The sequence below is a fragment of the Lygodium microphyllum genome, chromosome 2 (genome assembly GCF_053477565.2).
Source record: "Lygodium microphyllum isolate KBCC chromosome 2, Lygodium_microphyllum_v1.1.10, whole genome shotgun sequence".
Taxonomy (NCBI): Eukaryota; Viridiplantae; Streptophyta; class Polypodiopsida; order Schizaeales; family Lygodiaceae; genus Lygodium; species Lygodium microphyllum.
The window spans coordinates 67,357,617-67,418,564 of record NC_141136.1 but is presented as its reverse complement, the minus strand read 5'-3'; the positions used below and the strand labels follow the sequence as shown (position 1 = coordinate 67,418,564).

At 38.8% G+C, this 60,948-nt stretch overlaps 1 protein-coding gene across 2 annotated transcripts; it reads left to right on the top strand.

Annotated features, from left to right (window-relative positions):
• Positions 1 to 12,239: 12,239 nt before the first annotated feature.
• On the top strand, positions 12,240 to 30,490 carry ATO (splicing factor-like protein). 2 transcript variants are annotated; one of them, XR_015693362.1, is made up of 13 exons: positions 12,240 to 12,621; positions 13,287 to 13,400; positions 13,972 to 14,079; positions 14,232 to 14,374; positions 16,359 to 16,455; positions 16,555 to 16,719; positions 28,627 to 28,698; positions 28,777 to 28,914; positions 28,997 to 29,074; positions 29,176 to 29,304; positions 29,392 to 29,538; positions 29,620 to 29,945; positions 30,074 to 30,484. XR_015693362.1 is itself a non-coding variant. In XM_087694506.1 (12 exons), the coding sequence occupies exons 1-12, from the start codon at positions 12,448 to 12,450 to the stop codon at positions 29,764 to 29,766; spliced, it is 1,512 nt and encodes a 503-aa protein (XP_087550632.1). In that variant the 5' UTR covers positions 12,240 to 12,447; the 3' UTR covers positions 29,767 to 30,490. The 2 variants fall into 2 exon arrangements, 1 of the variants encoding a protein (XP_087550632.1); XM_087694506.1 differs by having other exon boundaries at positions 29,620 to 30,490.
• Positions 30,491 to 60,948: the final 30,458 nt, after the last annotated feature.

Here is a 60,948-nt window from a genome sequence, read left to right as displayed (position 1 = left end):
GAACCAATCTCTATGAAGAAAATACCAAGTACTCCCATTGGAGCAAATCCAAAGTAGTACAGGAAGCTCAATGCTCATAGCATACAGGTGCCCAAAATACATCATGTATACATCTAGGAGCATATACATTCAACAAAATTTCAAGCCCACAAGCAAAAATCACTAAAGCAAATAGCAATTATCCAAATGCAACCAATCGAGCTCAAATCTAAGACCTAGAGCTCAACATAAGCATATCTAGGCAGAATAAACATCAATGCCAAGCATAAACATAAGGATGTAGCATACACGAATAGCATGTAGGCATTCAATACATGAACACTTGTTGTCTAAACTTTGTTATAGCAATAAATCATGCAATAACTAAGCTAATCAAGCTTTAATCAACCCAAAATCCTATCATGAGCATCAATGCATCATCTAGGCATAAAAACTGGGCCATATAAGGATCAATTAAGCATAAACCAATCAAATGCTTGCTATTCAAATAATGAGCAACAAACCAGTTTTGAACTATAGATCAATGTTGACCTCAAGCCTTGCAAATAGAGGTTAAGATAGAGTTAGAGAGGATGGGAAGGACCACAAAGTGTCAGACAATGAGCAAGATAAGTAGTAGGTTGAGCTACTAGAGCAAGTGAGATAAGTAGGGGGCAATCCTAAAAACATGTCAAAATTTGCGGGCTATTTGCCACTCCACTTATTGGTTGCTACCAATTTCAATGATTGATTGTTAAAGCTCAAATACCTCTGGGAAGGGGCTTGATCAATGGTAGAATGGCCAGAGCTAAGCGAAGAGGCAACAAGACTAATGCATACCTTGCCATGTGGCTGCCATGAAAGGTTTAGGTCAAGCTTCTCTTCTCGAGTTGAATGCAATGCTAAAGAAGCTCCTCCAATTCTTGCTTTGATACTAGTTGTAAGGTAGAGCAAGAGTGGAAGTAAGAGCTTCAGAGGTTCAAGCAAGAGAGAGCAAAATGGTATTTGGGAACTCCAATAGTCACAATGTGTTACCTATCTTCCCTTATTCTATTGTCATGTAAAGAATAAAGAATAAAGTGACAATTATAAGCAACCGCCACCTATTGTGTACTAGTATGCAAGCACTAAGTGTAGAATAAGATGTAGGCGATTAAGCACAAGAGGCCTTAAACCCCCCAACAAATAGAAGTGAGAACATTGCATTTTCCATGGTGATGTTTGGGCAAGGTGACCCTAGTGTAGACAAACCATCTATCATAAATAGTGTTGTACTTTTTATGATTTTATTATTGCCACATAGAATGATGGATGTGAACTCATGCTGATTAGATCTTTGAAATGCTTGTGTTCTCATTGTGAAATGGGGTATTGTCATGATGTAGTTTTACAATCGTTTGTCCTAACTCTTTGCTAAGGACACACATCCCTTTTTTTGTGGGTGATTTTGTTATGTTGTTGTCATCTTCTTTTGGATGATTGGATTGCGCAACATGTTGAATACAAGTACATTAGTAATACTAGATGTTATTAAGTCCAATAATGTTTTTGAAGTAGATGCCACAATTACGTTCCAATGAACTAAAGGATTATCAGGGATTAATCTCAAATCTAGTCTTCCATTAGTAATGGCTCTTGTCATTTTTGTGTCTAATATGGAAATGTTGATGATACATAGAAGTTGTAGTTGCAATGGCTCCAACACATAGAATCCACCTCATGTAGTATGGAAATAGTGGAATAACATGTGCATTGTATTCTTTGTTGGGGAAGTAGGAACCACATTTCTTTATAAGAATGTCCACCATGGCTTTCTTGCAAGCAAGAATAATGATTGTGCTTCCAAAACCATTAAAACTTCCATTGGTTTTGCATTCTCAACTTCCTTGTGGGGAAGTTTGGAATGTTGATGCATGGTAACAATTGTGCAAATAGGGCATATTGATAGTGACCCCATTTGTGCATTCCTTAGCCCACGAGAATTCCATATTGTATGTATATAATCAACTTGTTGCACATAGTTTCAATAATGTTTTCCTCAAAGCCATTGCTTTCATTCTTCTTGAATATCTTTATGACACCCTAGTAGTTGATGCCTCTCTAGAGCTCATTATTTTCCTCAACTATGTCAAGATAAGTGAGGATTAGTTTACTTATTACACGAATAGGTTTGTATGTTAGTATATGATGTCAAGTAACAATATGTACATATTTTCAAAGAGCTATTGATGTACTTCTTTTTTTGCATTGATTGAACAATGCATATTCTAGTTTTCTTTCCATGCATTTTATTTTATTTTATTGCATGGATAGGGTTGTAAGTGCATTTATTGCCATGCATTTGGGTCTTACTTGCATGTCAAGTTATTATAGATTCATGATGAGTGAAGGGTTCCACATCAATACATGATTCAAAAATGCTATTGAGGCTTGAGTCAATGCATTGACATGTTGTGTTGTGGTTGGCATAAGTGTCTTTATTTTTCACATAATTGTAGCAAAAGTATGGGAAGTCGTCATAGATCCAAGCATCAAGTAATGTCCATTAGTATATGTATGAAAGCTAGTATTGAAGCATTGTCGGAACTTGTGGGTTATGTAGAGGTAGGTTTGCAAGTTGTTGTAGATTCATAATTCAAGTGACATAAATCCATACATGTTTTGAAGTTGTATAGAAGCTTTCATGTTCCATTGCGCGAAGGGATATGTTTATGGGGAAAGACATTGTGAATCGTTGTATGAATTGAAGATATTATTGGTGTTAGTTCACTTATGCTTGGGTTTTGTTTATCTTACAAGATGTTACATACTCATATATGTTTTTTAGCCTTTTTTTGGGGGAAACATACCTGCACACTCATAAGACATTATACACTCATACATGTTTTAAAGCTTTTTTATTTGCCTCCCGCAAAGGGGGGGAAGGGGGCAACCCACATACACCGAGGTAGCCCACTTGATTTAGGTGAGGGCATGTTTGATTTTCTAAATAAATTCTATATGAGGGGCACTTTTTTTACTAAAACAAATATTTATGAGCAACATAAACTACTTAACAACAATATAATCATGAAAACAATAATACAAAAATAATTTTGAACAAATATAATTTACAATAATTTAAACAAATACAAATTGCAATACTGCACCAACATACATGTCAAGGAGAGGGTTGAGAGGTGAGAGAAAGAAGAGGAGAAGAGATAGAAAAGAGGAGAGAGAAATACTAAAAACATAGGAAAGAATAGAGAGAAGCCATGAAAGCTGAATACAAGCAAGTGAGATGAGAGACAGTAATTGTATTATGATCCAAAGATGGCAAAAATTACATGTCTCACACCTTTTATACCTATGTCAATGTGACAAGGTATTATTAATAAATCTCTCTCACTAACACATATATTCCTAGTTTCTTACAATCCATCCTTGTCCAAATGTTTCTGCCCACAAAAACAAAGTTAGAATGGCAAAGAAGGACGGATGAAACAAAGTACTACAGTGATTTTAGCTATACAAAAGATGTGACGGGAATCAAATAGTGAAGAGTTAGTTGCTAAAATGAAGACATGAAAGAAAGCCTCTACCATATAAATAATCAGAATATCTTCAAAAGAATTGGAGCCATCAAATCTTCAAGAAAGAACCTCTATAAAGAGTAGATAGCTTGTTGTATAAAATAGAGCATGCTAAAGAAAACCGCCATAACTTCTAATAAAAGTATCCAAATAGAGCGTGCCACATATCAAAACGTAGCTATTGAAGAGTACTTTCATGCTAAGTAGGTGACTGATTTTTGAAAATCAGGCATAATAAAATCTGTTCTAAAACAAACTGTTGTCCAAACCTTGTTTAAAGTACAATAGGCTCCCATATGATTAGGTATTAGCCACGAATGCATCCCATAGGCAGCAAAACTCATCTAAGATGAAATCTAGCCTCCAAGAAACTTCCTCAAGTGGCAAACCCTTCCACTTAATCAAATACTCAATGATGGAGCGAGAGCAAAGCTTCTTTTCATGCTAATTGATGACCTCCTCATGAATGTACTGAATAAGTCCTCCATAGTGGACGGCTCATCAAACTATTTATGGTTGAGTACCATAAAAGGGTTTGAGCTAACTAACATGGAATACATTATGAATCTTAGTGAAAGAGGAAAAGTTCCAATCAATATGCCAAGTCTCCAATACGCTTCAAAATCTTGTAGGGCCCATAAAACCTATGAGCAAATTTGTTGCTAGAGCCATCCTTTAAAGTAGAATATCAAGACTTAGGTACTTTCAAGAGAACTAACTCTCCCTCCTAGAACTCCAAAGGTCAACCCCTCTCATTAGCATACACCTTCATCTGAACTTGAGCTTTTCTAAGATTCGTCTTACATTGTTGAAGAGCCTTTATTCTTTCCAATTCCTCCTTTCCATGAGGGTTAATCTTCTCATTGAAAGTAATTGTGGGTAAGGATACCTTGTAGCCATACATAGTCCCTTGAAGGGTAAAACTCCAATGCTAGCATGAGCGGGGTTATTATAGGAAAACTTAGTCAAATGTAACCATGAATCCTATGCACACTATACATCATGAAAAAAATGGCAAAGGTAAGTCTCCAACCACTTTTTAACCCTTTCTATCTGACCATCAGTCTACAAATGATAGGCTATAGAAGGAGCCAATTTAGTTCCCATGGAGTTAAATATCAATTGCCAATTGTTACTCACGAACTTGGTATCTCTATCATGCACAATCACATGCGGTAATCCATGCAATCTAAAGGTCTTCTCCACGAACTGACTAGCCACTTATGATATATGGATCGATTGTGGAGTAAGCCTTAAGCAATTGGGTTGAGAGGCATGGCATAAGATCAAGTGAACTAAGTCTTAGTAGGAATGAAATGGGTTACCTTAGTGAGTCTGTCTACTACCACATAAATTCTACTCCAACCCTTTTTGGTAATAGGTAGACTAGTAATGAGATCCAAATATAATGTGTGTCCACTTGCCTTCTAGAATAGGAAATGGTTGCAACACAAACCACCTAACTTGTTAGTATTATTCTTATTCTGCTAACAAGGTGTACATTTCATAACATAATCCTTAACATCTTTTCACAATCCTTTCCAGTGAAAGCTCTTGCTGATTTTATCATAGGTCTTACACACTCCAAAGTGTCCAGCTATGGACAAAGAATGAAGCTCCTTAATAATTTGAAAGAAGAACTAGAGGGAATAACAATCTTGCAATTTAGCCAAATGAGGCCATTTTTAAGCTGATAATGTGAGTTGTCCTCCATAAGACCTTGTTGTAATTTTAGAAGCGCATGACTAAGCTCATCATCCAAAAGATAGGCTTAATTCATCAATCAAGTCACCATGTAATTCAATCATAGTTGAAACCCAACATGCCCACATTCTACAGAGAGAATCAGCTAACACATTATCTTTGCCGCTTGTATGAGTGATATCAAAATCATAGTTTTGCAAGGTAGCTATCCACTTGTGTTGCTTAGGGGTAAGATTAGACCGAGTAAGAAAGTACTTTAGGATCCTATGATCACTTTGAACTCTAAACCGGCTGCCATACAAATAATGGTGTTGTTTCTTTATCGCATGTAGAATAGCCAACATCTCTTGGTCATAGACATTCATAGTCATCTCTTTATCTGTAAGCTTATGGCTTTCAAAGGCCATAATTCCATGCTCCTGTAGCAAAATAGACTAATTACTTTAACTGGTTGAAGCTACTATCAGTAAGTGTATCCCAAGAGAAAGCTTCCTTCTTCAACTTGTTAGTCAAAGGAGCTACTATAGCCGAATAATGCTTAATGAACTTGCGGGAGAATGATGATAGAGCAAGAAATCCTCGAAGATATGTAGTGGTGGAGGTGTCGGCCAATCTTTGATACATTGCACCTTCTTAGTCAGCCAATATCCCAAGTTCATTGACAATATGACCCAAGTACTCCACTTCCATTTGCATGAAAGAGCATTTCTTCTCCTTGGCAAAGAGTCTGTGATATCTCAATGCATAAAAAACCTGTCTTAGAGGTTAAAAATCTTATTCATTAGACTCTGGAGGGTAATTAGAGCATTATTAAGCCAAAATGGCATCATTAAGAAATGGTATAGCCCATGATCAGTCCTAAAGGCAATCTTCACTTCATCACTCTCTTGCATACAAATGTAATGATATCCAAACCTCAAATCAATCTTGGTAAAGAATCTAGCCCCCTTGAGCTCATCAAGAAAATCATCAACTCTAGGTATTGGATACATGTTCTTCACTGTGATCTTGTTTAGATCCGTGTAGTCAATACTCATCCCGCAGGATCTATCTTTCTTATTCACTAATAAGACGGAGATGCATAATGTGAAAAACTACGCTTAATAAATCCCATCTGTAAAAGCTTCTTGATTTTATTGGCTACTTCCTCACGCTTGCATTTTAACAATCTGTAGGGTGGCTTGTTGCGGTTGGCTTTGAATGAGACTCTAAATCAATAGGGCAATTCATCGTACTCTTAGGAGGTAATGAAGTAGCTACTTTAAATAAGTCCATATTCTCCTCAAGTAGAGATTTCAAAGCAAGATACTCTATTGAATTCTTGGACTAATCTTCTATCTCTTTATTCAAGTGTAATACAAAAATCTACGAGCGCTTCTTATACTCCTTCTTAAGTTGTTTAATGATGAGAAGCTAAAAATTAGATTTACTTAGGATTTATTGTAGATGGATAGGCTGCCCATCAATGGCAAACTCCATGTACAACTATGAGAAATCCATAATAATCTTCCCTAAAGTCATTAGTCAATCACAACCAAGTACAATATCAATAGGTCCCATTTCTAAATCAAATAACTCACTTGTACTTTATATTTTTCAGCTAATTGTATAAGAACATATAGGCATATTTGAGTGTTGATTTTCCCTTCTTCATTAGCTACTTGTACTCTTATGGGTTGCTATAAATTAGTGGAAATATAGTGTAACTTCTCCACGATTGACTTATTCACAAAATTGTGTACTGCCACTGTTTATTAGGATAAACACATTCTTTCCATGAATGGTGCCCTTCATATGAAGTATATTAGGGCTCTTTGAACCTATCCAAGTATACATGGAAATCAAACAAAGGGTAGCGGCAGCAAGAGATAGATCTATCCCACCAAGGTCAAAAGGAATATGCCCATCTGGGTCAAATGGAAATCCATCCGCAACCTCATAAGACTGATCGGGATCAGGATCCTCATCATCGTGCTCTTCAGTTTCAGCTTATGCACTCATTATTGGTTCATCAACAACTTCATCATCTTGCCATCCTCGAGTACTATCATTATATAATTCTTAGCCTTGGCATCCTTGAAAGTACACTTTGATGCACGATCAGCTATATACTTTTCACCACATTTGAAGCATATACCCTTTTCCTTTCTTTCGTTGAAAAGATCCATATGTATAAACTTGATATTATTTGTTGAATTATTTTAGGTCTATTGTCACCTTGCCTAGGCTCCACTTTATGGCTGACTGATTGTTGGCTTTGAAGCACTTTGCTATCTTAAGGTATTGAAAGTAGGGTATACAAGGACTTTGGGATTGCTAAATGAAGTATTGGCACCTCCATAATTGCCAACAAAGTTGTCATGTTTAGCAACAACCCTTTGCTATTCAAAAGAAGTTTGAATAAGAATGTTCTTCCTATACTTATGAGCAAACCTCTTAGTTAGCTCAATAGCATGGAATAGTATGGGAGGTTTCCAGGCCATAACATCAGTTGACAAATTAGGCTCCAGACCATCGATATACTTATGCAACTTTGCACATCACTCACACTCTCTACATACATGGTAAGATTCAAAAACTGATTTGTATACTCTCTAACTAATAGGATTCTTTAGTCCAATTGATACCATCTTCTTGCCAACTTTTATTTCTCAATGGAAAATAGAGATACCTAAGCCATCTTAGCTTTGAACTCCTCCCGACTATCAACTTGCCAATTTTTCCTCTTTATGTATCTCCACCATGTATGAACAAAGCCTTCAAGGTGAAGAGTAGCAAAGTGAATTTTTTGGTCATTTGATGTGGGGAAAATATCAAAATAGGACTCCAACTTGGAAGTCCACTCCTCCAAATCAGTTGGTGATGATAGACCCATAAATGCTCAAAACAAGCTCATTAGCTCTAAAAGAAGTCTCTCCAATCTCATAAGTGCTATGTGGTATCCCTTTCTTTCCAATAATACTTGACCGAGGATTATTGTTTGATGGCTAAAAGGACTGTTTATCTTTATTCTCTTTATCTACCATTTGTGTTGCCACAAGCATAGAAATCTGAGAGCTCCTTAGTAGAAGAGAAATACTTCTTCTAAGAATCCTTGGCAATTTGAGCCATATGCTCCATGAATTCCTTGATCTATATGTTTGATTGAACCGAATGTTCAACCACCTAATCCAATTTAAAATTCCATGTGTTTGATGGAATGCCTAGTCTCATGGTTACAAAGAGTGGCATTAAGAGTACTATAAGTGCCATATTCTTCTGAATCTTCCTCATCTTAATGCTACTTGGATATTGCCTCATATACTTCTCTAATTTGTTATTGAACGAAATCATTAGGCTTGTTCTTTCCTTTGTTTCCAACCATCTCTGCCCACTAGTACAATGTAGTCCTAATATATCCCCATTACAAAAATGGCTATAACTTTTGACCCCGATACCACAATCAATAACTTTTTGATGGAAATCGAAGCCCACGAATAGCTCTTCAAGATGAGCTATAGCACTCAAATTTAGAATCAAAATAGAATATTTTGAAAATATTCTTTTACTGCTATATAGAAGAGTCCCGCACCCTATAAAAGCACTGTTTTAGTGTATCCACCTCTCCCATCAAAGATAAGGCCTTCAATATCATGGGTATGACATGTAGGAGCTAAATACAACTTGCAATATCCAGGAGAGGTCTTGGAAATTATTTGAATTACACTGTAACACTTGTAACCAAGTAAAAAGCCTTTCAAGAGGAGTCTCAATTCAGTGTTTGAGTGTAATTAATTACCTTGTATAATACCTATCACCAATCTGGAATGACCTGTGACTTGTAAATAACTAAAAATTCAGCCAAATAAAGGCCCAACTACCTTGTTTCCAATGAATGTACCTAACCATTGCCTTAAGGAGTAGAATGATTGAAATTTCTCCTACTGCAGCAGGCAAAGTTTCCCCCCAGGTCGGTTGGTTGCACCTCTTCAAGATCTTTAATAGTTGGGGAGGGTCACCTCTCTATTGTCCCACTATCTCCCTCTGTATCCACCTTTTTCCTCAATGGGAATATCAACATGGCAGTAGCATTCTAATTAATCAATCAAGGATGAAATGCATAACTGAATATTCATTTTTAAGCCTTCAATGATATGCATAATTGATCAATGAAAGATTGGAATGAAGAATCAAGCGTTGACTGAGGGTCTTACCAATGCAATTCAGTGACTCACTGATTGCTAGTACTTACCCTTTACAATATTTCAATCTTGGGCAAATAAAATCAAACAATCAAATTAGGATTATACATCAAGACATTATAAATGATATCCATGACAAGAATGGATTAAAATGAATGTCGAAATTCAATATAATAGGCTTTGATCAATGAGAAGAGCACTAATCTCTGATTTCTTGATCAATTTAGAAAATTAATTGACCAATAATCTCCCATCAATAAGTAAAAAGGCTTAAAGCAAGTGGATATTAAGAGATTTCAAAGATTAAGTAAGTGAAGTACCTTAATCAAGCTTGAAGAAGATGATTGATGCAAGCTTCAGTCCAATTATTTGAAGAATCTTTGATAATCCACCACATGAATCCATCATAAAGCTCCAAGAATCCATAAAATTAGCCCATACAATAGATTGAATCCGTGAAAAATCAATGTTCAAGCTTGTTTGAACACTTGGATGTTGAAGATTCAAGCCTCTTGAAGGAAAGCCTTGAAAGAAACCTTCAATCTGGGCTTCAAGAGGCTCAATATACTGAAATATTTGAAATGTCATCAATCTTAAAGTCTATCTTGCTCCAAAATGATGGTAGAGAAGCCTAAAAGGTTGAAAAGAGCCACAAATTGAAGAAATTGGAGCTTCCAGGTCTATGGCTATGATAGCCCTACCATGTATTAGGGTTTATGAGAAGAAAGATGAAGATTAGAGGCTTCAAAAGGCTAATCCTTGTGCTAAGTATAATGCCAAGCAATGGTCCAAAAAGTAGGCAAGCTGGAGATGGATAATTGTTGACTGTCAAGAGCTAGAGAAGGTGAGCAGTAAATCAGCGTAAAATACAATGCAAATTTCAAGCCTGCTAAGATGATCTCCTGTGTGTCATAGCACAAGCTTGGTAGATGAAATGGTCAATAAGAGATGAAGATTCATTGCCCCATGCTTTTGAAGGGAGATAAGATGAGTACTAAGTAGAAGAAGCAAATCTATGCTATCCACCACGAGAGCTTCAACCAAATGCTTGAAAGAGAGAGGAAAGAGAAAGCCTATCATGAAAAGTAACTAAAGTTCTAATCAATACTAACTCTATTCACCTTGTTTGTAACCATTTTACCTCCAAAATAGCCTGTTATTGATGCACGACCTACCATTTTGTCCCTCCAACTTTGCCTTCAAGTACTCTAGCTAACTCTGACTAGCTATCCTCGGTCTCCTTTGTCATTGCACTTTGTCTATTTTCCCAACTAACACCCTATCCTTGAGTAGCCAAGAAGTGATTAGACTGTACAAGGAAATCCAAGAGAGGATTGTACCAAATGGATCAAGGACCAATGCTCAAATACCATTTGTCAAGGAGAGGGTTGAGAGGTGAGAGAAAGAAGAGCAAAAGAGGAGAGAGAAATGCTAAAAAGATAGGAAATAACAGAGAGGTCATGCAAGCTGAGTACAAACATGTGAGGTGAGAGACTGCAATTGTATTATGATTCAAAGATGGCAAAAAATCACGTCTCACATCTTTTATACCTATGTCAGTGTGACAAGGTATTATTAATAGCTCTCTCTCACTAACACATATATTCCCACTTTCTTATAACATAATAATAACCAAAAGGTACTAAGCTATATTGGAACAATAGCTTCCACTTACAAAACCATAACACTTGAATAGTTACAACTAAATGATGAAAAAATCAAAATCTTGTTAGACTATAAAAAACCAAAAATATCACCTACAAACTTCTTACTATATTTATAGAAACTCACACAAAAAATAGAACAAAACCAACCATCAATCATGCAAGGGGACTTCAAGACAAACTACTTGATTAATCAAACTTAATGCCTAAAGCATTGATAGAAGATGGTACGATCAACATTCAAACTAAACAATGACATACAACTCAATCTTAAATTGCCAAGGGGATTGTGGTGGTTTGAGTGTGTGGGTTTGTACATGGGTGATCGAGTTGGAACTTTGAATGCATCATTAAGGCATCTTTTAAATTTCAAGCCTTAAAAAAAAAAGGTCCTAGATCATATACGGACAAATATACCATAAAACCAAAAACGAGAAATAAAAGCTATACTTGTACATTGGTTGGACCACAATGTAGTCTACACAATGTACAACACACAAAACAAATTAACAGTGCAATCGAATATAATATCAAAATAATTTTCCAAAAAAAAGGGGAATTGCACAACTTCACAAACAAGTTGGGAGCAGCTAACAATTTGGCCCTTTAGGTCGTTAGCGATTCTTTAATACTTGAAGGAACAAACCCAAGGGTATAGTATAATGGCAAATCTATATTTTCTTCGTTAATAGTTATAGTAATGTGTGCATTGTGCAACGCAGCCTCAAGATCTTTTCTAGGGTCGTAGGGTAAAGGGGCCAATAAAATAGCACCCTCCAAAAAGAAAACACACCCCACCCCAATTGAGTGACAATTTTACAAGAAAGATGTGGCTATTTTAATCACTTAACAATATAATATAAATTTTTAAAAATTACAAGTGAGCTTAATTAAGTCAAACAATTGAGCCATGTAAATTTTTTTATATTTGAGATATTGTAAAACCCTACATCCACGAGTGTCACTCTATTGGCCCCTTATTGTCCTTCTTTTATGAACCTTTCATTTGTAACTAAGACTACTTGATAAAAATATCAAAATGTTCTAATATTTTTTATTTGAGTTATATAAATAGTTTGACCATTAAAAAATATTTATACAACTCACTTTGGAAAAAAATTTATAATGAAGGATTGTTAGGTGACAAGCTATTGGCCCCTTTACCCTAGTGGAATAAGGAGGAGCAGCATTAGCATCACCATCACCACCACCACAACCGTAGCCATGGATGTCCCAGGGCGCGCAGATTAGGCTAACACAGTCTCGCTGTTTTTGGAAGAAGGCGGTTGACAGGATCCTCTACACAGCTTAGTCGTTTTTCCGCATTCCTCATCGTCAGTCACCATGTCTGGAACCCTGCTGGAGCAGACCCGCGCAGATCACGAGGAAGTGGAACGTCTGGAGAGGCTCATCGTCAAGGATCTCCAGAGGGAGGCCAAGACACATAAGGAGCAGCTGTATCAGAACCATCGAGTCAGAAACATGGTGGACTCTATAATGGCTACCACAACTAGGCTTGTACGACCGGGCAACCCTATCTTTTTTATTTTTTCTGATACAGCAACCAAAACAGCCTTTCTTTCAAGACATGTATCAATGTCATGACCTCTGTTGTAGCAATTCAACGAGAGTGCTTATCGGGTGCCGTAGCAATGTTCTGTGCTGGTTTCCCTTTTTCTGTTGTGCTAATATTGCTGGTTGGTAACGGAAAGAATCAAGCCCTTACAAAGACTAATCCAAAATGCCTACAAATTGCTAGTTCACTAGCCGCAAAATTCGTCTCAAGAACAAGGTAGATCTCAAGGGGCAATGCTAGCAAATACGATGGCACTAAACGACCGTCTTTGGTTTGCCCACAATCTCGAAACAGGGTGCATTGCTCTCTTTCTTTGGATAAATAGCAATAATTAGAGGAGGGGACCTTGTTTTCTGTTCTCGAATGTGCAGGCTTATGCAGCATTGTTGATTGCTCCTGCAGGAAGAGCTTCTTAGAACTTCTTGGTTGCGTTGACTTAATCAACCTCCAACCTGATGATTGATTGGGTGCACGTATAGTTGCAGTCTGCTAATCACCTGCAACATAGCCAGCAACAATTGTCCTTAGTCATTATGCAGCAACATGTATGGTGCTTATCATGGATACTATTCCCGAGTCTGATGTATGCGTTTTTTTTGTGCAACAGATTGAGATTTATGAAGACAAAGACAGAGCTAGAGCAGATGAGATTGCTGCTCTTGGTGGACACAGTGCCAGTGGACAAAATGTGTACAGTGCTTTCTATGACCGGCTGAAAGAGGTATGATTTTTGGGGTTGTCTATGGCTTGGAATCATGCTATCCTCTTCATTCAATGAAACAATGTCACATTTATATCAAAATTGTACTGGCTTGCACCTTACTGTACAAGTGATAACTCTAGAAAACTGACGATGAATCACTGGCTGTGTTGCATCTGTTTGTCTAATTCCTTTGTGGACCTAGAAGCTTAGTATATTGTGTGTGTTGCTGCTACACCTGAGCAATTATGAAAAAAGCTGATGGAATAAGAATCACATCAGGAAGCCAGAATAAGAATCAAACTAGAAGTCTCTATTTTAGAAGTATGTTTTGGTGCCGGAGTTATTGGTTCTCACTTTTTCTCACTGGCAAGGTGAAAACAGAAGTGTTGACAAAGCATGATTGTGCCGAGTCTATTTGAGTGTGTCTGTCATGTTTGAGTTTGCCATTATCTCCAAAGGGATCATAAAGGGTCCCAGGACTGGTTTATAACACTCACATTTACTAGTAAGAATTGAATATGTCTTCATAGTCAAATTTCAATGTTATTCCAAGTTGGATTCTTAATGAAGTCTTGTGCTGAATTTCCAGATCCGTGAGTACCATAGACGCCACCCAAATGCAAAGGTCATCGATGTAGGGGATGAAGGGGAAGAAATGCTTCTCAAAGAAGAACCATGGGTTGATTTTAGTGGAGAGGTCTGTCCTTCAACTGAAATATCCTTTTTGGAGGACTAATTTCTTTATGTTATTGCACTTATTGTCTAGTTTCAGGATAAAAAATTAAGCATACAAAATCCTTGCAATTTTGATATTTGACTAGTGTTGTGCGATTTGTTTGTGTATTGTAGGAAGCATTTGGTCGGTATTTGGATATGCATGAACTTTACTATCAATACTTGAATGCGAAGTTTGGAGATCCTCTTGAGTATTCGACATACCTTGAGGACTTTCCACAAACACATAAAATTCCATGTCGACATAAGTTGTCAAGGTAATTATATCTATATCTTTTGACACTCTATTGGATTATCATCAAACTTGTCTACATGAAGGGGATTGTGATGCATTTATAAATTAACCAAGTGGTGTGACTATGTCTACATGGTTTGAAATGAATAAAGTTCCAGGTTATATTTAGGTTTAACCAACATTTAAAGATCTATACGAGGAATTGGCCATGAAGTGCTGATTCATTTCGAGGATTCTAACACACTTGTGAATTAATCAAGTGGCTTGACAATGCCTTAATGACTTAAAACTAACAAATGCCAATTCTATTAAAGTTTATCCAATGAAGCACCATAAAAGGAGGATCTGATGACAGCCATGAAGATAAAGTTGACAAATCAGCTTGTTCCGGTGTTTAAACTTCTTGGACAAGGGCAAGGATGTTTTGTCCCTTATATTTGATTGATCAAGTTGAGAGTTTTATTGGAGTTCTGGTGGAGCTAGTCCCAATGGTGCTTGAGCAGGATGCCCATCACATGGATTCTGATTCTGATGGAGCTAAAGCACAGAATTGGGTCTTTGTAGTATCATCTTTAGCTAAAGGACAAGCCCAACAAAAGAAAGGGAAGAAGAAGTTTGCGAAATCAGAGTTTTCTACAGATTGATAGGGAAATTGCACAAGATATCCCCGGTGTCCACATTGTGGTTGTGGCTGTTGGTCCTTCTTGTTGTTTATTGGTAGGTCATGAACAACAGCCTCCAATAGGTCTTGCTATCGTCTCTTTGTCGGGTTAGAAGCATGGCTCACCATTCTTGAGTGGAGTATTCTGGAGTGATCTGTTTGAGGCCTCTCTGCTTCCATTGGCCTATTGTGGCCTCTTGTTGCATTGGGCTTTCATTTGAAGAGGGGTCTTACTCCTTGGTCGGAATCAGTCATCAACGGACTTCACTGGCAGTGGCCCTCCTCTTGCCACCCTCGGATCCCTTCCCTCTCCCTTGGCCTTTTGCCACATCTAGGATTTGAGAGGGGGTGTTAGTAGTCATGTGGATCATGTGTAGTTATCTCGTGCTTGTGAGCCTCAGTCTGAGTTAGACAAGGACATTAGGAGCTCCAACATTTTGGTTGTTTGTCATTTTATGTCTTTTACACACTTTTGGTGGAGGTGGTATTAGGGCATTTCGTTTATGGGATGATGACCATCTTGGTCAAATGGGTGGGCTGACTTGGGTTGGGTGCTCACATTTTGGGTCTGGCCAGTTTGTGTGCTATGTAGCCTCAGTTTGCCTATTTATCAGCTTTCCCCTTACTCCATTCATCCATCAGATCATCTTCTTAGATAGCCTCCATTGTCATCATCTTCATCTCCTGCCTTACTGTGGTGCCCACATTAACTCCTAGAGCTGTGTGTTTGGGGCTGACAGAGATCAGTCCATTGCATCATTCTATCTCAGTCAAATTGTTCCTTTCTTCTCTGTGATCCTCATAACAACGCGTGCCCCCCCCCCCCCCCCCCCCCAACCTTTTTTTTGGGGGGGGGGGGGCACCCTGGTGTCCGTTTTCCTTTCCGCTGCGCTTCACAGGCTCATGAGTAAACATGTGATTGGAGAACATGCTGTTCAATGTTCACACATGTTGCCTGAACACACACTGAGTAGGTGAGCCCACATTTGGGGGTCTTACCACGCTGGTAGAACTTGTTGAATCTGGCTTGACATGGGATGCCATGGTCCATTTGCCTGATGTGAATATGATTCATGCTACTTTTGTCTGTTTGATCAGGTATTGTGAACTAGGCTTTATACTATTTCAAGATGAATTACTGTGGATTTGCACAGTTACTAATGGCATTGGATGAATAAATAGTCTTTTATTTCAGCGAGGGAGGACTTTTAATCATGTGCTTTACCTTCTTGTGTTATAAAATGATTAGGGCTGAATTACAGCATAGTCTTATCTTTCTTATTCAGAGATGGTCCTCTGTTGGCTAAATGATGCTTTCTACCTGCTTGTTTCTTTCTTTGTGCAGGCAGTACAGTGAGTATCTTTCAAACTTGATTGGCTACCTTCTTTCATTTTTTGAACGGACACAACCTTTACAAGATGTTGAGAAGATTCTTTCTAAGGTTTGTACATTGTTTTTGTTTTATTGTTTGTACGGAATATGCTATTTTTTGAAATTTTGATACATTACAACAGTTTGGACATGATTATTATTCATACAGGTGGAGATAGATTTTGAGGAGCGTTGGCAGGCTGGGACTGTTCAAGGTTGGGAAGATAAGGGTGCAGGAACTGAAGTTACAAGTAACGAGGAGTTTATGATTGACCTGGACAATTACGACTCAGTAGATGAGCTTATAGAGCTTGGACCGGAGAAGCTAAAACAGGTGAGCCTTAATAGGACAGGCATTCAGTGCCATGATTGACTTCTATGTGAAGCTTTCACTTTGATATTCAATTTGCTCTTTTTGTGGCTTTTCTTTTGTGCAATTTCTGTATGGTTTTGATTGCACGTGGGTCAATAACTCTATTTTGGGGTAAATGGTTCTAAAATGGTTGCAATGACTAAGATCATGTAGCTTTTAAACTGTGGCTAGTAGTAAAGACTGCGTCGTAAATCAGAAATCACTAATTGGACAAGTAATAGGGCCTTGATTAATTTGGCAGGTCACAATAGCTTGAGTCTTTGAGATTTAAATGTTTCTCTTGGATGGTTTCACATGTCACCTAGGCATGTTGGTGCATTCCTATTTTGTAGCTTATGAATTCTTTGCAATTTAAGAAGGTGCTGCTGCTAATGAAAAAAGTGATTGGTGAGCATACTGGAGCTGTTATTGCCATTGCTGAAACCTGTTGGCAAGTAGCTGATGCCAATTAACTTTTGCCTCTGCCTTGGAATGTCCCACCCATGAAACTTTTTGCTTTGATCTGAAGTGTTTCATTGCTAAAAAGGTCTAGTCACTGCCCCAGAATGTCCCTCCCATGAAACTTTTTGCCTGGACCTGAAATGTTTCATTGCCAAACAGGCTTAGTGAAATTCCAAGAGCAACGACTGCTTCTATGTATGTATCACAATTTTTTTTTGTTCACCAAGTGTTTTCTTTTGGCCTTTTAGGCTAAAATAGAAAACATTAGGTTGAAAATAGGGATCCCCATGTAGGTTAAAAGTAGAGTAATTTTGGAGCCTTCAAACTGCATAGTCATAATGATAATCTAAGATTAGACAATTTGGGTCATCTTAAATTTTTGGTAAGAAATCTTATAAGAGGTAAGAAACACATTATTGGAATATAAAATATAAAAAAAATAGATTTTTTATTTTTGGTAATTTACTTTTTGTTGCTGTTTTTAAGGAGAATCAAATAGGCACTAATGAGCATGAATTTTTAATTAATGCATGCCTTGCAAATCACAACAGAAAAACACAAAACCGTATAGGAAAGCCTAGAATAGCTGTAGAAGCTCTCAAGCAATTCCAGATTGCATCGCCCGGTCCTTGGATAGCATTATGTGTACCAGCTTATCCATCACGTGTACAAAAATTGCATTGGCTGACTCAAAAACTGCTATTGCCTGCCTTGAAGAGCTTTGCATGCAGCATAAATAGTGTTGCTAGCACACTTGGTTTTAAGAATTGTATGATCAAACAATTGGTGGTGATGGATCTATTGCTGTTTTCCATGATCTACCTAGTTATAGCCTTTTTGATGAGAAGAAGCTGCGTTTTTTTACCTTTTGTTGCGTTTTTTTGCTTTCTTTGCATTTTATCATCTTTTCAATCAAATAATCATATTGAATATTGCAATTAGATTATTTGGCCATCAATTTGTTGAATGAGTGTCTTGCTTGGAACTTTGGTCTATACCCAAATGTTATAAATTCCTATAAAACTTTCACATTAAGGTTTATTTAACTAGAATTTATCGCAATAAGAACTCATGCATTGTCTTGAGACTTGGACTAGCCAAAAGAGTCACAAAGATAAATCATATCCTCAATTTGACAGTATCCAGAAAGAGTAACCAAATACACATGACAAAAGAAATGACCCAAGCAATATTTGTAACTGTTGCTACCATACGCATTTCCCAATCTGTAATACAAGCTAGGGTTGTCCTTATGTGCCATAGTAAGCATCCATACACAAGTGTAAAACTCAAGTGACTAGTACATTGATCATAGAGGTTCCAAAGTAGATATACTGTTAGTAAGTAGTATCTCGGATGGAGATATAGTATTAGCAAGTGACCTCATGCTAATTGAGCTTGTGAAACCGGCCTTCCTTCTTGGACAGGGTTGTAATTTCTTGATTATAACTTAGCTACAACAACATTTATTATAAAATTGAGAAATTGAAATTAACTCACAATCTTGGATAATAGACATCATATTGGCCCCAAAATTGGCTCCCCTTTTGGTATTTCTTTAACTTAATTGAAGAAGAAGTTGATGTACAATGGGATTTTTCCAATTCTTTTGATATTTCAACTCCTCTAGCTGTCCAAAATGACCAGCAAGTCTTCAATTTGATTTGCCCCTTGATTCCGGTAGTCAATTGGCCTTCACTCACTTTGTTGGAGATGGAAAATGCCCCAAATTCATTGATTTATTGGTCGCTCCACTTGAATTTGATTGAAAACAGCTTCAGTCCTGTTGAATCTAAGTCTTGGAGCTTCCAATTTCTAGCATGCTTGAGGTTGTTGCTAAACCCTAATTTTTGCTGCATATAAGGATTTATAGCGGAAAAATTTGAAATTTCTCAATCTCTAGTGATCTCAATCTTGTAATCTTTGGAGCAAGGCTGTAGAAAGGCTAGGAAATGAGAGAGAATGCTGAGGAGAGAGAAAATCTAGACTTTCTTCGCGAAGAACTAAAGAAAATCAGTCATTTACTGCTGTTGCCTTGTCAAACAATCATGGAAGTTGTCATCTATAGCTTAGGATCACCAGATAGAATGCTGCCTCATCCTATATGCTATCATTTGTACCAAAATGACCTTGGGCTGTTGTCACTTGCTCTTGGAGGGCTCCAAACTACTGTCACATGCTGTAGGATTGGTCCCTGGTGGTTGCAAATCACATCACCAACCTCTCCTTGCTCTTTGACAGCCTCCTTTCGTCTCACTATGGTTGGAATAGACTCCACCAGCCCCTAAGAACGTTTTTTCCACTTGCATGGGCAAGTTTTGCCGAGTGAGAACCTTCTAATCTCATTTTCGACATATTAATTTTCAGTCTTTGAATACTAAAAATTAATCTAATCATTATTTCCATGTCCTAAAAAATAATGTGCTGGCCAATAATTAAATTGGCTAGGCAACTTCCTTTTCCAAGTGTCTCTACACCATCTTTGACCATTAAATTGACGCTAGGTATCATTAAATACCACTTCTCTAGTGTCACCAACAATTGACACTTATGGCCAAATGAATGACCTAGGCCAACAATTGGCATCAGATGCCATCAAGTACCTATGTAGCATAACTTATAAGAACTTTTGCCTTTGACATCCCGTGATTTCCTCGGGTCTCGGGCTTGTAAGTTTACTTTAACTCCAATTACACCAAATACATGTCCTCATGACAGCTTGTCTATATCCCTCTTAAGCATCAAATGATGCTTTAGACTTATACTTCGCGGAACTTGAATCAACCACAAGCAAAGTTGGCTCTAATTAAAATGCCTCTAGTTAATGCTACAACAATTGGGGTGAATCTACTAAATCACTCTCCTTTGTCTACTTTGCATCTAGACTAGATAACAATGGGAAACTTTAGCTCTAACCCACCTTAGAGGACTAGCATGACAAACAACATATCCAAAATGGACACTTGTAAAAACCATCTTTGCATTTCAAGGTGACTATCCATTTTTGTATGCATTGCATGTGACCTATCTCTTCGAGGAACCAAAAGCATGTTTCCACCTAGATTTGTATCATCATTTTCATTTAGGGACTTGTTTCCCTTGAAACATTTGATCTAGTCCAATAAAACCTATGTCTTGTTTTTGCGCGCATTGCTATTGCTCTATCTTGTAGTCCTTTCACAATCATATACTATGCAAATATATGTTTGTCTAGCACATAGATTATGGCAACTGAAACTGGCCTTTGCTTCTTAGGTAGGGTGGTAAATGATCTGATTTAGCACAATTTACAGTTCACAAATCTGAGATAAATACATTAATATATGAATTGTAAACTGTGACACCTGATTGGCCCCAAAACATGTGCCCTTTATATTTCTTTAATGTGTATTGTTTGAATTCATAGTACAAAGAGATCTAAGCTGATCTCTCTACAAATTCCAACACTTTAAGCTATCATAGATGACCAGTAGCATCAAGATCAAAGTACAATTGTCCACCTTCAAATTGTTGAGAAAGGCTGCTGTTGCTACACTTTTTCTTGCATCAGGAACTCAAATTGTTGTTGTAGGAATTCGAGTTGCAAAATTTCGGATTTCAAGAATTCAGGTATCTGCTGTCCATGCTGTGATTCTGACATTACCAGCAGACCTAAACACTTCTGAATTACTGAACTCTGCTGAAAACTTGAAAATTCCAGCAAACCTGAAAAATCATCTTGCGGGTAAAGAACTTGAGCACTTCCTTATAGAGAAAACTGCAATATACTTCTGGAAATATCATCTAACTTATCCAATATCCTCATTGCCATGCTCAAAAACTGGTTATCTTGAACAATATCAACCATTTTTGCCAAAACATCAACTGCAGAGATATCCACTACGGCAGATACTTGCACAATACTAATATGCAGCACCACCCAACTATTTCACGGGCATACTACATACATCAGAATGCACTAAGTCCAAGACATTGGACTTACGAGAGACACAGAGTAAAATGAATTTTTTATTTGCTTTCCAAATTGACACTCATTACAAAAATCAAGTTTAGAGCCTTTTCCATCAACCCTCTTCAAAGAGGTAAGGACATCATGTCTTTTTTGGCTTATATGGCCTAATCTCTTATGCCATAACTCCAAGTGGCTGTAAATTTCAGCAAGTGCAAGAAACTTGCCATTCAAGGCTTTATAGTCCAAACAATACAAAGCCCCCTTCTCGGTTCCTTTTGCAATCAGTATGGAACCCTCTTTTACTTTCCACAAACAACCACCAAACAATGTGGTGTAGCCATGCAAGTTAAGTTGACCAACAAATAGTAAGCTTTTTTTAATGCCATGCACATATTTGACATCTTTGAGCACAAGCTCTTGACCATTGTCTAAAGACAAGTGTACTGTGCCAATCCCATCAATGCTGCAGGCATGGTTATTTCCAAGATACACCTTTCCATAACTGCTTGCATTGAACATAGCAAAACACTATAAGCAAGGAGTTACATGGAAAGAGGTACCAGAGTCTACAATCCAAGTCTGAGTGACACCATCATCAACTAACAAAAGTGTATCAATCACATCAGCCTTGGTAATCTGCATATCCTGTATATGACATACAAGGGCATCATAATCAACTGCACATAATACATCAGCCTCTGTATTTAAAAGCTCCTCTATGACCACACTAGAGGCCACACTGGCATTTTCTTTGCCTTTTGGTTGTCTCTGATGCATTTGTCTTATCTTCCTTTTTCTTTTTATCTCTTGCATTCTTGCTTTTCTCTTGTTTCTTCTTGTAGTACCTGCAATCAGGTTTCTTGTGGCCCTTTCGAGCACAGTGATAGCAAGTAATGTTACTCTTTTCCTTTCCTTTGCTCTTGCTCTTGTTTCTGTGTCTTGCATTTACATTTTTCTTTTTAGCCCTGCCTCTTACATTGTAAGTTGAGTTGTTGCCTTCTCCACTAGACATACGTCTAATTCCTATATTTAAGATAGAACCCCTCACCCCATCATATGAGAGATTGGGGTTATTGCTGAGTGAAACCACCAAGGTCTCCCAAGAGTTAGGCAGTGTCATGATCATAAAGATCGCTCTCAACTTATCATCAAAGTCCAAATTTGCATCTTTGAGCTGATTTAAAATCCTTGTAAATGGACTCAAGTGCTCAGTTGTAGGCTTTGACTCGTCCAGTCGCATATTCACTAACTTGCACATTAAATGCACTTGATTAACAGGTGTGGTGATCTCATAAGTAGTTTTCAGCTTCTCCCATATTGCATAACCTGTATCTACACCCTTAATGTCAGTCAAAATGTCATCAGTGACACCCATTTTTATGTAAGCCACAGCCTTTTTATTTACTTTGGTCCAATCTGCATCAGACATTAGTGCAGGTTTATCTTCCTGCAAAGCATCCTCACAATCCTCTAGGAACAAAATGCCCTGCATACGGTCTTTCCAAAGGTCAAAGCCATGACCATCAAACGGTTTGATCTCCATCGAACTCTTGATGTTTGAACTGGAAGAAGTTGCAGCCATTTTATCATGAACACAAGAGTAAATGCACTAAACTGGAGAAGCACAAGCTGAACCAGCAAAATACACTGCTTTTCTTCTCAACTAGAAGTAAATCTTTGCTGTCTGTACATGAACTAGCCACCACATAGGCAAAAATGAAAAAAATTACCAAATTTTGCACAAATCCCCAAAATTTCAAGTCTAGAATTGCATAAATGTCAGTCAATCTGACCTAGTTGAGCAAAACTTTGCCAATACATGTAAAGCCCCAAATTTTTGGGATCCAATGTCAAGAATTTTTACTCAAAAAAGCAAAATTCCGACAAATTTGGCAAAATCTTTGCTTGTTGACTGCGTATCACCTATTAGCTGTCTGTCGATTGGGAAGATGTTGGGAAGCATGCATAGAACCTTAAGCTCTGATACCAGTTGTTGAGCAATTGTTGAGCGAAGAGTAGAGTTGAGAGAGATGGAGGTCGAGCAAGAGTGAGCGAGAGAGTGTGACGGCCGAAGAGTGAGTGAGTAGAGTGAAAGCATGATTTGGTTAGAGTGTACCAACAATGTGTTGGTACACAAAGAATAAAATGTATTTATACTTAGGGCATGCAAAGGGTGCATTCACATGTACAATGTGCGTGTACTTTACACGGGGGGTTAAAACCGGGCCTTTATCCCAACACTTTGGTGAAAATGTCGGCAATACTTTTCTATGTAGGAACATACATCAAACTGATCTCTCTTGCATATCATCTCTTTTTGACATAATGGTAATGTACCTCAATGTGTTTCGTGCTAGCATGAAACAAAGGATTCCATGCTATTACAATAGCACTCTGGCTATTAGAAAGAATGGGTGGTGTCATCCCTTGGACTAGCATTTCTTAGTATATAGTTGGTGCAATCAGCTCTCTTGGAGGGCATTACATATTTTTCCTATCAGTTAGTGGGTATTTCCAGTAGTCACAATGTATGGGCATCTTCTTGGATATGCCATGTGGCGTGCAAGCTGCTTAGTGCTGATTATTTTATTCATTTATGTCACAGTCGACTGGTTGCTGATTAGGTCAGCCAATTTTTGCTGGCCGCCTGCATTATTTTATGACTTTTTTTTGGGCTACTTATGCCCCACTAGCAGCCTACCCTCTTCACTTGCTTTTTAGGTGTTGGTGGGAGAGATTCGGCTCAAGAAGATACATCATTGGCAGCCTGCCCTCTTCACTTGCTTTTCAGGTGTTGGTGGGAGAGATTTAGCTCGAGAAGATACATCAATAGTCCTTGTACATTTGTTCTCTTCATTTCAGCATTCATTGATTGCAGATTTTTGTGTTCTTCTATCTCTTTTCCCTCTCCCTTTCCCTTGTGTTCATTTTCTTTCAGTCTTGTCCATATGCTTTTGTATTCGCTATACTTTAACATGGTATCAGAGCAGCATAGAAGGGTTGATTGATCATGGGTAGGCTTGATTGGGAGGATTCTTTGCAACAAAAGTTCGAGTTTTCGCTCTGTTGAGGCTGTTGTAAATAGGTTGTGCGTAGAGGAGCAATGTTGTTTTTTGTAAGTCTTCGCTGTTTGTGAAGGAGGAAAGGTTGTGTTTTCAGCCATTTGTTGCAGATTTTGAGTTTTCATTGCCTCCAACGGATGAAACTCCTTGAGAACAAGCGGAGAAAGCCCTAGTAGGCATCAACACCGTGCACGGAGTCAGAGGGGGCTGCCCTTGTTTTTGTGTAGGTCATTCTATTTACAATGTCAATCAAAATTAACACGAAGTTTCAAGCTATTATAGACCCTAAGGTCCTTGCGTTGTCAGCACATTCTTTTGATAAAATGCTTGATTGGGAGAATTACTACATATGGCGTGTAATGATGCTTGCCATCTTGTAGTCTTATGATCTTACGGAGCTCATGATTGAGGCTATAGACCGTCGTACAACTTGTGATGTCTCCAAGCTTTCTTTTGATAAGAAAGCTGAGTTGATGAAGGTACAGGCACATTGAGACATTGAATGCCCGCATCTGTTCTTTCTGCCTTCTCTCTTGCATTCAAGATGTCATTGCTCACATTGAGCACTGACCATGGCTCGAGATATGGTTGGGGCTTGATCAAATGCACAATTGGATGACCATGATGAAGCGTTTGTCTTTGGAGGTTCAAATGAGGACTTTGAGTCCTAACAAGTCTTCTTTTATGTGGGAGTATGTTCATAAGCTTCAGTAATTGTAGATGTAAGTCCAAAACGTAGGGAAGGCAATCACCTTGGAGGACATGGTGATAACTCTTCTTTCTTAGTTACTGCCCCGCTTCAGTGCGTACTTCATTCTAAGAAATTTGGGGGTTTTTGACTTACTTTCCGATTTCTAAATTTCTTGAAATTTCTTTAAGAAAATTTGACGCTTTTGCTTGATTTGAGTTCCCTTGTGTAAATCTCCACCAAAATTGCCAAGAAGATTGCACAATTTCTTTGATATTGGTTCGAGAAATGTGGAGCTTTTTTGATTCTCATATGTGGCACGTATCCCTAGGTGCCTTGAAGTTGTCAGTTGCTATGGACATGCATCTTGAGGCGACACTTCATCAGGTTTTTAGGTTGTAAGTATAAATCTTTAAAATTTCTCAGAATTTCTTTATCGAGATTTGCGGCTTTTGCATAGTATGCATCCCAAAGCACTGGACAGGTGCTACAATAACATTGTATAATTGATTATGTGACATTGGGTAGAGAAATTTTTGTAAATTTGGAAATTGTAATGAAAATCTGGGGATTTTTAGCATTAAGTTATTGCATGTAATGTTGGGAACACCTATCAAGGTTTATGTAGTTGTACATCATTGAATTGTTAAAAATTGTAGTTTGTGTATTTATGCAATTTGGGCACATTTTTCAAGAAGAGAGACAATTTGGATAGTTTTGCACTTGCTTTAGTATCTTGTGTTGTTGGGATTTTGGTACTCAATTGGGTACACTTCACAGCTTGGAAGTATTTGGCTGCTCAATTTATGCATAAATTGCAGCAATGTCAAATAAGGAAACCCGAGATTAGAGTAACTTTTTGGGAGTCCTCACATAGGAGGGCAAGCTAGATAGCAACAATTGTCGTATATGGAGTTTTATGGTGCGCAATCTTCTTGTTGCAAAGAATCTTTGGGATTATGTTACAAGTGATCTATTGAAATTGGGTGAGCTTGCTCCTTAGACACCTCAGTGTGGTGCTAGAGAATAGCTAGCTGCTCTTGCTGTTGCTTCAGTTACAACCCATGCTCCGCCTACAATAGATAAGAGGAGGTGGGACTCCAAAGATGCACATGCTTTGTCATTGATTGCCTTGTTAGTGGAGAGTCATCATACCTAATATATGCTTATGCAAGACCTCCAAAGCAACTTGGTATATTTTGGAGCCCATGTCGGTAGCTCATAATGAAGTGAGAATCTCCTATTTATGGAGAGAGCTGGCTATGCACATATGGATGAGGGTGACAACATGACTGATCACCTCACACTTGTAGGATATCCACGAGCAGCCGTTGATGAGGTTACTTTGGATCCAAAAATGATGAATGTCACTTTGAACTCACTCACGGAGTCTTATTGTTTCCACACCTCGCTGAATTCATCTTTTTTTTGGGGGGAGGGGGCGGGGGGGAGGGGTAGCAGCCTTTTACTTTTGTGGAGTTGGCTTGGAGAAATGTTGTTATGAGGTCAGGGGATGTTGCCATGTTTTCTACATATAAGGGCAAGTACAAAGCAAAATAGTTTGTAAAGAATCAGCACAAGGTTGATTCAGGATAGCAATCAAACAAGGATGCCCAAGAGACAAAGAAGACAAAGAAAAAGGGGAAATGCCACTACTTCTAGAAACTTGGAGATTATATTGATGAATGCACTCTTATTACAAGAGGAACAAGCTTGGAGAAATGTTGTTCTGCAGTTAGGAGATGTTGCCATGTTTTCTAAATATAAGGGCAAGGGCAAAGCAAAGCAGTTTGTAAAAAATCAGCACAAGGCTGATTCGGGACAGCAATCAAAGAAGGATGCCCAAGAGACAGAGAAGACAAAGAAAAAGGGGAAATGCCACTACTTCTAGAAACTTGGACATTGTATTGATGAATGCAGGAAATGGTTAGCCAAGGAGAAGAGGAAGGACTTTTGTTTGGCTGTTTACAAGACATTTGCCACTTGGTCTTTGGATGGGGATGTTACAGCCAACTTTGTAGTGGAGGACTATGCATTCTAGACATGCAATTATGACACTTCCATGGCTGATTTCTACACTTAATGCTGTTGAAACGCAGCCTACTTGGTATTTGACAGTGGGGCATCCAAGCATATCACTTCATGGGAGTGTTTGTTTACATCATTGTATTCAGCCCCTGCAAGGAAGTGTGTTACATGTGCTAATAACAACAATTATGATGCTTGTGGCATTGGTTTAGAGTTGATCATTGCTAGAGATGGTTCAGATTTTATGCCTCTAGATGTCTTTTTTTGTGTATGGTATCGCCAAGAATCTATTGTCCACTCCAGCTTTTAACAAGCATGGACTTCAGGTCATCTTTGAGGATGACAAGTGTATTATTAGAGGCAGAGAGCTTGACTATGCTCTTCGCTCTTCGATTGTGAGGTACCTTGTATAAGGGCCTTTTCTTGTTGGACAAATATGAGAAGAGCTCTCATGATGCTCTAGCTGTTAGCACTCTTATGCCCAGTATGCAGAATGCGGAGCTATGGCATGCCCGATTCAGTCACATGAGTTTTGCTGCTCTGATGACTCTTCAGCATTGTGTTAGAGTTAGAGTTGGATGATGACTGATTTGGGTTGCTTCCCCTTCTTCTTCCATCTAGCAGCAAAGTTCAGCACCACCAAGTGTCGATCATCCAGCTGGCTTTGAACATGCAAAATGGAGTTTGGACAGGCCTCAAACACAGAACAGGATTGAGCACAAAAGGCCAACATTTGGTACACCATGGTGAGAATGCACAAAGTGCAGAAGGGAAGCAAGAACAAGAACAAGAACATGAACATGATCACCACAAACAGATCTACAATAAGCATATAGACGTCAAAATATAAGAGCAATATGAACATGGAAGCTCCATCGATCTCCTGCTCTTCTCCCCCAGCTTTCTAGGCACTGCTCATGATGATAAACAAGAGGGAGAGGGGGACTCATATATATAGCCACAAGCCACATAAGTGTGGGCGCTCATAAGCACGACCTAAAAGGTGCCCTAACAGATATCCCAGTACAAGGCATACATAAAGCCTATTACATGCTCAATAGTGCAATGCTAACAAACCGATAGTAAGGTTACTGGAATTTCCTGCAGTAGACTTGACCTTGTCTAAAGACTTCAAGAAACACTTACTGATTTGATGGTAATGTTCAAGGTAAAGGATGATAAATATTCCATAAATACTCTGCCCAGTGCCAGATTCAACTGAACAATGGCTATCATGAATCAACATGAAGATGGAATTCTTGATTTCCCTGTCGAGTTAACTAAACTACTGCCTCATTCCTGTTTTCCACATCATATGTCTATCATCTTCAAATCTTGTACTTTGATGTGTCAGAATAACTACCAAATTTTGTGGATGGGTGACTGGAATTGAGTTGACATCTTAAACTACTTTGACTACAAGGAACTGTCATGTCATAGGGCAGGCAGGCATTATAAATACAGTGAATACAGCATCTACCATTATGAGAATTTCATTGCTATTGAAGGTATCATGAGAAAAATCGTGGTCTTTGATTGTTGGCAGACCTCAAAACCAAGGTTGGCTTATATGAGAAAGATGATGTGGGATGAGCTCTGTGACCTGTTTGCAGTGCTACACTGCATATTTTTTGATAGTTTAAAGTGTCAATGCGATGTTTGCACAAAGATGCTGATGTTTATTTTGTGTTTTTCAGGCCTTGGCTGCCTTAGGGTTGAAGAGTGGTGGCACAGTTCAACAACGGGCAGAAAGGCTCTTTTTGACAAAGGTAATTCTCAAGTGTAGAGGTTATACTTATGACGTCCTTAACAACACTTGAATGTTCACTATTGGCTACTTTTCACAGTACACACCGCTAGAAGAGCTGGATCGCAAACATTTTGTGAAGCAAGTTGAAAAGAAGACGCAAGAGGATTTAACAGCCTCAAAAGAAATTGCACTTGCAGAAGCAAAGATGCAACGTCTGTGCGAGCTATTACGCGAGGTATTTCAATGTTCAACTGAATTTGTTTTTTCTTTTCTGGATATGATCATGCAACTAATACCCCTCTTATCTTCAACTGTAGGCTATTGAAGCAACTAAGGCACATGTGGAGAAGAAGCAGGCTTTGACATATGAAGAAATGGAGGCTGAAAGGGAAGAGGTGAGTGTCAAACTAACCTGGTGCTGGCATCTGAATTAGAAGACGCATGGGGGCTTCTTGACTTGTGAGTTTTACTAGACTTTATTTATTCATATTTGTAGGAGGAAGTACAAGCAGAGAGTGAAAGCGATGAGGAGGAGCAGCAAATCTACAATCCTTTGAAATTGCCCATGGGTTGGGATGGAAAGCCTATTCCATATTGGTTGTACAAACTGCATGGCCTTGGGCAGGTGTGTACATCATATATACGTGACACAGCTATTACAAATTCATTTTTCATCTTGCAGTTTTAATCAAGCTGTGTTTGGACGAGGCAGGAATTCAAGTGTGAGATCTGTGGGAATTATAGTTATTGGGGCCGCAGGGCATTTGAAAGGCATTTCAAAGAATGGAGACATCAGCATGGTATGCGGTGCCTTGGTATCCCCAACACAAAGAACTTCCATGAGATCACAATAATCAAGGTTTGCATCCAGTCTTTCACTCGATCCTCTAGCCCTTATGTTTTGAAATTAACCACCCATTTTCTGTTTGCTTATATTCAGGATGCAAAAGCTTTGTGGGAGAAAATCCAAGAAAGACAAGGTGTCAACAAATGGCGGCCAGACCTTGAGGAAGAATATGAGGACCAGGAGGGAAATGTGTACAACAAGAAAACATATACAGATCTCCAGCGGCAGGGTCTCATTTAATGTGAATATTTTGTACCCTTCCCAGCCAGCTGTTTACCAGCTTTCAATTTGGATACAACCAAATGGCCTGCTGTACCACATTTTACAAGAAGGGTTCGATGAAAGATTTGGAGCTGCTTCGAAGTCCCATGCTCCAGCCCTTCATGCTGGAGTGTATAGCTCTCAACAATTAAATGCTGGTAGTCAATGTTAATCCCTTTTAACTTCTGAACTCACCGCTTAGTAGAGAGCTTAGTGTCCTAGCCAATATCAGATTTCTCTGAGAAGAGTCCTGTTATGGAAATTGACAGTAATTGCGACATTCCAGGTAACCAAACTTGATGGTGCTTACTTGGAGGCATCTGTGCACCACTGAAGAGGTGCTCATGGTGGCGTGGTCAGATTGGTTGCTTTCTGAGGTCGTCCTTTTCCGGACAGACTTCCGTTGTAATTGCAAATAGGTGAACCTAAGGGAGGTCGCATATGTAATATGCAGCAGTATGTTTTTAAATGATGTATGCCTCCCTCAAGTAGAACACCGTATCAGTAGTTTGAATACATTGAGTAGTGCGTCTGTTTATTACTAATCATTCCTTCATTTTCCATGTGTTGTAAAAAGCTTTTCTGCTTTTGTCCATGGAGGAACTAGCCATTGCTGCAACACACAAAATCTATCTTCTGAATCAAATGTTACAAGTGATAGAGGATTAATTTCTTTGCTTGCTATCTCTTGCCCATTTTGCATTATTAACCTTGTTTGTACTGTAATTTCTTGACCGTCACATGCAAGCTGTGTGGCTGAAAAGTGACCCAATAGTTAATGAAATATTTTCATCCTCATCAATTGGCCTGAACCTGGCTCCAAGCTTCTGCTGTATTTTTTTTTTCTTTGTTTGCAGTGATGATTTTTTTGGCAATCTAGGACTTCGACATAATCTCTCTTTGGTTAGACATATGAAAATACTTTAAGCAGCGAGAGGGGATTCAAGGAAATCCAGCAAGGAAGCTCGGGCTCAATAAATACACATCCTTGTTGTTTTAACAAGTGAACAAAGCAATTGAAAGATCCATTAGTTCAACCTAGGAGTTTTTTAGAGACAAACAAAACGTGTCAAGGTTCCATAGCTTTGATAGCTGGAGCGTGCCTGTAATCCACACAGCAGCTGTATTCAGGAAGGCTGCTTTATGTCAATTGTTCTCTGAATTGTATTGTCCACACAGATCACTTAGCTATGTAAGAGTTTGATTAGCTACATGTCTTAAACCTTGTAATTTCGCCCTAAAGCTCCAAATAATGTTGGTGTCTTCCAATCTACTGTGCATAATACCATTTCAGTGAAAAATTCTCATGCCTAAACAATTATCCATACTCTTCTTCCCCCAAATCGTCATGAATTTTGTCACCAGCGAAATATTAGTGTTCCACATTATTTGTGAATTTTGTAGCCATCTGGCATGCTTATTTCATATGACCATCATTCATTATGGCGTTATTACTAAATTGGTCCCAAAAGCCTTGATAATGTATCTTCTCCAATGTCTGAAGTAATTTTGTTGTTTACATAAATGGTTTCACTCGTGCAAAATTAATGATATGCTAATAAATTGTGTGGTTGCAAAAAGCTGGAAGTAGATTCGGCATTGGTGAGACTATCTTGTGAAGGGGAGCTCTCAAAAATGCACAACATCTTGTGGCATTTAATTGAATTTGCAAGTATGTCTATTGAAGTTTTTAGCCTTAGAGATGCCACTGGAGTAGGCTTATCGTGAAAAAGTAAAATTGAATGTGTACTACAAAATTTAGCACATGCAAAGTGGATGTAGTAGTAGATGTGTATTTATGATTATTCCGTTGCCATAGTGCTGTTATGGCATACTTTCTCAATGCTTATTGACCTGTGAGTAATCCAAGATGCTCTACACTAGTATATATGTGTTGAATTGAGTTGTGGTGAACTTAATTTCACTAGCCATGATTCTTATTACTCAATGCTTAGCTTTGTGAAATCCTATGATGGGTTTAGTCATCTTGAGAAAGTGTCGATTAGCCCTCTTTACTAGCCGCCGCCATCTTTGCAATTTCACCTAATTGCCCTTTTGAGTTTTGTTGACCTAAGGTCATTTGTAATCCACATTTTGGTTCCCTTCAAAGTTTTAGTTGCTTTAATCTTGCAAGTGTACCTTCTATTTTTCTAGATTCATAAGGTTTCCTAATTCTTCTTGTGCTTGGGTTATGCCAAGATACCATCCTGTCAAACCCTTGTTCTTTCAATGTTGGCCTTAGTTCGGTCCCTTAGCCTATATGACTTTCAACATGTTTGGTGATCTATCAACTAGGTGCCCTCGTGGAGATTTTTATAGGGGATGTCTTTGTACGCACTTTTATCATTTGATTACTTTTTGTATAAAAGGCCATTCATTAATTTGCCTTTATATATGTACCTAACACTAATGTTGAATATTTAGTATGCCAACTCTAATTTGCATTTTTATCAACATTAAACAAAGCTTTAAAGAATATCTTCAAGGACCACCAAAATTCTTATTGCAAAAACTATATGCTTTGGTGGTTTGTAGCCTTAGATATTGTAGTGACATTGAGTGACTATATCATGTTTTCTTTCTTGAAAGGTCTAATTACTTGTTACCATAATAGAATTATGTCACATAGAAGAATATAACACCTCGTATTGTGCCGTAAGCTTTATGGGGAGAATTAAGTTTAACTTATGTTGTTTGGTGGATTAAATAGTTTGATGAAAAGTGCATGCTTTGATGGTTGTTATAGCCTATATGCTAATTACAATTATGATTGATGGTTTCAATAAGTAGTTTAATCATCTTGGCTACTAAAACCTAGTTTAATAAGGAATGAGTTAACTAGTAGTCAAGTAGTTGAAAACTATAGAAGGCCTCTTAACATTAAAGCACACTTTAAAGTATGGGCATATCACATGACATTTTTTTTGTTGTGGAAATATATATTATTTGTTATCATAATAGCATTGTAATTGTCATGTAGAAGTATAACACCCCATATTGTGCACAAGCTTATATATAATTTCAACTTTTGTTGCTTGATGGCTTGATTAGTTTAATCAACTATATGTGTGTATTTTGATGATTGATCAGACTAAATAGAAATGGCTTGAGGAACAAATGAAGTGTGTTCTTATATAACAAGTGGGAATAGAGAATGGCTTGATCCTTTATCAACAAATTTGCCAAGCAATCATCCAAAAGTGATAGAGGTGTAGCTAAGCTTCATATTGGAACATCACTTGATCACCATGTGTGAGATTTTGTACTTCGTGTTGATTGGCATGTTAAAGTATCTAGCATCTTATCAAACACCTTACAATGTCACCCAATTCCCATACATGAGATCTAGTACTCTTGCTAGAAAACATGCTAGAATGTTTGTAGACAAAGGATAAACTTTATGCTTGCTTGTTGTGTGATGTTATTGAGAGTAACCTTGATTGAGATATGTTTGGGTTGATCATGTTGAGAGAGCTCTCTCAATTTGAGGGTTCTAGCCTTGATAATGTGTCAACGATTGTCAAAGTTCAAGAAGAGATTGAACATGTGGCTCATAAATACATGACCTTGAACATAGATTTTACGATCCCCTGTGTTGTTTGTTTGACCTTTCACATTCCTAGTATTGATAGATTGCATCCGTAAAGGAGTTTGTGTTCAAAGTTTCTTAGAACCTTGGAGAATTCAAAAATAAAATCTATCTTGTGAAATTCTAAATATGGTCTGAATATGTTAGTGTTGAAAATCTTTGAGAGAGATGCTCAATTTGATAGCAAAGTCTTGCGAATTGTCAACCATTTTTGAAATTCAAGATGAAATTTGAGAGAGTAGCTCATAAGTACACAATCTCAAACAAAGATTTGAAGATTCATAGCAATAATTATTTAGCCATTTGTATTTCAAGTACTTGAACATTTCATTCATCAAGGAAGGTAATGCTCAAGGTTCTTGCAACCTTTAAGAATTCCAAAAGTCAAAGCTCTGAATGAAGCTAGGCGATAAAAAGAGTTATCATATACCTATGGAGATTCAAGCTAGGCTAGTAGACCCCTACATAGATCATTTATGTGAAAAATATGTTAAAAAGAGGTCCCATTAGGCTAATAGACCCCTACATGGATCATTTAGGTTAAAAAGATGTTATGAAGAGGTCCTATCAAAATGTGCCAAATCTACAATCCTAACCCTTTCTCCAATATTAAAATGGGCTCCCACCTCTAGGGCTCTCATTGGCATCCTTTTTCGTAAAAATGTTACTTGAGTGTTGTTAGTGGTGACGAGGTTTAAACATGTGTTAAAAAAATAAAAGCACCAATAAATAAGTGGTACATAGGGGGAGTTGGTATAATTAAATATCGTGCTCTCACACATTCGATTGCAACTGGGTAGTAGAAGTTTGATTAGAAAGTCTTTGGTGGCTTTGTGTATTCCAAAAGTCCTACATTGCATGGTTTTCTTCACAGGTTTCTACTTCTTATTTCTATGACTAGAACCTTTTTTTGGAGTGAACAAGATAGTAGGGATGTTTTGCAAGGGCCATTGGAGTACAATAACTCCCTTATTTACTTCTCTGTTGGGCACCCTAGGTGTTTAAATGTTTCACATGGGACAATCCAATTAAAGCCTTTCTCTTGCACCCATTTTGGAGGGCCTTTCAATTCTAGGTAGATGAGCTTCGTTTCATGGGAGTTTATTTTTACATCGTTCAAAACATGGTCTAGCTTTTGCTGTCAATCATTGTGATAGCTTCCCTTTGTCTCTTATATTGAAGAACTTCCTATAGAAAGGGCCTTGAGTCTACTTGCCTCCTTACTTGCATTCACTGCATCTAATTTATGGTGATTTATCCAATGAATCCTTTGTTCCATTGCTCTCAAATTTGCTTGTAAAGCCGCGTCTTTGGGAGTTTTGGTTATTTCTTCACACAGTCTCTCTTTGGTAGAGGTGCCTACTTCTAATTTGTGTTCACTAAAATCATTTTTGATAGTAGATACAAAAAACTTTAGCTCAAAAATTTTGAGGGATCTTCAAAACAAATCACATGCATTTTCCATTTTTATAAGTAAAATTTTTGTAAAAGCTAAGGTTTCTTAAAGGGTTTGCAATTTATTTTAGATAAAACCTTGATTTTCCATGAACACTGCTTCCAATATGCACCTCTTCCATCTCTTCAAAGGTTCTTGGCTGGAACTTGGTGTTGAGATCCATGCCTTATTGACTTCTTTGTCCAATTTGTAGTGTCAAGTAAAGAGTAGTTTAGTTTATATGAGGGGGACTCTTGTTGGCCAAAGTGGGGTTGATCGTTTTGAGAGACACACGAGCTAGTATGTGCTCTAAGGTCTTGAGGTTTATATGGTTTGTAGATGACAAACCAAGTTGCTAAAAAGATTAATGACAATTAAACTTTACTAACATTGTCAAGAGACTTGGTGTGTATAGCCAAAAGACATTAGGTCTCGAGAATGTAGAGCTTATAGCATAAAGATATGGATTTCAATGCAAGAAGATGACAAGAAAGAGAGAAAGTCTATAGATTTAGACATAGGGAATCAAACATGCTCAAACATAACCATTGATGTTATATATTCCATAAGAGTTTGCTTCCACAACATATATATCTACATATACATCAAATGTTGAGACTTTTTCTCAACATGAATCTAGCTATGATTAGCATACCCTTAGCATACAAAATTTTGGATAGCGAACAATGTATCTATAGTTCAAAATGAGTCTCATACATTAATATGAAAACTTGGGAACTTATTCAACCCATACACATGAAAATCCCTACACATAGTCACCAAAATATCTCTATTTTAGCCCTACACAATAGTCTTGCAACCCATGTTAGTAGTGAACCAAGATTCAAGCAAATTACTCCATTGTTTCCCTTGATTTAGGGGAGCAAAGCATACATAGCCTTTGTAGATTGAGATGGCACATACCTGAGGATGTGCAAGTTTAGAGGGGGTGGACGTCGTGCGACTTTCACGAAGACAAGATATTGAAATACCCATATGACTTGAAAAAAGTATTTGGGTAGGAGGTACATTACAATGCCCATCTTACATGCCTATGGAAGTGTTGAAGAGATGGCAAGACTGCTGTGTGATCTTGATTGCATGAAGTTTAGGGCTAAGAGTGAAAGAAGACACAAGCAAGAGCTCTCTATTAGTTGGAAAGAGGGAGAATAAGAGAAGAATTAGAGGAGAAGTGCAACAATAATCGTGTGTGATCAACAGCCCCATCAACACAATTTTTGGTGCAAATTAAGGGGTTGTTCATTGCTTTCTTCATCATTGTTTAGCATAATAGGCTTGATCAACATGCTCTTTTGATCGAAATATGTAGGGTTTTGAGGCCTGATTTTGGGATAAGTACAAGGGCATCAATAGGGCTACTTTGAATATGATTAGGATTTTAGTCTTCAACATATAAGTTTCTCATCTTCAATATCATCGTCTTCTTCATGGTTGTGATGGACATGCTCTGTATCTTGTTCTTATTCTTCATAGGTACTTGCATCTCTTCTTTTGTATTGTCTAATCCTCTTTCCAGCTATATCATGCAACTTGAGATGATGGAGACTTGGTCTACAGAAATGGGTAGAGTGCCTATAAGTGAAAAACCTAAAAAATACATATAAAAAGGATGAGATCTAATGAAAAAGACTATTCATGTGTGTGCAAACTTGAGCACCCTACCTTCTTAACAATCTTTTGCCTCATTGTGTGAGAGTGAAGGAGAGCAAGAGAGCAAGAGTGTGTGTATTGAGGAACATGGAGTCAATTCTCCACCATTCTTCTCTCCTTCTTCCCCTTCAATTAAGATAGTAAGAGTGCATGTAAGTGATGGTCATGTAAAGTAAAAAATAGGATTTTATTGGAGCTTCAGTTTGTTGTTGTTGAGACAAATTTCTTACTACTTCTTGGCATGATTACCAGTTTCTCGACTCCATATATTGCTATGCTTTGATGGATTACTTATATCAAGGCCTTGAATTTAGAGTTTTGTCATATTGTAGGCAAAGATAATCCAATTATTGATATGCTTTCAGGGGCTAGATATGAGGATGAGAAATATATGGTTTTGGATTCTAAAGATGTTAAAAGTGCAATAGCACTTGACCATGTATGTTATGTTTCCTCAATTGAGTCTTTTTCAAAAGAGATGTATAGGGAATTTCATCTATGAATATATATGCTACAAGTTTGGTGCGCCTTTACAAATATTATCAAATAAGGGACTAGGCTTCAAAGGGGATTTAATGGATTATCAATGTGACAAATTGAAGATCAATCACATGTAGAGTACCCCCTATATCAACATTGCAATGGTTTACAAGAAACATTTAATGGGAAACTAATGTCCATGATGACCAAAATGACTTTAGAAAATAAGACAACATGAAACTTGGAATTTCCTAGTGCATTTTGGGCTTATCAAACTCTTGTCAAGGGTGGAACATATATTTTTCCTTCTTATTTGGCATATTGGAAGGAGTCTCTTTTTCTTATAGAGATACATGTGTTGAAAGGTGAGAAGGATCGAAGCTTGCACGCGAGAGCTATGGCAGGAGAGCAAGAGCAAGAAAAAGAGAGACAAGAAATGGGAACTCCAACAACCACAATGTGTGGCCGGGCCTTCCTTTATTCAAACTGTCACTAAAAGAATAAAGAATAGTGATGGGCGCCCGCCACTTGCAGTGTGCAGTGGCGGGTGCTATTAGTGTAGTAATACACATGCGGCTAGGTGGAGGTGCCTTTGCCCCCAACAATATCCTACTTAAAGGCGAATTTGCCCCAGTGAGAGAGAGAAAAAAGAAAAGACAGTAGAACATGTACACATGTACAGCACGATGAGGAAAAATATGTCATCTCATCCAATGCCCATCAATCTCCTGAGGAAGGCAAAACGCTCAATAGTGAGGCTCTTCATGAGCAAGTTTGCAGGATTCTGCTCAGTCGGAATCTTGACAAGGTCAATAGACCTATCCTCAATGACCTCGCGAATGAAGTGATACCTCACCTCAATATGTTTCGTCTTCGCATGGAAGATCGGATTCTTGGCCAACTGAATGGCACTCATAGAATTCGAATGCAGTGTAGGCATAACATTTGTCATACCAAGGTCTGCAATCAAAAGGCCTAACCAGATAACCTCCTTGCAAGCCTCTATGGTTGCAATATACTCAACCTCTGTAGTAGAAAGAGTCGTACACTTTTGTGCCCTTGACATCCAAGAGATAGCCCCTCCAGCATAAGTGAACACATAGTCAGAAGTGGACTTCCTCCTATCTACATGTCCTGCATAATGAAAGTCAGTGTACCCCATGACTCTTGTATTCTGGCTGCTATAGCAAATACACATATTTGTTGTGCCCTTCAGGTACCTCATGATACCCTTCACGGCATCCCAATGTTTCTTGCCAGGTGTAGCCATATAACGTGCCACAACCCCAATTGCAAAAGCAATATCTGGATGGGTGGCTATCATGGCATACATACGATTGCCCACAACTGATGCATAGGAAATCTTGGCCATCTCGGCCCTCTGCTCATCTGTCTACGGACAATCGGCATGTGAAACCTTCACATGACAAGGTAATGGACAACCAATAGGCTTAATATCCTGCATACGGAAGCACTCAAGGACTTTATGAATGTACTCCCTCTGTGATAGATAGAGTAGTCCCTGAGATCTATTGCGCATAATGCACATACCAAGTATATGAGAGGCCTGTCCGAGATCTTTCATCTCAAAGATCTTCTTGAGTTGAGCCTTAAGAGCATCTAGCTCCTCATGAGCTATCCATGCTAAAAGCATGTCATCCATATAGAGTACCAAAATCCGTAAAGAACCGTCATGGGCTTTCTTCGTGTGCAAGCACAGATCCATAGCACTGCGGCTGTAGCCATGTGACTGCATGAATGCATCAAAATTATGGTACCATTCTCTAGGTGCCTGCTTCAAGCCATGTAGACTCTTCTTTAGCTTGCACACTAGGTGTTCCCTGCCAAGGTCTACAAATCCCTTAGGTTACTCCATGTAAATCTCATCATGCAAGTCCCCATGTAGAAAAGCCATCTTGACATCCATTTGGTACAAGTCCTGGTCAAGCTATGCAACGAAGGCCAACACTAAGCGTAGGGTAGTCATCTTGACCATGGAAGAAAAGACTTCATCAAAGTCAACACCATGCTCCTGCTTAAAACCCTTAGCAACCAATCGAGCCTTGTATGCCGGCTTGGGGTGTCCAGGGGTACCTTTCAGCTTGTACACCCGCTTGCATGGCAAAGCCTTCTTACCTTGAGGCAAGAAAACCAAATCCCAAGTTTGATTCTTATGCAATGAGTCAAGCTCACATTGCATAGCCCTGTCCCAAGAGTGACAATCACCTCGGCGCATAGCCTCATCATAAGTGAGAGACTCTCCTGCATCTGTAACCAGTACATAATCCATAGAGGGCGCAAAATGGTTAGGAGGTTGTCTATCTCTAGTAGAATGCCTCAATCTAGGCTCTGTTTCCTGACCGACATTCTGTCTAACATTAGCATGTCTAACATTTGGGCCATGAGCATCAGGTGATGTTGCATGCTGTCTAGCTGGCTGTGGAGCAGGCTGAATGGGAGCAGGTGGCTCCTCCTGAAAGATAACTCTTCGTAGTTTAACCACTTTTTCAGGCTGCATATGCATTTTGTCCTCATGAAAGATGGCATCATGGTTGCGGATCACTTTCTGCACCTGTGGATTCCATAGATGGTAACCCATCTCTCCTGTATCTCCATAGCCAATGAAAATGCATTTGACACTCTTAGCATCCAGCTTATTGCGTTTGTCCTTAGGCACATGGCAGAATGCCTCACAGCCAAAGACACACAAATGATCATAAGAGGGGGTTTTGCCTGCCCATACCTCCTCTACAACCTAAAAGTCAATGCCACTGCTAGGCGACTTGTTAATGAGATGCACTGCAGTAGTAACTGCCTCAGCCCAAAAGTGCTGTAGTAAGCCAACCTGGCTAAGAATGCTACTGACCCTTTCCTGAATGGTCCTATTCATGCGTTTAGCCATACCATTCTGAGGTGGGGTGTAAGGGGCAGCCAACTGATGCTTAATTCCCTGCTCATCACAAAACTGCTCAAAAGCATGTGACACATACTCACCCCCATTATCTGATCTTAGGCATTCTAGCCTTTTCCCAGACTGGTTTTCTACCAATGCAAGCCAACATTGAAATGTGTCTAAGACATTGGATTTTCTCTTTATGGGATAAGCCCAAACCTTACGTGAGTAATCATCTATGAAATTAACAAAGTACTTTGCCCCACCCAGTGACTGATAGGGCATGGGCCCACATAAATCTGAGTGCACAAGAGCCAAGGGCTCACCCATGCATTTCTTACCAGACTTTTTATGTGTATTTCTAGTCCGCCTACCATACAAACAATGATCACAAGAATCAAAATGCGAAGAGTCAAAAGGCGGAAGATACTGCAAAGCATGGAGCATTTTCATTCCTTTAAGAGACATATGCCCCAAACGAGCATGCCAAAGGGATACATGGGGAATAGAACCCATAGACAAAACATGATCCAATGTAGCTCCAGATACAAGTAAGGGACAGAGGCTGCCATACTTGGCACCTCTTGCAAGTACAAGCCTGCCATGAGTAATCTTCCATGTAGAGTCTCCAAAAGACACAAAATACCATGCATCATCAAGCTGTCCATCTGACATAAGGTTGCGAGTCAACGCAGGTACATGGCGTACATCATGCAAAACAAAAGAGCTGCCAGAAGGAAACTGCAGCCTAACATCTCCATTACCCACAATGTTAAGAGACCTATTATCACTAAGGCGCATAGAACCAGACATAGTATGATAGGTATGAAACCAATCTCTAAAGGGTGTCACATGAAATGACGCACCCGAATCCAAGAACCAACACTGCGCATACATAGACTATATCTCAGAAGTCTGTAAGGCATCGCATGAAGAAGTTGCAAGTATGTAATTGTCATGTGAATTAGTGGTTTGCTTGACATTAATCACACTAGACTTTGCAGGTACTATGCTACACTCAGAAGACTTTTCTTGCACTTTATATTTTCCCTTTTCCTTGCACTTATCATTACGCATTTTATGGCACTATGGCCTAATATGTTCTGCTTTCCCACAATAATGACATGTAAGATCAGAATTCCGTCCATGGGACTTACTGCGACCACGTGACTTGGACTTGGACTTCTGAGAGTCCCTGCCCTTATGATCATTATCATGCCTACCATGTCTGCCACCTCTAACGGTTGCATGTGAAGAGCAGGAAGCATCATTGTTTCTCCTGTTGATTTCCACAGTCAATAAAGCACTCTCAACATCTTTGATTTTCAGCCCATGAAGCTTGTTCGTGCATATGGCAATACGGAAGACATCCCATGATTCAGGCAAGGTGCCAAGCAAAAACAATGGGTGCAAGTTGTCTTTGAACTCAATACCCTATGACAATAGACTCTTCATGATAGCATGAAATTGGCTGAAATGAGATGATAGGGATGTCCCCTCCTTCATGCGAAGGTCCATTAACTGCTTTAGCCAATACATCTGTGGTGCAGGACTCTGCTGTGCATAGTGCTCCTGAATCTTCTCCCATGAATCCCATGCACTCTGATTCTCATCTTCAACAACATTATGATGGACCTCTTCTAAGAGTGACAAAATAATGGTAGACTTGCATAGCTCATCCACTTCCATCCAAACATCATCATCGATATCCTCAGGTTTGACACCTTTGAAATGCAAGGGTTTAATCTGCAACTTCTGCACCAAAACTTGCCGTATTTGGGACTTCCAATACCCATAGTTGGTACCATCCAACTTGGCAATGTTAAAGAGGGGTGTGTCTTTCAGATGACCAGCCATACTGTCCCAAATCAAGGCAAAAATGCAAAATTGCAGGTTGCTGTAATTAGCAGAAAATGCACTAAAACCACTCCTAAAAGCATCTCTCTATGATCTAACTCTTTATGAGTGAAATTCTAATATGTTCTATTTGGGGGTGAGGTTTTGTTTAGACTGGGCCTCAATGTGATCAAGTTCATATAAACTCTCTTTGAGGTTGAGATTGGCTTTATACAAAGCTCAAAGAGAGTTGGATCTTAGCCCTATGGCTTTGATATTTGTGCCTCATCTAGCTTTACCACAAATATGCATTGCCAATTGTACTCATTGCATTGACATAATTTCACATCACCTTTCCTTGCTTTTATAATGCCAAAGCTTCTATGATGTGATCATAGTCAATTAGTAGCTTTCACCATTGATAGATTTTGTTAATGTCTCACATTTGCTATGATGTGTGGAATTGGAAGAACAAAAATACGTAGATGATGTTGACAAACATTACATAATGTAAAATGCTTGGAGCTTTCTTGATATTCTTTTTTGCTAATTGAAGCATTATCACATGCTTCAATATATGATTGATCTAGCTATACTTTATTTTGTAACTCCTCACTTCGCTCCTCCAAGACATCTCATCACAATAATGAACTTGAACTTGAATCCTTAAGTAGATAAAGGATGTCTCTTCTAGTTTGATGTGGCATTTTCTTCCTATGATGATTTTTTAAAAGGTCAATCTCACTAATTGTTCTCATATACATAAAAGATTATTTTATTACTTGCTTTGAGATGCCTTCTCTTAGTGCTAAGCTTTCAAAGTCTTTTAAATTGCTTTTGTTGTATCTGAATATTTGTCAAGAAGTGAACTGGAGAGAGAAGAAAGTAGGAGAGAGAGATGAAGATGTGCAGAAGTGAGAGAAAGAGAGTGATGAGGAGAGAGAAAGACTAGAATAGGAGAGAGAAAGGTAGAAAAGAGAAAGAAGCCATTGAAACTGAGAGCAAGGTAATGAAGAGAAGGACATTAATGTATTAATATGTGAAAAGATGGGAAAAATTACATGTCTCCTCCTTTTATACCTATGTTAGTGTGACATGGCATCACTATTATTTACACCTTAAATCCTTATTCTTCCCAAATTCTTACAATCCATCCCGTCTTAATGGTTTTTGCCCTCAAAAACAAACTTACAAAGATTGGAAATGGATGGATAGAATAGAGTACTACTCTATTTTCCACTTTACAAATGGGAAAATGAATGAAAGATAAGAGACATATGGACTGAAATGAAGGAATGGAAGTAGGCCTCAGCTATATACATGATCAAGAATGCTTCAAAGGTACTTGGAGCCTTAAAGTCTTCAACTGGTGAGTTCAAAATGAAGTGGATGGCTTGCTATATAAACCAACCCTGGTGAACCAAATCTACCATAACTTCTAGTAGAAGTATCCAAATGAAGCATGCCACATGTCAAAAGGTAGATCTTGAAGAGTACTTTGAGTCTATGTAGGTGGCATAATTTTGAAAACTAGGCAGAATAAAAAATAAACTAAAATAGTCTATTGTTAGGTCCCTTTTTGCACCATAATTGGCTCCATAGTCAATAAGCTTCACCCACCAATGTGTCCCTTAGGTAAGGAAACTTATTTAATATGGAATCAGGCCTCCAAGAAGCTTCCTCAAGTGGTAAACCTCTCCATTTGATCAAATATTTAATGATGGAATGAGATCGAAGCTTCTTTTCACGTTGACCTATGATAGCCTTTGGGATGTACTAAATAAGACCTTCTTAATCAATAGGTGGCAACTCATCAACTATATCCATAGAATCACCATAGAAATCCTTGAGCTGATTAACATGGAATACATTATGAATCTTAGTGGAAGAGGGTAGCTCTAATCTATATGCCAAGTCTCCAATGTGCTTCAGGATTCGACAGGGGCCATAAAATTTGTGAGCAAGCTTGTTACTAGATCCATCTTTCAAAGTAGAATACAGAGACTTAGGCACCTTTAACAAAACCAATTCTCCTTCTTGGAACTCTAAAAGTTGCCTTTTCTCATCTGCATACATCTTCATTTGGTCTTGAGCTTTTTTAAGTTTCACCTTACACTACTGAAGAAGTGTTTGCATTCTTTCCAATTTTTCTTTCCCATGAGGATTGATTCTTTCATTAAAAAAGACTGTGGATAAAGGCACCTTATAGCCATACATAGCCTCAAAGGACGAAACTCCAATGCTAGCATGAGTGGAGTTATTGTAGGGAAACTCAGCCAAGTGTAACCAAGAATTGCATGAGCATTATAACAGAATTGGAAAAGATAAGTCTCCAACCACTTATTTATCCTTTCTATTTGTCCATCAGTTTGTGGATGATAGGCCATAGAGGGAGCCAATTTAGTGCCCATGGATGTGAATACCATTTTTCAAAAGTTACTCATGAAAATTGAATCTATGTCATGAACAATCACATGTAGTAATCCATGTAATCAAAAAATCTGCTCCATGAGAATTGATTGGCTACTTTGAGAAGCAGTAAACTGGGTCTTGGTTAGAATGAAATGGGCTACCTTGGTTTGTCTATCCACTAGCACATATATAGTATTTCATCCCTTTTCGGTAGTAGGCAAGTTGGTAATGAAGCCCATGGTAATGCACATCCATTTGCCTATAGGAATGGGTAATGGCTACAACAAACCATGTGGCTTATGGGTGCTGTCCTTATTCTGCTAACAAGGCATGCACTTCATGATGAAGTCTTTGACATCTTTCCACAGTATTTTCCAATAGAAACTTTTGCTGATCCTATCATAGGTTTTGAAAACTCCAAGGTATCTAGCTAAAGGTGAAGAATGAAACTCCTCTATAATTTTTTGTGTAATAAAAGAAGTAGAGGGAATGACAATCTTGCCATTTAACCATATGAAACTAGTTTGAAGTTGATAATGCGAGTTATCTTCCATAAGACCTTGCTATAATTTTTGAAAATATGGCTGAGCTCTTCATCCAAAAGATAAGCCTCCTGTAATTCTTCAATCCAGTCACTATGTAGCTCAGTTGTGCTGAAACTTTGCAGACCCAAATACGAGAAAGAGAATCAGCCACACTACATTATATTTACCCCTCGTATGAGTGATGTCAAAATCATAATTTTGTAGTGTAGCTACCCACCTACGGTGCTTAAGAGTAAGATTGGATTGAGTGAGAAAATACTTAAGGACCCTGCAATCACTTTGAATTCCAAAGCAGTTGCCATACAAAGAATGGTGCTATTTCTTTATTGCATGCAAGATAGCCAATATTTCTTGGTCATAAAAATTCATAGCCATTTCCTTATTTGTAAGCTTGCGGCTTTCAAAGGCAATCACTCCATGCTCCTGTAACAAAAGAGCCTCAATGCCTCATCCACTAGCATTACACTCTATGGTAAACTCCTTCAAAAAATTCGAGCATACTAGAATAGGAGTAGAAGTAAGGAGTCCCTTTAACTGGTTGAAGCTACTATTTGCAATAGCATCCCAAAAGAAAGCTTCCTTCTTCAACCTATTAGTTGTCAAAGAGCTGCAATAGCTGCATAATGCTTGATGAATCGGCCATGATAAAATGAAGATAGACCAAGAAATCCTCTGAGTGAAGTAGTGGTAGTAGGTGTCAGCCAATCTTTAATACACTACACCTTGAGGTCATCCTAGATTCCTTTTTCACTAACAATATGTTGCAAGTATTCCACTTCAGTCTACATGAAAGATCATTTCTTCTCCTTAGTAAAGAGTACATGATGTCTCAATAGATCAAAAACCTTCCTCATGTGTGATAGATGGTCATGAAGGGTCTTACTGTAAATCAAAATGTCATCAAAGAAGACCAAGAAAAAATGAAAGAGAAAAGGTTGCAAAATCTTGTTCATTAGACTCAAGAAGGTACCTGGAGCATTTGTAAGCCCAAATGGCATCACTAAGAAATGGTAGAGCCCTTGATCAGTCCTAAAAGCAATTTTGATTTCATCACTCTCTCCTCACATATGGATCTGATGATACCCTGACCTCAGTCAATCTTCGTAAAGAATCTAACCCCCTTGAGCTCATTAAGAAAATCATCAATCCTGGGTATTGGGTACATGCTCTTCACTATGATCTTGTTAAGATCCATGTAGCCAATACACATCCTGAAAGATCCATCTTTCTTTTTAACTAACAAGACCGGAGATGCATAGGGTGAATAACTAGGTTCAATGAATCCCATTTCAAGAAGCTCCTTGATTTGCTTGGCTACCTCTTCCCGCTCACACTTGGACAATCTGAAGGGTGGATTATTGATTGGCTTTGAGTTGGGCTCCAAATCAATGGGGTGATCTACTTCTCTCTTGGGAGGCAATGAAGTAGACACCTCAAAAAAATCCCTGTACTCCTCCAAAAGAGCTTTCAAGGCTAGCTGACTTGTTGAATTTGTGGATTGATCTTCAATCTTTTTATTCAGTGTGCAAGACAAATATATGTGAGCGCCTCTTGTACTCCTTTTTTAAGTTGTTGAATGGTAATAAGCTAAAAATATGATTTACTAGGAACTCCCTATAAATGGATGAGCTATCCACCAAAGATAAACTACGTATACAATTGTGAGAAATCCATAGTGATTTTGCCTCATGTCATCAACCAATCACAACTGAGTACAATATCTATGGGCCCCATTTCCAAGGTTATGAGGTTTACTTTTGCTTCATAATTTTCAACCAGTTTGTAAAGAAACCTGTGGGCATATTTGGGTGTTGATTTCTTCTTCATCATTGGCCACTTGAACTCTTATGGGTTACTGTAAGTCAGTGGGAAGACAATTCAGCTCGTCCATAATGGACTTATTTACAAAACTCTTTGTACTACCACTATCTATCAAGATGAACATGGCCTTCCCATGAATGCTACCCTTTACACAAAGTGCATTAGGGCTCTTACAACCTATCCAAGCATCCATGGAAATGGAATAACTAGTAGCAGCAAGTGGTTCATCATAAATCCCTCCTGGGTTAAAAGAGACACTCCCATCTGGATCAAAAGGAAAAGAGTCAACCGGATCATAAAAATATTATTGTCCAAATTCCTCCTTAAGATCATCATGTTCAACAATAGGTACAGTTGTATTAGCCTCATCAATGTTATCTTCAGAATCCTCAAAGACTAACATACTATGAACCTTTTCTTTTGCATTTTTGTATACACACTTTGTGGCATGATTAGGTGTATACTTTTCCCCACATTTGAAGCATAAGCCTTTTTCCTTTCTTTCTTTATAGAGGTCCATAGGAATAGACTTTGGATTCATATTGGCTGAAATAGATTTAGGTTTGATGTCCCCTTGTTTGAAATCAACTCTAGGACTATTTGTTGTTCTAAAAATGCTTTGAGGTCTTGAAGTATTGAATGATGCATAAGTCAGCACTCTTAAGATCCCACTTGGCACGGCATGATTGTTGCCATAAACATTGCCAACTTGTACCTATTTGAAAATAGTCCTTGGTTATCAATAACTAGGTTGAAATGAAGTCTCCCTTATATATTTCCTTCCATAGAACTCTGCAAGCTCAATAGCTTTGAAAAGAGTGGTAGGGTAAGGCTCTAAACCGTACATGTACTTGTGGAGTTTAGCTTCATCACTAATGCTCTCTACATACATGGTAAGATTGAGGAATTGGTTGGTATACTCCCTTACACTTAGGCCTCTTTTCTCTAATCCATACCATCTCCATGCCAATTTCTCTTTTTCAGGAGGAGAGATGAAGACCTCAACCATAAGTGTCTTGAATGCATCCCAATTCTCTACAAGTATGTTCTCCTTCTTAATGCATCTCCACCAAGTATGTGCAAATACCTCCAAATGCAAGGAATAAAAATGAATCTTCATACCATCAGTTCTAGGGAATATATCAAAGTAAGATTCCAATTTGGAAATCCATTTCTCTAGATTAGATGGTGAAGATGATTGACCATTGTACTTTGCCAAGATGATCTTATCTTTTAGCTCTCTTTCATGGAAGGGTTGCTCTCCCAAAATAGACTCATCATGAGTATTATGCATTGAATTCCCAAAAGAATATGGAATTCTCCCAATAGGTAGCTGAGAATTAGTACGAAACCTTCCCGTTGGTAAATGAGCTCTAGGAAGTTGGTATTTAGCCCAAAAGCTTGAGAATTTGCACCATTCATACTGTCCAAATAGTTATCATGTCTTTGTGAAGTCTCACATACTTCATATTAGCTACTTGGAATACCCCTTCATCCAATGATTCCATGACCTTGACCATTTTGGTTTGGTATCTGAAGTGGCATTGAGGGTTCATTGTTCGAATAAGATTTCTCTTTTGCTTCTTTGGATCCCATTTGCATTTGCATCTATCGGGATAATTGAGCCATTATTTGAGCATTAGATTCTACTAAATTGTTAGTGGAAGCCTTTTTTTTGGTAGTGGAATCCACTAACTTCTCAATGGAAGACTTCATTTGACTAGTAGACAATACCATTTGCTCCACTTTTGATAATAGCTCCATATGATGTTGGGCATACCTATTCTCATGTTCACACATAGTATTGTTAAGTGCACTGATTTATCCATGCACTTGAGGCTATTCAAAGCCCTTTTGAGGTATATTATCCAACATGTAATCTCTGATTTATTGTGCATACTCATCGTGGGCCTTTATGCCCTTCCATAGTAGTGCCGTCCTATAGTACCCCCTGCCAGAAAATTGGCTATAACTTGAGCTAGGAAGCTTCGATTTCCAAAATTTTTGACTCAAATAAAAGCTAAAGATTCTCTATTTAAGATGAGCTATAGCATTTCATAATAAGTTTATGACAAAAAATTCTACAATTCACTCTCTGAGTCTAAATTGTCTAGGTCTGCACCCTGTTTCAACATGTAAATACCCTATTTCAACCTATAAGGATAAGATGGTGGTTCCAAATGGCCACTACCAAACCATATAGAAGGTTGAATAGGACCTGTGGACACCCTGTAGTACCTACACTTGTACTTCAGTAATGAGGTTGGTACCTGTAAAGACCTGTAAATACCATGTAGTGCCTTGTAAAGTCTCTGTTTTACCCTGTTTTGCTTTTGAAGGTACTTGAGACTTTGAAGGTACTTCAATCTTCAATTCTCCACTTGTTGTACCTTTGTGAGGGATAAAATGGCATGACACACTCCCTACACGGGCTTCGAATCACCGCGAGAGGTGGGCAAAGTTTCCCCTAGGTCGGTTGGTTGCATCCCTTTGGGATCTTTAATATTGAGGGAGGGTCACCTCTCTTTTGTCTCATTATCTCCCCTGGGATCCACCTTTTTCCTCAATGAGAATATCAACATGGCAGTATCATACTATTCTAATCAATATAATGAGATGCATTTTTGAAATATCCATTCAGCCCTTTTCATGAAATGCAATAGGATGAAAATTTTGAAAAATTGGATGGGAAGAGGGTCTTACCAATGCAATTTAATGACTCACTAATTACTAGTACATACCCTTTACAATATTTCAATCTTGGGTAGAGGAATTTAGCCAATCAAGTTAAGGTTATGCATCAAAACTTTGTAAATGATATCCATGATGGAACAAGATTGAAATAAATGTTGAGATTTAATGGAATAGGCTTTGATTAATAGAAAGAGCACTAATCTTTGATCTATTGATCAATTTAGAGAATTAATTAACTAATATTCTCTCATCAACAAGTGGAAAAAGCTAAAGCAAGTGGATTATTGAGAGATTTCAGAGATTAAGCAAGTGGAATACCTTGATTAAGCTTGAAGAAGATGATTAATGACATCTCCAATCCAAATGATAGAAAAGTGCTCCATAATCCACCCAATCCTCCATAATCCACCATGAATCCATCATAAACCTTGAAAGATCCATAAGATCAGCCCATATACTCCAATATGATCAAATCTATGAAGAATCAATGCCTCGATCTTGCTTGAATACTTGAATGTCGAAGATTCAAGCCTCTTGAAGAAAAGCCCCAAAATAAACCTTCAATATGAGCTTCAAGATCCTCTATAGGCTAAAATCATTGCAATATCCTCAATCTTGGAGTCCATTCAGCTTCAAAATGGTGGTAGAGAAGCCTTGGAGGTATGGAAGGCCCAAAGATTGAAGAAATTTAAGGTTGTAGGTTTGTGGTTGTGGTTGCCCTGTTGTGCTTTGGGGTTTTCAACAAAGGAAATGAAGACCATGGCTCAAATCTTGCTGAAACTTGCTGAAGATATCCCCACTAAGTGTGCCAAGAATGTTTAGCCAATTTGGAAGAGATTTGCAACAGAAGAAGTGTGAAGAATGAGCAGGAAAATCAACACATTTTTCGGTGCAAATTTCAGGCTACAACCTAGTCCATTCTCTACATTGGTGCTCTATTTGATGTGCAGGAGATGAAGAATCTTTGCCCCATGGTTTGGCTGAAAGAAATTGTCATCACTGAAGGGCAAGCTTGAAGGATTTCTTGGCAGCCACCATTGAAGCTTCATCCAAAAGCTTGGAAGAGAGAGAAAGAGAAGCTCCAATTGAAAAGTAACCACATTTTATTTCCCTTTTAAGCTTGATTAACTCCCATTTGACCAAGTTACCTCGAAATTGCATGAAAATTTGATGAGGACTTGCTATTTTAGCCTTGCACCACCTTATATGGCCTTGAAGGCATGTAGTACTTGTTTGAATCTGGTTTTTATGGAGAAAAATTGAATTGAAATAGAGAAAAAATGAATCAAAGACCAATGCTTGGATACCATATGTCAAGAAGTAAATTGGAGAGAAGGAAAGAGGAGAGAGAAGATTATAGGAGAGAGAGATGAAGATGTGGAGAAGTGAGAAAAAGGGAGCGATGAGGAGAGAGAAATACTAGAATAGCAAAGAGAAAGGCAGAAAAGAGAATGAAGCCATTGAATCTAAGAGCAAGGTAATGACGAGAAGGACAATAATGTATTAATGTGTGAAAAGATGGGAAAAATTACATATCCCCTCATTTTATACCTATGTCAGTGTGACATGGCATCACTATTATTTACACCTTAAATCCTTATTCTTCCCAACTTCTTACAAGATTCAATGGCTCCAACTCACTCTCTAGCTTTGTTGACTTGTTTACTTGCAATATATATTTCTCTTCTAAGGCATAATGGTTATGATAACGCACTTACTTTACCTTGTGAACTTTCAATTCTTGTTTAAGATGTAAGAAGTTGCAATATCCTAGTCTAATTGTAACATCAAGTGTATAAACCCCAAGTGGCTCGCTTATTTGTGAATCTAGTGGACGTAATTCTCTAGTGATCCAAAGATCAATATGCTTGTTATCTTTATCTTGCATGGGAATTTCTTATCAAGAAGACAAGGAGGATACTCCGCGAGCTCTCCAATTCAATTCCTCTGTTCCGTCTATCCTCTTCCTTCCTATGGAATCAAGACTCTTCTCAATTTCTCGAAATATTTGGTGATCCTTTCCCCCTCCCCTCGGTCAATCAAAATTCTGTCAATCTAATTACCCCCAAGCTCATTCGCCAAATTCTCCTTTTTTTGCAGTCTTGTGATAAAGACCATGGCCTTGAAGAAGAAACCTATGAAGGTCGTGGAGGTAGGAGCTGCCAATAACAATGGGGACACAATTACTACAAACGGAATGGCGAGTATGGGGATTATAAACGAAGCCGTGAATACCATCAACCAAGCACCTGCCACACATATCTTCAGGTACTAACTTTCTTAAATAAAAGCAGCTAGCAGGCCTTTATTCCATGAATAGGCAACATAAGCTGCATGCAAAAAAAAAGATTTTATTCGATTCATGCATATGATTTCTTTGAGGAATTCTTAACCACAAATTCCAAGGGTTAACTTGGGTCTGTAGTACAAGATGAACCTATGTGAGTACAAGGAAGGTACTATGTCCCTAAAAGATTTAATATTTATAATTTTTGTGTTGATTAAATGAAATCTCTAAGTAAAAAATGCTAATCCTCGATATATAAGAGACCTTGAGATGCGATTGCCAAATGATACTGTTCGTAATTAAACTAATCAATATTTTCTTTTATTGCGGGCAACGACCCACGAAACTCCAAGGGAGTTATCCTCAAGTATGAAATTCTGCTTAAATTCAATCCAAACTAATCCCCAAGGAAGAGGGAATATAGGAAGACTATTGGAAGGTATTGCCACTTATGCTGATTTGTCTCGAAGTTATATTGCCACTTAGGCTAATTTGTCTCAAAGTTATTTTGTCACTTATAGTTATTTTGCCACTTTTACTAAATTGCCCCTATGTTATTATTTTTGGAAAGAAAAGATTTGTCTTGGAAATAAACTTGTTAAAAGTTTATGTATGATGCATTCGAAATAAGATGTTTGTGATTGTAAGCTACGTACTGATCTTTCCTAAAATCATTAGGCTAAAAGATGGATGACTGAGTACAGATCGCCAACTGAGATAGTATTCTGGTGAACACACAATGCCGACTGAGGCAATTTTCTTGATGGTGCTAGACCTCCCCAAGGCTAACGTAAATAAAGCCTACTCCAAGGGGTTTTTCTTGTTTTGTTCCGTGTTAGTGAGTTTAGACCAATCATGATGCGAAAGGTCTTGTTGTAGGGAACTTTAGTCGGCAGGAGGAGTGAGGATGCCAGGGGGCTTTCTTCATAAACTCCTTAGGCTCTTATGAACTGCGAACTAACACAATATTAATGAGTTTGGGAATCTTTTAATCCCAAATTTTTGAATACTAAAAAGGTGGTACACGGATAAGATATCTGTAAGTTTCTCAAAATCATATGATGCGACCTATCATTGGAAAGCGCTTGAAAAATGGAATCTATTGAGCTATAAACTGCTTGATTTGGAGTTATAGTGTTCAAGTTATGACAAATCCAAAGATTTGACCGTGTGTACCAAACTTATGGGAAATTCCCATATTCCCCAATATGGTGTTAACTACCCTTCGATTTCCAAACTGTGTTCTAGAAGTTCCAATACTAGTTGGGGAAGAGAACTTGGAGAGAATAATACTTCGAACAGAAGACATTGTAAAGGTCATTATTTTGAAAGAAGGAACTATTAATAAGAAATTGCTTTACTCTCTTTTTGTGTTGTAAATTAAAGGTGTGTAACGAATTAGTATCAGGAGATAATTCAAGGAATTTGATTTTATATGTTGAACCTAAACTATTATCCGCAACCTTGTAGGTCTAAAGCAGGGCCTGAAACGGCCTTAGATGGAAAAAAACAAAATGGATAAAACTAGATAGACTATCTTGCAAAATATATAGTGCTTTGCTTGCACACCAAATCTCATAGCAATCTAAGATTTTCACTCTACCCTACTTTTGGTATCTGCATATGCATTATCTAAGAGAAAGAGTGGGAGAATGGGAGAGCTTCTTACCTATTACTCACTCGCTCAGAACCTTGCTTCTTCTCCTTTATTTCAGCCTTCAAAACTAGCATCTATAAATGGTATAGCTCTGATATCATTTCATAAATCATGTGCTACAGGGACTTGTTTGATGTGGGAGCTTTCGCTCAACTGCCGAGACCCACGGACCGCTTATTGTTTCAAGCGTTCCAGTCTAGCACTAATGGCTACCTCTCACATAGCCGACGCGCCATCCATATCTACGGGTGTAGTGAGCTTACCTCCATGCCGATTGAGTTACCTCCTCTCCCGCGCACTCCGGTAACTCCACGATTCAAGTGCAAGCTTCAAGCAAGCTCCATCCTCAAGCTCCACGCTCCAAGCTCCATCACCGCGAGCAAGACGAGAAGAGAAGAGAAGAGAAGAAGAGAGGAGAAGATGGAGAGCTTCTCCTTCCCAATCCCTCACCCTTACACACTCACTCCCTCACACTCTCACACTCCCTCTCTTAAGCACAAGCTCAAGCAAGCAAGAAGAAGAAGAAGAAGAAGAAGAAGAAGAAGAAGAAGAGGAGAGCCACTTTTGGCCACACACAAGAATGAGCTTCTCATTCACTTTTTAACTTTATATACAAAACCCTAAATCCCTCTTGGACGGTCATCCTCTTATTCCCTTTTTTACATGGCCGGCCGTGGCCTAGGCCCTTTTTGCCATTGTCCTTCTATCTCTCTAGCTTCCTTTTCACCGCGCCCGTCTACATTTACAAATTACATGGGTGAGAGCCCGGCGCTCCTTGAATTAAACCATGATGCACTTGCGCTCTTTTACAAAAGTATTGACTTGTGCTTTTCCTTGCGCGCCTTTCTCCCTTATTTAAAACTTTTCTCCTTGTGCGTCTTTGTCTTTCGTTTTACTTTGCCTTGGCCTTTTTCTTCTTCTTTAGCTTTTTTGGATTTTTCACCCTCGTTCGTTTGAGGGTTAACATTACCCCCCTCCTAGACGAGTGCCAGTCCCATGGCACTCACCGTCGTAGGTAGCAGGCTTTAGCATGCACCGAAGACGTGGGTGGCAAGGATGTCTGTGGTTGCCATGGAGGAGTGTTGGTAGTGGTGGGGAGGACGGTTGTTGGGGGCACGTTGGTGGTTTAGGTGGCTGGTGGTAGGGCTATTGGAGTTGGTGATAGGGCTATTCTTTGTGGGGGTTGCACGGATGGAGTACAAGTGGTAGTTTGTTGGGGATTCTGCACATGACGATTTTTGGCGGGCTTGCAGGATGATAAAGGATAGGAATTCAGAGTTGAGTGTCGATGAAGAGCGAACGACGGCTTCATTGGAGTCTTCAATACCTGCAATTGAAAACCTCTCATAGGTGGTCTCTCCTTAGGGGTAGTGCTAGGCTTCTCTATTGTGCACAAGACATAGTTTAATTAGTTTGGGAGACATGTCAAACTCTAAGCAAGCTGAGAGTATTGTCCTGCACTTGAGGACCCAAACTGTATATATACTTTGGTGCAGTTAATATGTGAGTGCTCGTCCATACTTAGATATTACATAGGTAGAAGACCGCGGGTTGGTTTCTCATAACGATGTGTGGATGAAGCAAAGTTGTCCATGTTGAGAAGAAGTACACGTGAAGGTGTCTGCAACATCCTTTGCAATGTGATTGCACGACATAACATAATTGAACACAGGGACACTGCACGATCGGTAGCTAGTAGCTATTGGACCTGTGTGATGAGGACAATGTACTTCTCATGGCCATTCGTACGGTGCTTACCACAAGTGATTGCAATGGTATTAAGGTAGAGTGCAAGAGGGAATCGTGTGAATGGGTCAGGCTGACAGGTCTAATCATAGGCGAGACAAGCTCCCTAGGTATGTCCTGCCGTTGGTGTGCCCTGAACAATTGTGGGTGATGCTAAGGGGCTAGGGGACTAGGGACGGAGCCAGCTGACCAAGGTCACTGGACGCACCTAATTTGAGGATCCCTAGGTGCTGTGCATGGAAATGCCAAATTGTAAGTTATATAATCTAGGGTCTCCTTGATATTTTGATCTTTTTTTTGCAAGTACTCTAAATATTTTGATCTTTTTTTGCAATTACTCTAAATTTTATTGTCTTTTGGTATAGAGCTGTAAAAATATTGATTAAAGTGCTAGAGAAAAAGCCTCCCATGCCTTCTGATTTACTTGCAACAATGCAATATACACAAGTTGTGGTAAGGTCTTGATTTAAATGGTTGGAACATAATAAGAAAATTTATTCTATAAACTACCATAAACAAGTTTCATAATTTTACTTTATATTGTTGATTACAGTGTCCTCATCAAGATGATAGTTACTATTGTGGCTAGAGAGTAATTGCAAATGCCAGAAGATTGGTTAAGTTTATTTATCTCAATGATGATAAACTTATAAAGGTAATGTGAAAGATACTAAACTTTAAGATAGAGGTTTGCTAAAAAATAGTCCTTTGATGATAATAATATAGTCCATTGTAAAAAGTAACAATGAACCAAAAATATTTTCTTACAAATGTATGATAGTTTAGAAGTGATTGCTATGTAAATGAGCATGTTTGGTATATAAGAGCAAAGGTCATGAAGTACATAATGGTCAATTGTATGAAACTAGCAAGATTGGACAATAGTGGGAGCTTGGACATTGAAGGAGAGGAGGCACGTGTAACTACAGCAGGTGAAGCTATGCTTTCAACACCTAGGGCAACCAAAGCATCAAAGAAAGGTAAAAAGACTCCTAGAAAGGATGTCCCTTCTCCTAAGAAAAGTTCTCAAAAAAAGAAGTAGCTTTGTCTCATTGGCTATAGGCTCTTGTGTGTATAAGTCATGGAGATGGCTGACAAAATTTGCCACAAAATTTATACATGTATTTTATATTGATAGTAGAGAGATCTTTTCTTCAGTATCCTTGCATTGTATATTCTTCTCTCTCCTCATTGATATCTGCAAAAAAACATGTTGCAAATTTTTATTAATTAGGAAGTGGAATTATATATACATGTAAGTGGATATAATATGATATAAAAACTTACTAATTTATTATTAAATTAAAATACAAATGAGCATGGTAGTTCAATATCTTCATTCTGTAAACTCATCCTCACTTAATGTAGCGTACATGATGATCTAAACTTTAGGATTGCAATAATGTCATCATTGAACCAAGCATTAAGATCCACTATAGGATCTTTGCTAAAATTATCGAGATTTTGGTCTAAAGCAACCAAACTACCACCAACATAATGCCATCTACTATAATAAAAGCTAAGGATGAAATTTAGAGTAGCAATCATATATTTACAAGCTATAGAGTCTTATTCTATCTTACATATAACTTTTCATTTTGTCCTAGTGTCCCATCCCTTATCAACAAATTGTATGACATGATCGCATGTTAGTCTCTTCACTGAAAGCATGGCCTTTGATCTTCTTATCTCAGCATTAGAAAAGAGGTCAACAAATATATTAATAAGCATAAACAAAGTAACTTTGCTTAGCCTACTTGAGATATTTAATGCTCTCTATATCTCAGAAAATATTTTACATTTATAGCCCTCACTAGTAGCTCGACTTAGCAAAGGCCACTCAAAGCTTGAAATTTGGGCAAAAGAAGGGGGATATTGATCTCCATTGGTTGCACTGCATGGGGACAATATAAGAATGGTCATAGAAGAATATTCCATTGTTTGCAAGCTTTGTCTCCTTTCTACCTTTGTACATTTCTTCTACAATCAAACCATGCATCCCATCAATAACATCAACAATAGACTTGACTGGTTGCCATTCCTCAAGATTAAAGGGATAGACATCTACAAGACAAATGAACAAATATTATAATGAAAAACCTTAAACCAAGATCAAGAAAAGAATGACTTTCAGAATCAAATCCTTATAATTTGGTATATGCATTAGAAGGCTTGAAGTTCTAGGTTCCAAATCATAGCTCTCTATGCATGAACACATGTTGCACCAATACCTCTTTTATGCTATTCTTATTTACTCCAAGCTTGAAATCTCGGATTCTAACCTTCCAAGCAAAGATGAATGAGCTCTCAAATATTCCCTTTTCCCACATTTAGCATGTCGCATAGTGATCCAATTGCCTTTGCTAATGATTGTAGGAATCCATCTTCCATCTTTTTGGAATGACTTAAACACTGATATGGATGTGATTTGGGAGCTTGGATACCTTGTTGAAGGTCTAATTTATATATCCATGGCAGAGAGAGAGAGAGAGAGAGAGAGAGAGAGAGAGAGAGAGAGAGAGAGAGAGAGAGAGAGAGAGAGAGAGAGAGAGAGAGAGAGAGAGAGAGAGAGAGAGAGAGAGAGGACTACGCTACCACAAAGAAGGAAAACACACAAAAGGAATAAAAGAAAAGAGTGAAAAAAATAAGTGCCAAGATTTTTACTAATTTAAATTTAGACTAAATATGCCATTGTCATTAATCTAGACATATCATTAAATAAAAGTGATCAAGATTGTACATCATTCATGTACCATGACTATGCTTTGGGTCATGCGATGTGGACACTCATAAGGGTGATTCTTCACGTTTGGCAGTGTGGTTTTGTTGCGGTTATTTGTGAGGTTGGTGGGCTTGTGGTGACTTGGGCATTGAACACATTCGCATGAAGACCTGTGTCATCCTGCATCCACTTGTCACTTCATGAGAGTATATACAAGTCCCATGCGTCAAGTACAACGAACAAATGCAATCATGTCAAGATATTACTTTTTCAAAATCCTATGATGCTGATTGCGATGCCTATTCTGGTGCTTGTTAAAGACTTGGCATATATTAGCAATAGGTGAGGAAATTGTGTACAAGTGGGGAGCCTGCCCCTTTAACCATCAAAAGACAAAAAGTTATAGCAGGATGGCCTTTGTTAAGTTGCTTGCATATCATAGAAGCTACTCTATTTGCACAAGGCGGGGTGAGTCTGGGTGGTCAGGCGATTGAGACTCTGCTGGTGAGGGGCTCCTGTGAAGTTGGGTAGGGAAGATGTCGGCTGGGACCTGAATGGTGTATCTCTGGCCACAACCGTTTCCAAAATGCTTTTGAACAATGCATCGAATTCTTTCTTGTCTCAAGCTACCCTCTACGCTTTGGTGTCCAAGCGTCTGTTGGGGGCCCGCACATCCAGTGTTGCCACGCCTTGTGTGCTCCCTTGAGGTTCTATTCTCCTGACCTGGGGATTTTTTGGCCTACGTTTGAGGCGGTGTCTCTTGGGACCTCATTTCTTTGCATACCTTTTGAGGCTAGGCACATAGCACACCGACGGAGGAGCTTGTGTTGCATGTTTCCTTCGACGGCAGAGAGTGTCTTTGCAAGCCAGCTGCCCTGGGTGCTCCATGTCTTCCATGTAGGGGGACCTGCAAAATGCGAACCAAGGATTAGGCCTTGATACAGGGTAAAACCATTTGCATGGAAGGGATTATAGTGTGGGTTATCAAGAGCATATGATGAGGAGGGAAGAGATGAGGCATGCACTGGTTGTAGTAGAGGGATGGTCCCTATGATGACGTTCGTTTGGCCTCCAGCCACATTAGCAGACCTTGGCTTATGCTAAGTTGCATGGACTGGTTGTCAGGGAGCGGGGCAGGGCTCATTCTTGGAAGCATAGACCATAAAGGGGAAAGGTGTATGGGAAGGGGCGGTACCCTATCCACACCCTCAGAGATGTTGGTCAGAGCTTCCTATGGTGGTTATGAGGGTTGCATGCCCTCCACCTGGAGGTGGTAATGGTCACACAACTTCTAAATGTGTGGTGAGAGGAGGACCTGAGGAGCTTAGCCTGTTGAACCCAACTCTTCTCCCTGCGCTTGACTATCATTGCTTGTGTGTGTTGACATTGTCTATACAAGGTCACAAAAGTCATTGTTTATTTATATACATATCTACGAATCCATGTCACTTTAAGAGGATAAAAGCCAATTGTAGAACTCCAGATTGTACTGGAGTGTGGCACACGCATCGAGTACTCGTGGCAGCTTACTCAATACCGATAGATATTTTGCAACATTAAGTAGCATGGAACCTTGACCGAGTCTACTGGCAACATGTAACTCCTCCTCAGTGAGAACCTTATCAGACAGAGAGTTATCTTGGCTAGTTTCAGCTAAGTCCGTACCCTGAATGGCAGTCAACACTCAAAAGGAAGTTGGTGCCACATAGGTTGGGTTTCTTTGAGACTGCCATTTGGCCAATCGCTCCTCTGAGACTGTCATGATCTGGGCTCCTAGTTCGGCCATTGCAATGCGATTTTTACACCAACGTTGTTCAAATTGACTCGACCCTCTGATAGTCACTTTAGTTGCTCTATCTCTAAGAGATTTGGTTGCCAGAGCACCTCATTGAATGTGACAGTTAAGTGTAGTTCGTTGGCTTCCTCATCAGAGATGAATCAGATGCGTTCATACAGGAGCCTGCTATAGTGCTCATCAAGATGTTCTTGCTCTTCCTAGGATAAGGGAAATGACAAGTAGTCTTCAAGCTGCTCTTTAGGGAATGCGCCTATGTTTGCCAAGACATAGACACGTGCAAAAACTTTGAGCTTAGCATCCAACTCGGTTAAGCATTCTGTGACACTTCTATGTTCAATGAGGGCTTGCTCGGTTGCTATCTCATGCAAGGTTCTAGGAGTTTGCCTGGGCTTTAGCATAGCTGGGGGCTCAGGCCTAGAAGAGCAAGTTCGACCAATGCTAGGATTTCTTATGCTCTTGGGGTTCCCATGTTTCTCCTAAGGCTTCGTTATTGCGTCGTGGTTCTCCTTGGATGTGATTGGTATAGATTTATCACCCTATTGTGACAACGTTGTATCCACCCTTGATTGGTCAATGCGAGTTCTATTGTCGGTGGATTGAGTATTGCAGGCAGCCGGTGATGGTAACAACTACTTTGTTTTTTCAGAGCACACGGATGTGTCTGAGGTTTCACTGCTATTAGGAGAGGCGTCAATGGGGTCATTGGTGGATGGACTCGATGCTTTATTCCTCCGCTCTCCAACGCTCTCGGTGTCAATGTTCTTGGGGTCCACAACCACCTATAACTGTTGTTGTTTTCACTGTTTTCTCCTCTTTTTCTTGGTTAGTGAAGGTGCATCTCTCAACGACTCAGGACCCTGGACTAGGTCAATCGTTGCTGTGCTTGGTTGGGCCTCAACATTCTCCTTCTCTAGTGTGTCCTTATGGGATATGGCCATGGCATGCTGATTAGCCTCGCTAGATTGTGAAGGTACAACTACCTCCCTTTTCGGAGAGTCTAGCTCTTTAGACCATTTCCTTGTGTTTAACTCCTCCAGCCTAGGCTTTAGGCACTTTGCAAGTGCTAGAGTTGTCAAGGAAGTTGGTTGCGACACCTCCTCCACAGGTAAACTACTAAGGACACATTCCGCAAGGGGCATTGTCACGGCCAAGGACTGTGACTGCTGTGATTCCTATTTGGAAGTAGTAGCGGCTAGTCCAGTGTGCTAGCTACTCTTGGTGGATTGCGATGTCAAGTCCCTAGGGCGATCGGAAGTGGTCGTGTCTTTTGTTGCCCTTTGAGCATTCACCCGTGTAGATCGAGCATGAGTTGAGCTAGTCACAATAGGTTGCACATGCATATCTTTGGGCCGAGAGCTACGGATGGTGTCATGTCCCACCTCTTGGACATTTGGAAGCTTAGATGGAGATAGAGATTGGGATTAAGCAGCTGCACTTGATGACTGCTGTTGTGCTTCCTGTGTCCGTTTGGAAAAAGAGGGTGTAGGAGATCTAGGACTCTTAGGTGGACTGGGCACGGCTGAATGATTTGCTCGAGGCTATTAGACGATTGTGCCATTTGCTTTGTTGAGCGTT

What these genes read in the sequence shown, in the direction of transcription:
- ATO (XM_087694506.1), top strand. Translation starts at nt 12,448, where the DNA reads ATGTCTGGAACCCTGCTGGAGCAGACCCGCGCAGATCACGAGGAAGTG. An exon ending in TCTATGACCGGCTGAAAGAG is followed by an intron (nt 13,401 to 13,971) that starts GTATGATTTTTG and finishes CTGAATTTCCAG; the next exon opens with ATCCGTGAGTACCATAGACG. An exon ending in AAAGGCTCTTTTTGACAAAG is followed by an intron (nt 28,699 to 28,776) that starts GTAATTCTCAAG and finishes TACTTTTCACAG; the next exon opens with TACACACCGCTAGAAGAGCT.